Source organism: Zingiber officinale, chromosome 7A (assembly GCF_018446385.1).
Source record: "Zingiber officinale cultivar Zhangliang chromosome 7A, Zo_v1.1, whole genome shotgun sequence".
NCBI classification, from domain to species: Eukaryota; Viridiplantae; Streptophyta; class Magnoliopsida; order Zingiberales; family Zingiberaceae; genus Zingiber; species Zingiber officinale.
This window is the reverse complement of record NC_055998.1, coordinates 96,030,397-96,102,485: the sequence shown is the minus strand read 5'-3', so window position 1 is coordinate 96,102,485 and position 72,089 is coordinate 96,030,397. Positions and strand designations below refer to the sequence as shown.

The 72,089-nt window shown below is 37.1% G+C and overlaps 1 protein-coding gene and 1 long non-coding RNA gene across 6 annotated transcripts; one reads left to right on the top strand and one right to left on the bottom strand.

Moving 5' to 3' along the window:
- Positions 1–26,784: 26,784 nt before the first annotated feature.
- LOC122001829 lies at positions 26,785–32,949 on the top strand. Of its 4 annotated transcripts, none has more exons than XR_006117495.1 (3): positions 26,860–27,577; positions 31,502–31,624; positions 32,542–32,949. It is a non-coding gene; the product is annotated as an uncharacterized LOC122001829 (long non-coding RNA). The 4 variants fall into 4 exon arrangements; XR_006117494.1 differs by lacking the exons at positions 31,502–31,624; positions 32,542–32,949 and adding exons at positions 27,817–27,880; positions 29,021–29,197; XR_006117493.1 differs by lacking the exons at positions 31,502–31,624; positions 32,542–32,949 and adding an exon at positions 29,021–29,197 and having other exon boundaries at positions 26,785–27,577.
- Positions 32,950–37,229: 4,280 nt separating this feature from the next.
- On the bottom strand, positions 37,230–46,283 carry LOC122001828 (thioredoxin-like protein AAED1, chloroplastic). Of its 2 annotated transcripts, XM_042556786.1 has the most exons (8): positions 45,808–46,283; positions 45,559–45,605; positions 45,358–45,472; positions 37,896–37,940; positions 37,762–37,821; positions 37,581–37,676; positions 37,350–37,498; positions 37,230–37,263 (listed from the first exon to the last, which is right to left on the bottom strand). In XM_042556786.1, exons 1-7 carry the CDS (start codon positions 46,096–46,098, stop codon positions 37,379–37,381), a joined length of 774 nt encoding a protein of 257 aa, XP_042412720.1. In that variant the 5' UTR covers positions 46,099–46,283; the 3' UTR covers positions 37,230–37,263; positions 37,350–37,378. The 2 variants fall into 2 exon arrangements, with proteins under 2 accessions (XP_042412720.1, XP_042412719.1); XM_042556785.1 differs by having other exon boundaries at positions 37,230–37,498.
- Positions 46,284–72,089: the final 25,806 nt, after the last annotated feature.

The following is a 72,089-nucleotide window of genomic DNA, read 5'->3' as shown; positions in this document are numbered from 1 at the left end:
GTGGTGGATCAAGCGAAGGAAGGGAGCCAAACAAAGAAAAAGGGAAGCAGCCAACAAAGGGCAAAGAAAAGAGGATTACACGCTACGAAGGTAATGACAATGAATTCAATATTATTTTTAGAAATGGAGATCATAAATCTAGATTTGAAATTCTTGTCAATAGAAAGATTGTGTGTACACATTATATTGACCTAACTATTTTAGATATGTTAGGAATCAGGGATGATATAGATTGGATGATTGGGTCTCTTGATCATTTGAGTATGACTAAGGAACGATATCATGTACACACATCTACCTACATATCCTCGTGGTTTTCCTAGCTTTCATATTGGTCATCCACGTAGACCTCCTTTCCCTCGTCCACCTCCTCTATCGTATTGATTTCATCGGGACGATGAAAAGTTTAAGTCTGGGGGTGGTTTAATGGTTTAAAAACAACCTGAAAATTTTTTCATTTTGTTTTTAGTTTTGCATTTGTTCTGCTTTGTTTGGATTGTTTTTTATAGTCATTTGATTGTCTTTTGAAAAGTTTTGTGGCATCCCTATTGAAGAAACATCAATCCTCACTTTTATGCTTACTTGGCCAAAAGTAAAATTATTAGCATGTTCTTTATCTTGATTCATGATATTGTAAATGATGCTAGTATGTTTAGTGTACCTCTTTTCTCTATCTTGAGTAGCATGTTGTGAGCTAAGTATCATATAGAAGTAAGTTTGAGTTTTGGCTTAACCTTAAGGATCTTACTTTCACTTCACTTTACTTGAGCTTGAATAGTTGATATCATTGAAATAGTCATGATTCATCCTATTTGTTTAGTACTTGGTTTCCATGGTGATTTCTCAAACTTCATTTTGATTACTAGACGAGGCTCGAATTTTGAAAGCTCATTTGGAAAAATCAAAATATCCAAACTTTTGTGCCTATGAACTTATGTGTTTAAGTGTTGCACAATGCAATCACTTAGTGTAAAAAAGGTGCATGATGATGAACAAAAAAGAAAAAAAATGTTGAAAAAAAAAGAAAATAAAAAACAGTTGTCGTGAGTGGAAACTAGCAAGTCACCTCTTTGAGACCAAGTTAGGTTACTAGGGACATGACTTCTATGGTTCTCCTGATATCGAGCATGCCTTTGAGACCCTAGGTTGATTGAGAAATATAAACCAAGTGTGTGGCAGGTAAGTGTCTATCACCGGAAACATTAGGAACTCAATTGGATGACGACTTGACTAGGACAAAGATTGAAACTTGAAGGGTTTTGAGTTACTTATTTGCACCATGCATAAGAGACTTATGCTTAAGCCATATTTGGTTTATTTTTATGATCATGCTTATTAATAAAACTTTTTGATAGAATTAGGAAAGTGCACTAAGGATTATGATGCATTATTAAATACATGAGTCTTGATTGCGGCAGAAACTAACTTAAGCATCAAAGGGCCTAGCCAAGGATTCTCACTCCAATCTTAGGTCACTAACGCTTTGTTAGCTTGTCTGACTGTGCACAAGATCGTTGAGGAGTTTCCATCAGATCTAGAGAAGCTCATTGTTTGTCGATCAACCACCCATCGGAGCCAGCGCATCATCACATTGCCTTCAGACAAGATCACTGGCTGATGGACCAAACAACATCGATGTCCAATGCTCAAGTTCCATTATGTTTGAGCTGGTCTTCAGAATGTGAAAATGACAACTAATATCATTATAATATAACATAATGAGAATTATGAATTTTCGAACACGATCCGGGCACATGGGCACAACAACTGATGTCGTAAGCTCAAGGTAAATGAAAAGTATATGATATTCACTAACCCACATCATATTTGATATCCTTGTCCTTCCCTCTATGTGATGGTGTTAAAAGTTTCATTTTTCGAATAGCCAAAGTCCATCAGTCGATTTCGACCAAAATCGGTTGATGGACAAAACGACATCGAATCGATATGGGACAAGTTCCTATGTGTTCGGGCTGGTCTCTTGAATGTGAAAATGCACATTATTATCATTACGTTACATCGTATAGAGTTATCAATTTTGGAACATGAATCCGGGCATAAAAAATGATGTCGTTAGCTCAAGGTAAATGAAAATTATATGAAAATTGTTGGCCCGCACCATATTTGACATCCTTGTGCTTCCATCTATGTGATGATGTTAAAATTTTCATTTTTTAGATAGCTGAAGTCTATCAGCCAAATTTTTTGGATAGCTGAATAATCGATTTGACTCATTTCAGGTATCGATTCGACTTATTCAGTTTATATGGTGTACAGAGATGAATCGATTGGACTGATATCAAGTATTGATTCGACTGATGCAATTTATGTTGTGTTCAGAGAAGATTCGATTCGACTGATTTCAGGGATCGATTTGATTGATTGAGTTTATGCTTTGTACATAGACGATTCGATTCGACTGATTTCATGGATCGATTCGACTGATTCAATTTATGAGTGGAACAAAGACGAATCTATTTGACTATTTTCATGAATTGATTTAATTATTTCAATTTCTTTGGTGCAGAGAAACTAATCGATTCGATTGATACTATGTATCAGTCGACTTATTCATTTTTGAACACACTTTGGCCACAACAAATGAGGTTGTAAGCTCAATGTAAATGAAATTATATGATAATCACTGACTCATACCATATTTGAGATCCTTCAGCTTCCCTCTATGTAATGGTGTTAAAAGTTTCATTTTTCGGATAGCCGAAGTCCATCAGCCAGTTTTTACAAAAAAATCAACTGATGGACCAAATGGCATTAGATCAACATGGGACAAGTTTCTATGTGTTCGAGTTGGTCTCCTGAATGCGAAAATGCACATTATTATCATTATGAAACATCGTATAGAGCGCAACCATTTTTTAAATACTATTCGGGCATAAAAAAATGAGGTTTTTTTACTCAATATAAATGAAATACAAATGATAATCACTAAAACGCACCTTATTTGAGATGCTTCATCCATTCTCTTTCTTAAAATTTCAAATTTTTAATTTTTAGGGTCTGTAAAGTTCATTAGTTGATTTTGACGAAAATCAGTTGATAGATCAAATGATATCAGATCGACATGGGACAAGTTCCTATGTGTTCATGCTGATCTCCTGAACGTGAAAATGCACATTATTATCATTACTATACAACATATTGCGAGTTATGGATTTTTGAACACGATCTGGGCACAACAAATGATATAGTCAGCTCAATGTAAATGAGCAATTCAATATAAAATAATTTAAAACAGCAAAATACTACAATTTAATACAATTCAATATCAGTCCAATACAAGAATATAATAATTTCCCACGCAATCTGATACGAGATCAATTTAGAACAACACACACAACACAACAATTTGACACTATATCCGATACAAGATAAATTAAGAACAACAACACAACACAACACAACAATTTTAAACAATTCAATATCAATCTAATACAAGAACTACACATCATTTTTAAACACAATCTAGTACAAGATCAATTTAGAGTTTTTATACACAGCGCAACATTTTTAAAGAATCAAAAATTAGTCCAATATCAATCCAATACAACAATAATATATGGATTTTACACACAATCCAGTACAAGATCAATTTAGAACAACACAACACAACAATTTTAAACAATCAAATATATGAACAACACAACATTTTAGATAAATAACAATGAATAAATAAGAATCTTGACTAAACACATTTCATAACAAATAATTAGATGAAGTATAAATTTGCAACAAACAAACATACTTCGAACTTTGAGATATATATATATATATATCACGTCAATTACAAACATACTACAACACGTCATTTACAAACATACTACAACTTGTCAAAGACAAGGTTGATAATTCATTCTACTTTGAATTTATAAAATTTGTCCCTAATGATTGATAATACAACCTCCACTCTAAATTTATAAATATCTTTTTGAGTGAATTTCATGTCAATATTTTACAATAGATGTCTAATATATTGCATACGAAGAAGCCACAATCATTCCTGCAATATCACAAAATTAAATTAGTAACAAAATTATAATGACAATCTATCATTGAAATTTACTAATAATATAATAATTTACTTATGGCATATTTGTTGAGGGCATTCTACTTTAGTAGAAGCTCATTCTTTAAATCGGTGATATTCTTGTAATCCATTATACAACTCCCTCAGTTTATCAGTCGAAAACATTTTGATTCTAGAGACCTGTAAGCATTGGACAAATAAAAAACATTCATAAAAATATATAACAAGTATCATAATGCTAGAATATAAATTTCATATGTTAATACTAACTAACTCTAAAAAATGTTGATCATATTTATAGTTGTAGGACAACGAAATATAATAGTAGAACGTTTTTACCTCAGTGTCCATGATTATTAAATGATAATGTGCACGATCAATATTTATAGGTATAAAAATGTATCTAACTTCTTGATCAACTGGATTTGTTTTGATACTTAGACATAAATAGCTTCCCACAAGTGTTCATATGATGACTGCAAGATTCAATATAAAATTATAAATTAGTTTAATTATATTAACAACATAATAAAAAATATAATATGAAGTCACATATCTACCATGAATCCGGTTGAGCAATATATGGATTTATTAAACAACATATTAGACGAGGAAGCTTCAGACAAGAAAGCTTCCCTGAAAAGTAATGAAATATATGCATAATTACTTCCTCGTCTATAATATATTGCCTAAGACACATGTGTAGACGCCATTTATAGTCAATTAGTAGTAGCCTTCCTCCCATATGAAATCAGATGTAGGTCATCTCAGATTTTGAAGGAATTCTATCAGATATGTCACATCTTCTTCTCATTTTTTTTCTTTTTTGTTTCTTTGAATTTTCCTTTCAAATACTTCAAAAAAATCAAACTCAATGTATTTAACATAAGAAAAAGGCAAATTAAAGATAATGTAATTACTTCAAACAAACTTAAATATATCTGCATAAATGTCAACTTAGTTTAATTGCACTCAATCTCATAGTCTTCATTTCCTTCTCTGTTACTTTTTTTTATCAGCCTCTTCTTCATCATCAGATTCATTGCCAACTAAAATAGTTTTATCTTCTTCTTTCATTTCAAAATCAACCTCCCTAGACTTTATCTCCAAGTTACCCCCTCACCCTCTATCTTTCTCCTTGTCATCTTCCTACCTGGGACCAATGCTAGCTAATTAGGTGTATCTTTAAGGGTTGGCTTGAGATTATAATGACTTCTTTCATGTCCTCTCCTTTTCAAATTGGTTGAAACAAGTTCAGGATGAGGAACTTTAGCAGGATGGCTTGTTGGATAAGAAAAACCTTCCATTTCTAGAATGGCAACTAATTCTCGATTAACTTTCACTAAGCATTCATTATCAAGGGTAAGCTTTTGGATTAGTTTTTTCTTATCAATACAATGAGCACATCCAATTTCTTCCTCAGATTCTATGTGAAATTGTGAAGCCGATGTCTCACCCTATTGTGGTGTAGACTGAAATTTAATGAGGGGGTGTCAAGTAAATTGTCTTCCTCAAGGGTAAAGAGGATATCAACAATAATCTACAAAATCAATAACGATACATAATTAATTAAAAAACATTAACTATACAAGATGAATTTAGCATGAAGTTGAAATACACATAATGATTACCTGGCTAGGTAAGACTTTTTCTAACTTAGCCTTTATTTTATTTCTATGAGAATAAGTAGGCCTCCACTTACTTATCCTTGGTGTTACATTGTTGTCTACCACTTGAATGTGTTGGAACCTCAAGGTTGTTTTGGTGTGATCAAAAGTTAAATTAGGTCCTGTGTTGTTTTAACCTTGTGTCTAAGTGTGCAGGAGCTTAGGAGCATAGGTACTCGAGCGGAAGACACAGTTAGCGAGAAGGAAGGCACGCGGTGCGTCCGAGGGATGAGGTGCTGCGGAAGAGTACCCCGATGGATGAGAAGAAAGCGTGTGGTGGTTACGAGGGACGAAAGCCGGAGCGGAAGATTGCTCAGGGAGAAAGGGACGCAGCTAGCGAGAAGGTCAGCACGGGTGCGACAGAGGGACGAAGACTACGGATGAGTATGCTGGTGGACGAGAAGGAAACACGCAGTGATTCCAAGGGACGAGAAGCCGGAGCGGAAGGCTGCTCGAGAAGACCGGAAGTTGGGTTCGGGTGAGCCCTATTCCGGATGACAGAGATCACCCAAGCGAGCGGATCCGGAGCAGAAGACCTAGACCGAGGCGGGACTGAACCGGAGAAGAGGTCCCTGACAAACAGTCAACTGCTATTTACTTTTTACTCTGGGGTGCCCGGAACCATTCCAGGCGCCCGGAGCAGTCTGGGGCGCCCGGAATGCTTCCGGGCGGTCGGACCTGACTTTTGACCAGGATCGAGATTTGACTCGATCTGATCGTTGGGGGATAAAGTTTATCCTCCCAGGGTGCCCGGAACCCTTCGAGGCGCCCCGACCAAGGCAATAAATATAGTCTTGGTCCAAAACCTTTTCAACGAACTCATTACTTGTAATTCCAACACTTGTGCACTTCTAGTTGTAGTTGAGCTTCTGTTTTTTGGGCTTCAACGCTGTAAGAGGCTTCTCCGCCTGAAGGAGTTTTAGTGCTTAATCTTCCTTGGATTAACAACCACATCGGTTGTAACCAAGTAAATATCTTGTGCCTCGTCTTTTAATGTTTTATTTATTTGCTCTGTTTATTATGCAAGTGTTAGCTTAAATAGTTCGAGGAAGGGTTGTTCGTTTTTGTTTTGCAGGACTATCCAACAACCCCCTCCTAGCCGACCGCAACGGTCCTACAAGTGGTATCAAAGCCGAGACGCCTCAGAAGAACTAACCGCCGTCTGGAGCAACAAAATAATGGCCTGATCTAGCGACTACCCACCAGCATTCGAGGGGGAGTTTTCTTCCTGGAAGCAACAAATGAAGGTATATTTGAATTCAGATTTTGGTATTTCTTTAATATTGAAATGTGGTTATGAAACACTAAAGACAATGAATGGAGAAGAACTCGATCTACGCCTCTGGAACAAGAAGCAACGTGACGAGTCAATGGAAAACGGTCGGGCAGAATTTCACATTCTAACTGTAATACCAAATGAAGATCTCGATAGAGTTGGTGAATATAAAAGCGCAAAAGAATTTTGGGAGAAGTTCTTGAAGCTCTACAAAGAACCTTTGGAAGCCAACAACTCAATGGACACCAAGCCGCCGACAGAACAGTCCGAGAATGAAGAAACTGGCGAAACAACCGAACTCCATCCCAAGGACACAGAAGGCCCTTCTTTAATGAGCATTGATGGAGGGGGAGAATCTTTGGAAGAAAGTAATTCAACAGGGGGAGAACCAACGACCGACAAAATAAGTAAGGTATGGCCTCTACCCTCTGAACAACTGATTAATTCAATAGAAAGGTTGCCTGAAGATTTTTGTGATTTAAAAATTGAATTATCGAAAGAGTGTTTCGGTTTACCAACCATTTTGAAAGATTTTTACAAATTAGAAATATTATCAAAAGAATTCTTCGAATCGCAAAATGATTTGATGAAAGATTCTTACGAATTACAAATTATTTTGTCAAAAGAATTTTGCAAATCAAAAATATTGCCAAAAGATTTTTGTAAATTACCAAATATTTTGACAAAAGAATTTTGCAAGTTAGAAATTTTGCCGAAAGACTTTTGTGAATTACAAAATATTTTTTTGAAAGAATTATGCAAATTAGAATTATTATCAAAAGAATTCTTCGAATCGCAAAATGCTTTGACGAAAGATTCTTACGAATTATAAATTATTTTGTCAAAAGAATTTTGCAAATCAGAAATATTGCCAAAAGATTTTTACAAATTACAAAATATTTTGACAAAAGAATTTTGCAAGTTAGAAATATTGCCGAAAGAACTTTTACAAATTATATTGTCGAAAAATTTTATTAAGTTATAATTTATACTATCAAAATATTTTTGTGAATTAGGAATTCAAAATACAATAGAAAATGACATGTTACAATTTGTACAAATTTGTACATGTTCAAATTTTCTTGCTTCAAAGCTAAGAAATTATGATAAATTAAAATAGAAATTTAAAATTTTCTGATAAAAGTATTAGAATTAAATAAATAAAAAATGCATAGAAATTTTTTTAATGTTATCAATTTTCTTAAATTTTCTTGCATAAAGTTTTGGGCTTAGAAAGATTTTTCTTAATGGCGAAAACTAAGAAATTTTTCAAGAGTTATTTTTGACTTAGAAATTTTTCCTTAACTTAGAAATATTTTTTTTTTCCTGAAAATCATTGAAATAGACTTTCATAATATTTCTAAGTGTCAACCCATAGATTCTTTGTGTATCCCATTTTTTTTATGTGATCAAAGGGGGAGAAGAAAGCATAAGTCAAGGGGGAGGTAGAAATTTTTTGAAATTTAATGTTTCTATCTTATTGCAATATAAATTGTTTAATTTTCATGTCTATTTTGACCCTAGCTTAACTTGGGTTGATCACATCAAAAAGGGAGAAATTGTTGGAACCCCAAGGTTATTTTGGTGTGATCAACAAATTAAGTTAGGTCCTGTGTTGTTTTAACCTTGTGTCTAAGTGTGCAGGAGCTTAGGAGCACAGGTACTCGAGCGGAAGGCGCAGCTAAAGAGAAGGACGGCACGCGGTGCGTCCGAGGGACGAGGTGCGTCCGAGGGACGAGGTGCGTCCGAGGGACGAGGTGCGTCCGAGGGACGAGGTGCTGCGGAAGAGTACCCCGATGGATGAGAAGGAAGTGTGCGGCGGTTCCGAGGGATGAAAGCCGGAGTGGAAGGTTGCTCGGGTAGCAAGAGACGCAACTAGCGAGAAGGTCGGCACGGGGTGCGACCGAGGGACGAAGACTGTGGATGAGTATGCTGGTGGATGAGAAGGAAACACGCGGCGATTCCGAGGGACGAGAAGCCGGAGCGGAAGGCTGCTCGAGAAGACCGGAAGTTGGGTTCGGGTGAACCCTATTCCGGATGACAGAGATCACCCAAGCGAGCGGATCCGGAGTAGAAGACCCGGACCGAGGCGGGTCTGAACCGGAGAAGAAGTCCCGGATAAAAAGTCAACTACTATTGACTTTTTGCTCCGGGCGCCCGAAGCAGTCCGGGGCGCCTGGAATGCTTCTAGGCGCCCGGACCCGACTTTTGACCAGGATCGAGATTTGACTCGATCTGATCGTTGGGGGATAAAGTTTATTCCCCCAAGGGTGCCCGGAACCCTTCGGGGCGCCCCGACCAAGGCTATAAATATAGCCTTGGTCCAAAAGATTTTCAACGAACTCATTACTTGTAATTCCAACGCTTATGCACTTCTAGTTGTAGTTGAGCTTCTGTTTTCTGTGCGTCAACGCTGTAAGAGGCTTCTCCGCCTGAAAGAGTTTTAGTGCTTAATCTTCCTTGGATTAACAACCACATCGGTTGTAATCAAGTAAATATCTTGTGCCTCGTCTTTTAATGTTTTATTTATTTGCTCTGTTTATTATGCAAGTGTTATCTTAAAGAGTTCGAGGAAGTGTTGTTCATTTTTTGTTTTGCAGGACTATCCAACAACCCCCTCCTAACCGGTCGCAACGGTCCTACAGAATGCATGTTCAAGAAACCAAGCCTGTGGCATAGTTTAACAATTAGATACTATTAAAATATTTATGAAATATATTAACTAATCAATAAAAACTTACAACAAGTAAACGAGCAAATCCCTTCATATAAGGCAGTGAGAGGGTTCAACTAGGAGTCTTCGATGCAAAAACATTCCCAAATATTGGGAGTTGAGGAGCCATATAAATATATAGCCTCAACTCAATTATAACTTCCTAGATTGTCGAAATCATCGACAATATCTACAATTCTAAAAGGTAACTTATATATACTAGAAGCAAATAAAACAGAAGAAAAAAGATACAAAATATAAAATTTACAAAATAGCAACACCTCTGAATCTGAATCGACTCGGAGACAATAAGTCCTCATTAGATTTTCCAATCTAGATCGGCTTAGTTTTTTACTTGGAAAAGGTGTTTCAAATAATGCACCAGAGGCAACATTGGAATCCATCTCGACATGTCTGTTTCTATTTGGGATTCTAAGTAATAATGCTACATCATTGGTTGTGAAGGACAACCACGTTGGCGAATTTGAATGTCTCTTTTTCGCAATCCCAACTCTCAAATATGTTGACAAGTAATCTCCTAAGATGTCGAATTTCTATATGCTCAGGAATATTGAAAAGGGGCTACTTCTTATAACATTTATGTGTTTTTCGTGGAGTATTACTCCTGAATGACCCTTTGTCTTTCCTCTTGTGAAAGTTTCAGAACAAAAATCTATAACACGTTTCAACTTGTTCATCCAATGTAACTTGTCATGTAAACTTAATAATTGAATTGAACTTCCTAAACTTGATGTATTTCTTTTACTTTCCTTCCATATAAGAAAACAATAATCGAGATTTATAAAATTAGAACCACTATGAAATTAGAATGAATGAAAACATAATTACTAAATCATTTTTAAATTAGAATGAATGCAAACATAAATATGATATCATATAAACAATTATTAAATTTGTTGATAACTTAAACTAAGTAAAAAAAATGCATAGTTCTATACACACTATAAGGTGCTCTGTTTAGAGATGATATAACCAATTTAAATTAAGAAATCCTTAACACATTTTTGGTACAAAGTATGACAAATATTGAATCAAACTGCGATTTTTACCAAAGTTAAATAGTATCAACAATTTATCTTGACTGTATTAACTTATTTAGATAAAGTATGTGTTGGGCAATTCATCTTGATTCTATTAATGGGCTTAAAAATAAAAATGTGTTTCCATAAATCAAGCTAGAATCATAAATAAATGACCAATTAAAAAAAAATACTATACTCTCAAATTTTTTACCTTTGGAGATGATGATGTATACTTCGACATTCTCATAGATGTACTGATGTGGCCCAATGGAACAATAAGGAGGTAACGCTGTGAAGAAAGTGGTGAAGCTTAGGACAATAACGACCTAACGTAGTGAAAAATGTGGTGAAAACAACCTTTGACCTAGGTCATGAAGCTTCCGGGAATACAGTAACCGGTGATGATATGATTTGTACTTCACAACTTTCGGATAACTTAGAAGAATGTCGATGCCCATGGAGGTGAAGACACTGGCGGAGCCAGGATTTGTAGCCCGTCGGGGCTACCAATGTCTTTCAGGTTGTTTTCCGGGCTAAAGACCTTATTTTTTTTTTTTAGGAATCAAAAATTAATGACATCAATAAATAAAATATACATCACCCTAACTGATCCACCCGGGCTATAACCCGGGGAAGCTTACACCTGGCTCCGCCCTTGGGTGAAGAAGCCAGGACTTCGCCGTCGGTGAAATGCTGAACGATAGGAACGAGCAGGCAACCAAGTTCGGGAGAGATTCGGGATTGGGTTTATGAAAATAAGCGAAAGCAAGTAGACGGCGTTGGGAGCATAGGAGAAGTTAAGGTTTGGCACTGGCGAAGCCAGGAATCATAGCCCACCTGGGCTAAAATTGTCATCCGGGCTAAAAGTCCTTTTTCTCGCTTTGAAAATCCAAAATACAAGGGGTGAAGAAGTAAAATCAGCCTAATCACCAACTGGATCGCCCGGGCTATAGCCCGGGTAAGCCAATGCTTGGCTCCGCCATTGAGGTTCGGGATTGAGTATTAGCAGAAAGTGGGAGTTCGCAAAATTAAACTGGGTTGGGAGTGCCTTTTCTTGCTTCGAACTAGCACATGAGGTGGGTGACGACAATGTGAACGACCAGCTACATGGATAGGGGTAAAATAGGTATCCGATACATGATTTCGTCATTTTAGAAGTTATCTACGTGAAATGGGTATTTTACAAATCTATATGTGCAGTTTAGTAAAATGCTGAAATATCAAAGTATCACAAACTTGAGTGTACCCTTTGCTAAATTGATGTTCCCATAATGTTAATAATTTTACTAAAATATTCTAAATAAGATATTAGCCAACACTAATAAATTGACATAATTATTAGTGTGTTAGTAACTCGTAATAAAAAAAATAGTAAATCATAACGACCACCATTTATTTTTATTTTATAAGCAAATAATTGTAAAATAGAAGATATTTAAAGACGCTAAGATTTTGGTATAGTTTCGTGCATTCGAGAACTTAAGAATAAAAAAATATGAAAAATTATGAGAGTTAAGATCATATGTCTTAATAATCTCGTGTCCCATCATTGATCGAACCGGTTAAATCATATCTCAAAGATGCAGTATAGATCACGAGGATATCATACACATCTCAAGGATGTCATGACCGTCCGATCAACGAGAGGGCACGGGGACACATAATTGTTGGGACAGAGGATCTGAACTCAAATTACGAGGGATGTGTAATCTTGTTTTTGATTTGCAGAGCATCGCTAATTTGGTTAGGTAGGGGTAAAATAGGGGTGTCGAACCGAATAGTAAGAGATAGCTCGTACTCATTTCGAGTTTAATTCAAATTTTAATTTTTAATGTCAAACTTGATTCGTAATGAAATTAAATAGTTCATGAACGATTCAAAATAACCTGTTTAAAAGAACGAGATTAAGTCGAACTTGTTTAAGATATTTAATTATGATGATTATTAACTTGTTTATAATTCATTTTATATTTAGTTATATATATTGAAGGATAATGAAATCGAAGAATCAAATAAAATACCATTTAATTTAGGATCTTTTTCTTATTGATTTACTAACCTTTCTTCCGGTAATAACTCAATGATCCAATCCCAATCACGATCGGAAATAGCTCAATTCCCACAATCACAAATGCTTTCTTGATCTAGTGGTATGCAGAGAAAAAAAATGAAGTCACAGTTAAAAAAAAACTCTTTCTTCTCGCTCTCCTTATATACATGCAAGTGGGACCAAAGGAGGTTATTAGAAATAAATGAAAACCACTCCCTCCAAAATATTCAAATTCTCATATTTGAATGCAATTGGATTGGGCCGGGTCAGTCCTCACAGGCGACCCGTTTAGCCAATATCCTTTTTTTTTTCTTACATCTCTCACTTGCACATGAGGACTAGACTTCTTCCATCTCTAGATAGATCATAATCACCAATTTCATACAAGCAAATGGATTGTGTAACTAATGAGCATATTAAATAAGAGCTTATATGTTGGTGCAATATCCCTCAGGTCAAGGTTGACCTGGGTAACCAAGCTGAGTCTTGGTTTGGGTTTAGATGTTTGACAATAAGATATTGTTTGAAGAAGAGTCATGTAGGTCAAGGTTGACTGGATACTTGACTGGGAAGTCCTAACTGGGATGTTAGGCAAAATGAAAGTCCTGGTAAGTGAAGCCAGGCAGAAGAAAAGTCCTGGTGAGTGAAGCCAGGCAGAAGAAAAGTCCTGGTGAGTGAAGTCAGGCAGAAGGAAAGTCCTAGTGAGTGAAGCTAGGCAGATGGAAATCCTGGTGAGTGAACCCAGGTGAAAGTCCTAGTGAGTGAAGCTAGGCAGATGGAAATCCTGGTGAGTGAAGCCAGGTGAAAGTCCTAGTGAGTGAAGCTAGGCAGATGGAAATCCTGGTGAGTGAAGCCAGGTGAAAGTCCTAGTGAGTAAAGCTAGGCAGATGGAAAATCCTAGTGAGTGAAGCTAGGTGAAAGTCCTGGTGAGTGAAGCCAGGCAAGGGAAAATCCAGATGGATCAAGGATGATCGGACATCTGGTGTTGGGAAGTCCAAGTAGGTCAAAGGATTGACTGGATACTTGGCATGAAAGAAAAGTCCAAGTAGGTCAAAGGGATTGACCGGATACTTGGCACAGAGAAAAGTCCAAGTGGGTCAAAGGGATTGACCGGACACTTGGTAAGGGAGTCCTAGCAGGTCAAGGGAGTGACTAGATGCTAGGCATGACATACCAACAGGTCAAGGTTGACCGGATGTTGGTTTGGGAGGTTTAGGACTTGGTTTTGGACAAAAACCAAGTGCTGGATCGATCCGTGGATCGATCCAGACCTGTCCCAGCGAACAGAAAGCTTCTGGATCGATCCGTGGATCGATCCAGAGGTCCCAATCGATCAGTGGATCGATTGGGACGCGGCTGCTTCGCGCGATAAGCGCTAGATCGATCCGTGGATCGATCCAGGCGCGTTTCCAGAGCACAGAGGCGCTCTGGATCGATCCGTGGATCGATCCAAAGCCTCCCCGATCGATTGGGAACATTCGAATCGATCGGGATCCGACCGTTGGCGTCGTTTAAAGCCGCAGGCGAGCGTGGTCTTCGGCATCTCTTCACGAGCTCTTCTCAGATTCATTCCAGCTCCTCCACAGCTCTCTACAAGCACGTGATCGCCAGTTCTTGAAGGTTCTTGGAGGCTTTCCAAGTCAAGAGGCGGATCTATTGCAAGAGGAAGAAGTTAGGGTTAGGGTTTTTACGGCACATCTTGTAAGCTTTTGCTTAACTTGTATTTCCCTTTCTTCTTCTTGTATTGAGAGTGTTGTAGGGCTTCTCCGCCTTTGGTAGTTACCATAAAGGAGTGTTATTCATAGTGGAGGGTGTGTGCGTTGGTGTGGATCCTTGGATTAGTCACCTCTTGTGAGGTGGATACCAAGTAAAATCCTAGTGTTAGCGTGTTTGTGTTTGTTTCTGTATTTTCCGCTGCACATCCAAGAAGAAACAAGCAACGAAGAGCACCGAGCGAACGCAACGAGCTATTCACCCCCCTCTAGCTACTTTTGGTCCTAACAAGTGGTATCAGAGCGAGGTTGCTCTTCACCGGAATCATCGCCGGAAGGGTCAAGCATATCAAGAAAAGCTAGAGGGTGAAGAAGTTGGAGCAAATTCATCAAAGTCAAAGAATTCAAGAAGCTCAACTTCAAGATGCAATTCCAAGATGGACTTGGATTTGATACAAGGGTGGCTCCACCATACACTTCTACCAGCTTCGATTCTTGGAAATCAAGAATTGAAAATTTTCTTATGATGGAGATAGAGCAATGGTTTGCTCTAATGGAAGGCTTCAAAGCTCCAACAAACTCCAAGGGCAAGCTTCTAAAGAAAAGCAGATGGAGCTCAGAGCAAATTCAAAGGGGCGAGGCAAATGACAAAGTGACCAAGCTTCTGGTCAACTTATTGCCTAGCCACATCTTGGCTCGAGTTGGAGAGTTCGAAGATGCCAAGGAGCTTTGGAGCAAATTGGCCAAGCTTCATGAAGAGATCCCCTCCACTGTACAAGATCATGAAGAATCCAAAGAGGGTGACTCTTTGGAGCAAGACCAAGAGGAGGACCCCGAGGTTGAGAGATACTCAACCTCCGAAGAAGAGGAAATCCAAGAAGCTTCATCCTCAAGGGAATGCACCGAAGGGAACAAGGAGGGAGCATACTCCTTGTTTCACATTCAAGATGATGAAGCCTCCACCTCTAGGATTGAGGGGGAGCAATCCTTGGTGACACCGGATCAAGAAGAAGAAGAAGCTTCTACATCCGAATCAAGGTCCGATCAAGAGGAAGCTTCTACCTCCGGATTCAAAGAAAAAGATGCCACCCTTACAAGCAAAGGTATAAATGTTTCAATTAATAATAAAAATCATATAATATGTTTTGAGTGTAGGGAACATGGGCACTATAAGAGCAAGTGTCCCAACTTGGCCAAGAAGAAGGGCCAAGTGGCACAAAAGGGCAAGGAGAAGCCCAAGGTGACCACCCCCGGGACAAAGAAGAGCAAGGAGCACATTGTGTGCTTCTTGTGTCAACAAAAAGGGCATTATCGAAGTCAATGCCCCAAGGGGAAGAAAGTGGTCAAGGCTCAAGGAGGCACTAGTCAAGGGGGAGCCTCCAAGGTAAAAAGGAAGGTAACTTTCGTTGAGCCTATTTCCTTGCAAAATGGTAAAAAGCATGCTAGGTCAAATTTTTATCATTTTAATGCGATTTACCATAAGAATAGGAAGCATGAGGGCTTTAAGGAAAAGCATGTAGCCCTACATGCCAAAACTACTACACCTAAGGCTAGGAATGTAGGTAAAAGTCTAGGCAAGAACTCTAAGGATTGTAGCTACAAGCCTAGAAACAAAAATGCTCATGAACTTAATGGAAAACCAAAAACTAAGGACTTAGTGATGGAAAATCAAGTCTTGAGGTCAAGACTTGATAAAATGGAAAAGACCCTAAAAAGGATGGAAAATATCCTATTAGGGCAAAATGAGCATAACCTAGGTTTAGGGGTACAAAAGCCATCCAATGGCCATAAAGGTTTGGGATACAAACCAAAAGCCAAGAAGGATGTGCCTAGTTATCATAGGGTTCCATATAGTTATGGAACGAACCCTAAGTCTAGAGGTCAAGTCAAGGATACAAGGAAAGATATCCCTAGAAGTATCTTTGCAACCAAAGTGACTAAGACTTCTAAGAAGTCTAAGAAAGTCACAAACAAGGTCACAAGGGAGGTTATCCCTAGAGTTGACCTAGAAAATGTGACCAAGGCTTCTAAGAAGCCCAACAAGGTCACTAGGAAGGTATCTAGGGAAGTTATTCCTAGTGAGTACCTAGAGCATCCAAGGAGCACCAATAGGTGTTGGGTTCCTAGGAGCATCTTCTCTACCCCATAGATGGGTTAGAGAGTGTCAACTCCGATTAGAAGGGTGGTTAACCCAACTTTGAGGAAATTGACACTCAAGGAGCATTTTCAAGGTTTTTGTTAACCTTTGAAAATGAAATGAAATTATTACTTACTCCTTGAAAGAGTAAAATGTGCCTAATGGTGGAAGAATTGATTTTAATCTTAAATGGCACATATTGGGAAATTCATAAGAACTATCAAGTTGGGATTTTGGTATGTTCTTAGGCAATTTAAGGCAATCCGAGCCTTAATTTAAAAGTGCTACTCTTGTGGAAAAATGGAATATGCCAACATTTGAGGAATATACTTAATTTTAATTGGCATAAATTAATCAAGGGAATAAGAAATGCAAACTTAGGCTTTGGCATTTTCTTGAAGCACTTTAGGGCAATCTAGATTTAAGTTGTAAGTTTAGCTAAGACTTTAAGGATACTTAGATAGTTAATCTAGGTATATTTTATTTATGCTAAATCTTGCCATGATTGTTTGCCCATCATATGCCATGACATCATATTTTATCTTATTTGTATTTTGCATTCATGACTTATCATGAAAAATACAAAAATACCATGTCATGCCATACATACATCATGTAGTTATAGGAATCTTTCTTTTGAAAGCTATTTTATTTTGATGTATGCCACAACATTATCATGCATTATGTTTATTTCCTTAAAAATTAAGGACATATGGCATTAGTTAAACAAGTGGCATTTGTTTACAACAAGTGGAATAAACAAGTGACATTTGTTTAACAAGTAAATCAACAAGTAACATCCTTTGTGGATGTCTACCTCTCAAAATGCCTAGATAGATATGCATGATCCCTAGAATACGGCAAAACCAAAATCCTACATCTCACAAAGACTATAAGGTGACTTGTATGTGTTTTAGTGCACATTAGATACAAGTGAGATGTTAGGATGATGAACAAAACTCAAGATGTTGATTTAGTGCATTCTTCTGAGTTTTAGATTCATCAAAACACATAGTTATGTGTTTTCCCATCATTGGGAAAGCTAATGTACAAGTCATGTGCATTAAGCCCAAGGAACATGATGGGATATTGGTTTTGAAAATGTTTTTAAAATGTTTTTGGAAAACCTTGGTGAAGGCTATCTTTTGATAGTAATCACCATTGAATAGTTAGACACAAATTTGAAGAAAAACACTAAAGTTTTTGCAAGTTTTCAAGTTTGTGTCAATCTTTGAAAATATGATGTATTTTCATAGAAAACTATTTTTCCATGATTAAGTATGCCCTAAATAATGTCTACACGAAATTTCATAATTTTTGGATTTTTGTAGAATTTTCTAGGGGTTTCTGAAGTTGACTGAAAAGGAATTTCAGCAACTATCAGAGCTCCGATCGATCCATGGATCGATTGGAGTTCCATGAATCGATCCATGGATCGATTCAAACGGCAATTCCCGCGAGCAGAAGCTCGCTGGATCGATCAGCCGATCGATCCAGGGAGTCTGAATCGATCCGTGGATCGATTCAGAAAGGTTCAATCGATTGGAACCCAACTCCAATCGATCCAAGTTGCTGATTTTGGCTGGGAAGGCCTGATTTCAGCATCTTTGAACCTCCTTGAGTCTAAGTAACCATTCCAAACCCCTTAAATATATTTGTATACATACAAAGGGTGTTTTCATGTTGAAAGCAAGGATGGATTGGTTAACGAAGACTAAGTAGAAGTTTAGGTTGAGGTTGTTTCAAATTTTGAATATTTGAACCTCAAAACTTCCAAATTTGGGTTTCCTAATGTTTTAGGGATTCCAAGTCATTGTTGGTGCAATGACAGAAGTTACCACCATGTCTTTAGGGGGAGGGACTCTTTAAAGACATGAAAATTATTTTTCATGAACCTTGGAAGGTGGTTAACCTTCTGTTGCGAACTTGCTCAAGGTTGAGCATTTAAACTTGAAATGGGGAGAAATGGGGAGTGGATATCCTCATTATTTCAAGTGGACACTCAAGTGGTAGATAATGCTCAAGGTTGGGTAGTTGTCTACATTGAGGGAGAAGTTAAGGATAAATGAAGGGTATGGGACCTTCATTATCGTGTTGATCACAACGAGTGATGTTGTGAACAACGATGAGCAACTCTTCAGGGGGAGAGTCTTCAACAAATGGATTTGTTGAAGAGTGCCCAGAATTGGAGCATAGGTCGATGTGTGTCCAACGATGGGTTGATGTGTGCCAATAGGGGGAGAATGTATGGTTAAGCTTAGTCCTTCATTACCTATGGGAAGGTCATAGGGGGAGAATGAAAGGACTCATGAAAGGGAGTAAGTTAGACTTTCATTACCTAGAGGGAGTTTGCCCTCTTAGGAGGAGAATGAAGAGCTTAATTTATGCTTTCATTACCTAGTGGCATGAAGAAGGAGGCTATGGGATTAGCCTAACTTACATATAGGATTGTAAGTGTTATTGTGGTATTGTCAAACATCAAAAAGGGGGAGATTGTTGGTGCAATATCCCTCAGGTCAAGGTTGACCTGGGTAACCAAGCTGAGTCTTGGTTTGGGTTTAGATGTTTGACAATAAGATATTGTTTGAAGAAGAGTCAAGTAGGTCAAGGTTGACTGGATACTTGAAATCCTAACTGGGATGTTAGGCAAAATGAAAGTCCTGGTAAGTGAAGCCAGGCAGAAGAAAAGTCCTGGTGAGTGAAGCCAGGCAGAAGAAAAGTCCTGGTGAGTGAAGCCAGGCAGAAGGAAGTCCTAGTGAGTGAAGCTAGGCAGATGGAAATCCTGGTGAGTGAAGCCAGGTGAAAGTCCTAGTGAGTGAAGCTAGGCAGATGGAAATCCTGGTGAGTGAAGCCAGGTGAAAGTCCTAGTGAGTAAAGCTAGGCAGATGGAAAATCCTAGTGAGTGAAGCTAGGTGAAAGTCCTGGTGAGTGAAGCCAGGCAAGGGAAAATCCAGATGGATCAAGGATGATCGGACATCTGGTGTTGGGAAGTCCAAGTAGGTCAAAGGGATTGACTGGATACTTGGCACAGGGAAATTCAGATAGGTCAAGGTTGACCAGACATCTGGTGGAAGTCCAAGTGGATCAAAGGGATTGACCAGACACTTGGTGAGGGAGTCCTAACAGGTCAAGGGAGACCAGATGCTAGGCATGATGTACCAATAGGTCAAGGTTGACCGGATATTGGTTTGGGGGGCTTGGGACTTGGTTTTGGGCAAAAACCAAGTGCTGGATCGATCCGTGGATCGATCCAGGATCTGGATCGATCAGTGGATCGATCCAGACCTGTCCCAGCGAACAGAAAGCTTCTGGATCGATCCGTGGATCGATCCAGAGGTCCCAATCGATCAGTGGATCGATTGGGACGCGGCTGCTTCGCGCGATAAGCGCTGGATCGATCCAGGCGCGTTTCCAGAGCACAGAGGCGCTCTGGATCGATCCGTGGATCGATCCAAAGCCTCCCCGATCGATTGGGAACATTCGAATCGATCGGGATCCGACCGTTGGCGTCGTTTAAAGCCGCAGGCGAGCGTGGTCTTCGGCATCTCTTTACGAGCTCTTCTCAGATTCATTCCAGCTCCTCCACAGCTCTCTACAAGCACGTGATCGCCAGTTCTTGAAGGTTCTTGGAGGCTTTCCAAGTCAAGAGGCGGATCTATTGCAAGAGGAAGAAGTTAGGGTTAGGGTTTTTACGGCACATCTTGTAAGCTTTTGCTTAACTTGTATTTCCCTTTCTTCTTCTTGTATTGAGAGTGTTGTAGGGCTTCTCCGCCTTTGGTAGTTACCATAAAGGAGTGTTATTCATAGTGGAGGGTGTGTGCGTTGGTGTGGATCCTTGGATTAGTCACCTCTTGTGAGGTGGATACCAAGTAAAATCCTAGTGTTAGCGTGTTTGTGTTTGTTTCTGTATTTTCCGCTGCACATCCAAGAAGAAACAAGCAACGAAGAGCACCGAGCGAACGCGACGAGCTATTCACCCCCCCCCCCCTCTAGCTACTTTTGGTCCTAACGTTATAGACATACACCTATTAAGGATATATCACAGTTCATTTCAAAGTAATCATAAGGACAATCTACTCATTATACCTAGATTTTTTTACTAAACAAATCAACATATCTCTTGTCCCAAAAATAATAAGAGCATACTTGATTCAATATATTTATCTATTTTCATATATTCACAATTATATTCTAACAACTAAGTTAAACATAATTGGCCAGCTTGTGAATATAAAACCAGTGTCAAAATAAATCTTCCTTTCCCACTTGAATTTTTTAATTTTTATTTATAGCTACTTTCTTAGACATGTACCGTATTGTCAAATCATTCATAGCTATTGGTAGCATTGCCAAAGTAGCATCACTATAAATAAATAAAAGAAATAGTTGAAAGTCTTAAAGGTATTATATTAGGTTTATATATATATATATCAACCTATGGATCTCACATAATGAGTTGGGACTCAACTACTCATTTTCCAAGTGGTCACTTCAGCACACATGGTATGACATGTTACGATTTGTTTCTTCCTCTTTGGAAGTGTATGTCATAAAAAAATTTTACATCATACAAATCTTAGTCCAAGTGTATCTCAACACTTAACTTGAGTTTTCTCCTCGTTTATCCTCCAACATGTATCGGAAAAACTCTGATTTGGCTACCAGGCAAGTTTAATGGATTGTGAGAAAAATCCATTTCGATTACGAAAAAAAAATTATGAAGTAATCTCATCTTAGTAACATATTACTAAGGCAACGTAGGTATGGATTTGTTCACAACAAAATCAATGTTGTCTCATCTCTGCATGTTTCTTAACATCAGAGGCAATTGCTCATATGAGAGAGTCAATCTCAACTTGTCAGACATATCTTTAATATGCAAATAAATGACTCATAAAGTAAATGTGTATACATAATGCTTAATAAAACATTATTATAATAATGAGCACAATGTCTTAAATACTTATGTGTTTAGTTACAATCACATCATACGCAATCCAAGAGATCTAACATGATTTATAAATACGTCTCTTGGGATTGGCATAGTTAGATGATCAACCACCATCATTCGTGTAGGCATGTATTTCAAAGTCACCTCCTTTTCAACTATATCTCTGATAAAGTTGTACTTCGTGTTGATATGTGTTGATTTTCCATGATATTTAGGGTCTTTTGTATAAGCAATTGTTGATTGATTATCGTAATAAATTGTTACAGCTCCCATTAGATTGCTTACTACACCCAAATGACTTAGGAATCTTCTCAACCAAACACCTTGCACTACACAAGCATATGCCACAAATTCTGCTTCCATTGTGGATAGAGACACACATGTTTGTTTCCTGCTTCTCCAAGATATGCATCCTCCATTTAACAAGAAGGCATATCCTAAGGTGGATTTACGTTCATCTAAATCACCACCCCAGTTTGCATCTGTGTATCCCATTAGTGTTAGATTTTTTTCCTTGATAACATAGGAAATAATCTATAGTGTCTTTTAGGTATCTGAAAACTCTTTTAACTGCACTCCAGTGTCTTCTTCCTGGATTAGATTGATACTTGCTGACCGGACCTACGGCATAACAAATATCGGGGCGAGTACACATCCTTGCATACATCAAACTGCCAATTGCACTAGAATATGGCACTTTAGACATCTCATGGATTTCTTCAGAAGTGTTTGGGCACATCTCATAACTTAAGTTCTCACCTTTGGCCACAGGAGTATCAATCGGTTTACAATTTGACATTCTAAATCGCTCTAGAACCTTTTAATATAAGATGCTTAAGGCAATACAAGAAGTCTTTTCGAATGATCTCTATAAATTTTAACACCTAGAATGTAATATGCTTCACCCATATCCTTCATTTCAAAATTTGAAGACAACCACTTCTTAATGTTTTTAATATAATCCTTCTCATTTCCTGCTAACAATATGTCATTGACATAAAGAGATAGAATTACAAATTTTTGATTGGATCTTTTCACATAAACACAATGATCTTCATTAACCATAATGAAGTTATATGAGATCATTGCTTTGTGAAATTTCAAATACCATTGTCTAGAAGATTGCTTAAGGCTATAAATTAATATATTCAATTTACAAACTTTATTTTCTTGACCTTTAATTACAAAACCTATTGGATGTTCTATGTAGATTTCTTCCTCAAGTTCCCCATTGAGAAAAGTAGTCTTAACATCTATTTGATATAATTCTAAATCCAGATTAGCAACTATAGCCAACAACAGACAAATAGAAGTAAATCTTACTACTGACGAAACAGTTTCTTCATAATCAATACCCTCTTGTTGATGATAACCCTTTTCCACTAGTCTAGCCTTATACCTCTATATTGTTCCATCAACCTTTATCTTAATATTGAGAACCCATTTGTTCCCAATAGCTCTATGACCATGAGGAATTTCAACTAGTTCCCAAATATTGTTTGATTTCATTGAATTCATTTCTTCTTCCATTGCATTTATCCATTTGTCCCTCAAAGGACAAGATAGAGTCTCGTCTATGTTTTTAGGCTCTTCTTCATCAATTGAAGATATGATATAAGTATGTCCTTCAATCTCATAATGATGTTTAGGCATACATTTCCTATTACTCTTCCTAAGTTGAGGATCAGATGAATTAATATGATCAGGGTTACTCCTACTCTGATTATAAGAATCATCGTGATCAGGATTGTTCCCATAAGGGTTGCTCCTACTCAGATCAGATGAATCATTATGATCAAGATCTCTCACATTGGAATCAAACAACAACTCATCTGTTTGAGCTTTGAATGACTCATTTGGCAACAACCCATTATCTGAATCGGATAACTCAAATAAAGATTCATTCCCCTTAATTTCACCTCTCTTAGGAAAACCAATCTCTAGAAATTTTACATTTCGTGATTCAATCTCAGTAATGCTTCCATCATCTTGTTCACCAATGAACACGTAACCCTTAGAATGCTCAGAGTATCTGATAAAAATATATTTCTTTCTTTGAGAAACCAACTTTCCATATTTACTTGTAGAATCATAAATATAAGCAGCTGATCCCCAAGGTCTAAGATTACTCAAGTCCGTCCAATTGTCTACCAATTCAAAGTTCATATAGCGTTGAAGGAACTAACTTTTTAAGGCACCTTGTTCAGAATATAGGTCACAGCTAATAAAACATCTCCCTAAAAGAAAATAGGCAAATTAGCTTGTGTCATCATGGACCTTGTCATATCTAACAATGTTCTATTCCTTTTCTCAACAACACTATTTTGCTGAGGAGTATAAGGACTAGTCAATTGTCTGATATGTCCTTTTCATTACACAAGTCCTTAAATTGATATGATAGATATTCACGTCCTCTATCAGTTCTCAAAGTATTTATGTCTTATCCATTTGATTTTCCACTTCATTGACAGTGTCTAAAACATTCTAATGCTTCATATTTATGTAAAATCAAATAGACATGACCATAACGAGCGAAATCATCTATAAATATAATGAACTAAGAGGCTTCATGAATAGCCTTCACACTCATTGGACCATATATATCTGAATGAATCAATTGCAATAGAAATTCTGCCCTAATTTCTTTTCCAAATAGTTTTCATGTCATTTTACCAGCAAGACAATGCTCGTAATTAGACAAATCAACTTTAGAAAGCGAACCTAATAGTCCTACTTTTATTAGACGATTCATCTTGTCTTACCCAATGTGACCTAATCTAGTATGCTAAGTATAAGCATCCACATTTGCATTACTAGATGAACAAACATTTAATGAAGCACTACAATCAACATAATAGTTAAACATTTGTCTTACACAATCTAATACAATAAAACCATTCCTGAGATGTCGACAACCATAATACATAGTGTCATAGTAGATACGAATCAAATTACTACTGAAGTTTAAACTATATCCTAATCCTAAAAGAACAACAACGAATACTAGATCTCGTTGAATTTCTGGTGCATAGAGGACATTATGTAAGATAAGAGTTCGGCCTTCATGCAACTCAAGTTTGCAAGTATCGATGCATTTGACTTCAACTTTACCATTATTTCCTACATATATCCATCTTGTGTCGCAAGGAATTCGACAACAATCTACAAATGTTTCACGATCTCTAGTCACATGGTATGTTACTCCTGAGTCCACAATCTACACAGGATAAGATTCAATTAGTAAAACAGTACCAGAGACACATATAGTACTCACAAAAGAGTTAGTAAGTGCTACCTTTTTAGGCTCAAAGTACTCACAAGCAAAATAACCAAATTTTTGGCAATTGTAGCACTTCATTTTGCTCTTATCTTTCTTTTTCCCAAACTCTTATGCTTATTCTTTTGGTTTAGCTTGAAGTTGTTCTTCTTGAACCCTTCCACAACATGCTTCCCTTTCTTATTTTTCTTCCAGTTCTTAAAGCGTTTAAAGTCCGAAGCTTTCTTGGAACTAGATTCAGCCACAAAAGTACTTGCTATGGACTTAGCATCACCAAGCCACTTATCCTCAAGTTCAACATGGCGAGTAGCGCCAGAGAAAGTCTTAATGCTATCATTGTGAGTCAGACTAACTTTCAGATGCTCCCACTTGTCAAGAAGATCAAATTAAAGCTTGAACTAATTGCTCATCAAAGAACATATTACCAACTGATTTCAATTCACGTATTATGTTTGGCATAGTTCATAAATGTTGTTTGATGCTTTGGTTAGCTGGTTTCTTGTAAGCGTCAAACTTGATAGTCAATTGCCTCGGACAGGTGACAACAATACCTTCGTACTTCTCTCTTAGACACACCCAAATGCCATGAGCAAAAGGATGTTGCTCACATTCATGGATGAGATCATCAATTACAGAGCTAACCAAAATAGCACAAGTAGTGGAATCTTTCTTTTTCCACCTCTGTTGAGCATTATTCCCCACACTGGGATGCTGCATGATTTGGTTGATACCCTCTAAGGCATTTTGCTAATCAAGCACATACCAAATCTTATGGCCACTACAAGAAAATCTACCATCAACAACAGTTAAAAAAACAACGATTTTGAGGGAAACCCGTTGTTTTAGAGCCTTTAACAACGATTTTAACAAAAACTGTGGTCTTTTTGTGCTTTTTTTTATAAAGACAATGGTTTTTGAAAAATCGTTGTCTTTTAGCATTGTTTGGAGGGGCTGCGACAACGGATTTTTAAAATCATTGTGTTTAACTGTTGTTACAAGGGCTATGACAATGGTTTTTATGACCGTTGTCTTTTACTCTTTTTTAGATTCCAAGACAACAGATATTTTGGTTAAATATTAGTTTCCTTAAACCTAAATATTTCACAGTCCAGAGTGCCAAAAAAACTATCCCTTCCTTCGTTAAAGACTCGCCTCCATTGCCCCCGATGCTTCTTCGCAACTCGACGGTGAGGCGTTCGACCCTTCACTGTGACTCCTCTCATGTTCTTCTTCTTCTTAGCTCTGGCGCTGACGAGACTCCTCTTACGATCAGACTGATATATCTTCACCTTCCTTCGCTTTGCCCTGATGGCGCTCCTCGCTGTGGCGTGATCCACTCCTCTAACTCTGAGCCCCTCTACCTCTCCTCTCCCTTGTCGTTGCTGCTCGCCATCTCCGCTGAGGAAGTGATTACTCGCCTCCCACAAACTCCGCTGCCAGAAGATGTATGTTCCAGGTACCTCTACATAAATCGATCTTTCACAAGATTAATAATAATTCTGACTCAATATAACCTAATTAGACTTTTGTATAATTTCTAAATTAATAAATTTCAATAAAGTTTTTGTGTTCAACTCTAATTTTTTTTTTTATCAAAGGTAAATTATATATCATTAAGAAAAGGTGTACAAGTCTACATGTCCTAGGATATCCAGTCGGCTTTGATGAAATGTCAGATCCGGTCGGGTATCTGAGGTTTGGACTCTAATGAGCCCATGCACATGCAATGTACTCTCATTGTACCAGCCTCTCAAAATACATCAGTCTCACATGCTCTCACTATACCATCCTCCCAAATACAATCTATAAAATACCGAAAAATGACGAATAATGATAAGGGAATTTTCTAGAATTTTTAGAAATTTTTCTAGAATTTTTCGGAGACCGTATGGATGAGATTACAGGGATAAAACTGGACCCCGGAAAAGCTTGTTTAGACTACCCCATTTAAACGAGGAAAAGTTGATTTTTCCTTTTTCTTTTTATTTCCTTTTTCTTTCTCTTCCACCGAACTCGTGCCCGATGTCGTTTCCTCCTCCTTCGCGTCGTCTCCTCCGATCTGCCCTAACGCAAGCGGCGGTTTCTTCCTACCTCCGGTACAAAAGTCGTGGCCGAGGGTTTTTGCAACCCTATCTCTTCCCCTTCCCCGCGAGTACAAAGACTCACCACCTCTTCTCCTCTCCCGAGCACCAGCAGCCGGCTAAACCCCTCTGCCCTCTGCGAAGACGCCGCCGTCGCACGGAGCAGCACGACGCCCTACAACCGACGCCTCACTGAAGCTTCCTCTCCCTTGCCGACATCTCATCGTCGCGGAGGTCCTTACCGCACTGATCGCCACGGAGGGCTCCGTCGACAGCAGCCTTTCACTTTTCCCTAGATCCGATCACTGTAGTCGGCCGGTGCTTTGTTGCTAGCGTACCTATGCCCTAGATTGCCGGAAGCTTCGGTAGGTCTTTGGTTAGGAGCAACAACCCAAGCCTTGGTGTTCCCTTCTGTGCCCTAATTTCACTGTTGGGTCTTCCTTCAGCCACCTCTTCTATCCATTTCTGTGAAGACTCTGACAGAGGAGAAACGATTGTCGCCGTTTTAGATTCTCCTAATTCCGGCCACCGTTTTACGATAGCACGCATCTCCTCCTTTCTGATCAGTTGAGCATCAACAGGAGTTTTGGTTTTGGTGGATCAACAAGCACGGCTGTGAATTTAGGTAAGGTGTGTTTTCTTTCGTTGTAGCTTACACCTGGAATGGAAGCTAGGGAATGTTAGTAATGAATTGTTCTTAATTTGATTTAAGGTTAGGTTTAGATTTTAATCTAATCGATTAGTGGAACGATTAGGGTTTAACAAAGTTAGCCCTAGTTGATCAATGTATTAGATTTTAGCTGGGGATTTGACTTAGCTAATTAATTTATGTAATTAGCTAAATCCGTATATCATGCGTTATAGGACTTTGATTCGAGATGGACGTCTCGACGGAGGATTTCTGGATTCGATTTTCTATTGGAGGCGGGTACTTTGACTTATCGTTTTAGATATGTCATTTGATATGCATAGTAATATTTTTAACAAATAGTAATGATTATGTTTCTTATATGCATAGGTTGGTCACTACCCGATACCTGTTACATGTTTGTTTTGTTTACTTGTTATGCACTTCATGTTAGTACCTACCTGATTATACATGCTTATAGGGGTAGTGGCATAATCATGCTTCATTATGTTCACGACCTAGGTTTGTATACCTTATCTGATCCGTGTACCTTTGATTTGATTCTTTGTCCTATGGTACACATTGTGTAGAGATGGATAGGTTCAGAATATTCCCATGCTTAGTATCATGCATCATCTCGCATGATTGCATGCTGTGCGATAGTCGGCTCCATTATTGTTGAGCACATCACCAGTTACATAGATCTACACACACCACCACTCATGGGTTAGTGGTATGTCAGGCAGGTGTGTGGCAGTTCTGCTATTAGGCTCCGCTGGTCCGGTGACTCAACGTGGTAGCCGGCAGACAGTTTTGCTCTGTTAGGTTCCGCTGGTCTGGAGACGCAGCGTGGTAGCTGGCAGACAATTTGCTCTGTTTGGCTCCGTTGGTCCGCTCATGGGTAGTGTGACGCATCGTGGTAGCCGGCAGGGATCCCTCCTCTGGACTTGCTCAGGAAGATGAGAGCATTGCGCTCTCCCACTTATGATTTAGAGTAGGAGAATAGGTGTACTCTGACAGCATCTCGTCCACTCGGTCACTCATCAGGAGCAGTGATGGTAGAGTGCACGGTTGTCACAGCTCTACCCACTCGGTCTCACCATCGTGTGTGAGATGGCTGACTGAAGAGTAGGGGTGACCAGAACATGTCATTGGCATAATATGCATTAATGCATTTATTGCTTGTGTTTACTGCACTTGTATGCTGCATATTGGTGCATTTGTTTGACATGCATACAGAATTTCTATACTTCTCGGTTATTAACCATACACCAGGTCCTGGTTAGTACAGTTTTTTCCTGTTTATTTCGATTGCATTTATTATTCTTATATTAGGAGACTGTACGCATGATTAATGCTAGTTGTTATTTTCTTTATTATGCATATCAGTAGTTACCTGCTGAGGAGTTGACTCACCCCATGGATATTTACTATTTTCAGGTTGAAACTATCCGAAGGAGTTCCAGTCGTTAGTCCCTTGCAGATCGCAAGGATATTTTTATTGGGTCTTTTGGTTTTATTTCTTATTGCAATATCTGGACTTGTACTAGTTTTGCTTTATGGATATTGTATGGTTTATTTTATTGTCGATCTATTTTTATTGGATATGTTTTGCTACATTCCTGCCTGGATGGCAGAAGAGGTGAGTTCGTTGTGATTTGTGTTTTATGGGTGTAATGGATTAGGATATCGGTTTTGAGCTTTATGGGTGTAGTTGAGTAGGATTTTTGACTTGGTTTTCTTATCGTTGTATTTGTTTAGTTTTACTATTAAACTGCGTGGGTGTTTGCATGATTATTTATTGTTGTTGTTCCGACCGTGTTGGTCAATATATATGTGGCCTTGAGGGCATTGTAGGAAGTTTCAGATTATCACCCGTACAGGGGATATGCTGTCGAAATTTCTTCTGACAGTGACTCCTCCGAGGCATGACACAATCAATGTCATGCACTATCACACTAGCCTCTGAAGATGCCAAGAAGGCCGCCAATATCGTAGTGCTCAACCTCCATGTACCTGATCTCATCAGTCCCAGCACTATGAAATGTGCATCCCAGCGCCATCCACATCCTGTATCTCGATAGTATCGGCCCACTAATATCTGCATCAAGAGTATAGCAGGCCCTGGCCGCAGCTCATCCTCAATTGCATCCACTGGTATCTCCCCGTCCGCAACTAGTGTCCGTGAGGGTATCCGCCTACTACAGTGCACAATCCATCCCCCGTATGATGATGCTACTAATCCACATGAGGTCACAAAGTCACCCATACCAAATATATCATCCCGCAAAATGTCGTCGCCCCACTTTTAGCCAGTGGTCAGCTATCAACTCTAATCTTGCATCCATTTGAAGAGTATATGGAATGTTCAAAAACAGAAATGTCTTTCATTTAAGCAGCTACTCTTGTAAGAATACAAATATTTTTTTAACGTTGATTAAGCGTGTAAATATTAATGAAGCAACATATAGTTTAGAAATTAATCCTTTCAATCTTTGAACTTCAAAAAAAATAGTAGCTTATTTAATTTGCTTATGTTTTGCTAACTTCTACTTGATTACTTTTGTAGTGATTTTGCTACTACACTTAAATAATGATGGATGCCTTGCCCACATGAATGTGGTACTTTTTGTGCTCCATAATTCTTCCGAGCATCTTCAAAGCTACTAAATGAGTGATTTATTAAATTGGCTTATCCTCTATTTCTTATTTGATTGCAAGAGCAATTGGTTTTTTAATCTAGTTGTAAATCTCAATAATTTGGAATCATTGACTTAAATGTTCTCTCTTAATGGTGGTAGCATTTATTTTACTGTCTCTTCTTTCCATAGGCTTTAATTGCCTCCTCATGTAACATCATCTAGCTCTTGTCAACTGCTTACCCTCAATGGGATACTCTTGAAAGCTGCCGCCCCACTCGCTACTCATTTTTTTATTGCTTTGGTTATTTCTCTCTTAATAGAGGTAATTGTGTCCACATTTTCCCTCCATAAATGACTAGAAGGTGATCCTGTCTACCTTTTTCTTCCTTTTTATCCTCAAATTTCTTAAGCACAAAGTGCATTTACCTGAAAATCATAAAATGAATTAAACAATTCTGTAATTGGTGACTATAATAAGTTGTGATGCTTATTAGTATATCCTAAATGCTCTTTTTTTTTTTTGTGGCTTGATGACGTATGTTTCAGGAAGATTTATACGATCCACATCCATGTATACAAGACATTGTTTGCCCATTCCTTCATAATATTATTGAACCTATTTTAATGCATTTGCCTTGTAGCAAGTTGAGAGAGAAGGCTTATTGATACTGCTATCTAGCATATTCATTATGAAGATGAGAATACTAAATATATTTGCATTGGTTCAGTTAACAAGGTAAGTCAAAATATGTCTTTAAAGAAGTTGATTACTGTCAATTTTTATAGCAAACGACAGGATTCATTATCGGCAATCCATCATAAGTGCATAACAACCAAGAACTATAGCATGCCCATTAGACGAACCTATTTCCAGAAGTTGAGATGTAAATGCTGCAGCTTATAAAGAAGTATTTAATCAAAATTATCATCCTTTCTGAGTTACTCGTATCTGTTTTATGTGCCTTCTGGATACTCTATGGTTTTGATGCTGTAGATTCTTTGTTGTTACGAGACGATTTATTTATACTGATGAATGCAATTAATTACAAATGATGATTACAATTAGATTTATGAGATAATTTTGCACTTTCCTGGAAGAACAAATGTCTACATAAAAAAGTTGGGATGCTAGCTTTAAAGTATAAGCTTTACCTCAACTTTAGAAGTCTTGATCCTTTCTATATTAAAATATCTTATTAGTTTTTTGACTTCCTCGAATCATGTATAGTGTCTGAATAATGTGTGGTTCCTTTATGCTGTCGTATTATTAATTTTCAAGGGCTGTAATGGAAGCCAGTTGTGGGACACAGCTTTTGCTGTTCGTGCAATTATGTCAACTGATCTTTCTCAGAAATTTGGTCTAACACTCAAGAAGGCTCACTAATTCTTTAAAAGTTCACAGGTTAGCATTTTTTAAAAATGTTCTTAAAGTATTTGTATTCTTCAACTGAATATTTACTCTTTATTGAATATGTAAATACATTAAGTTTTCACTTCTTTCTAATTAGAAGATCCTTGAAAATTGCCCTGGTGATCTTGGTTTTTGGTACTGCACTGCCAACACTCTAGTGGCTTAGGAAAGTCTACTCACGAGAAATCCTAAATGGTTGATCGTCATTTAATTTCTTTTAAATGGCTTGATGATTTAAACAATTTAAGTTTATGGATGGAAATAAATTTTCTCAAGAAAAATTGAAAAACATGAAACTGATGATACAAAATAATATTTACCAGTATCTAAGTATTTTACTAGAAGGATGAGAACACTTTAAAAAGGAGGCTTTGGCTAGGATTGGAAAGATAGTATCTAACGAAGAACATTTTACTGAAGGTACCTTGGATTTTTATGTTTCAGATTTTCTTTGGTAAATTATATCTTCAAATTGCTTGCATTTTTAACTCATTATACATTCCTTCAAACAATATGTACTCCACAAGTTGGCATTGATGCTTAAGACTATGTTGGACTTGCTCCTTGTTACTCTCTAATTGGTTGAAGTGTGATGTGCATTTGTATTATTAATAATTGTTATTTATGGATACAAATGTTTGATTTACATTACATTTCTTTTGATACTTTTGAATCAGAGCTAATTAACTATAACAATCATCTAATTCCTTGTTTTAAGACATTTTCTAGTTGAGCTTGTTGGATTATGGATGCCTTAGATTTTTGTCATCTCTAGTTGCTGCTTCAGTTGTCTTTGTTTCTAGATACACTATTGATATATAAAGTCATCCTTGGATAAGATAACTACTTGAGATAGATCTATGTCATAACTATATTGTGGCAAGAACTAAACTCTCTTTAATTTGCAGAACAAGAAACTTACTAAGTGCACTGGCTATAATGGAGTTGACCTGAAAGATTGCATCTAACCTCAAGGGTATGAGTAGCAAGTACTTCGACGATTGTAATGAGGAGGATAAAGTAACCACGTCAAGTATGAAGAATTAGTAAGAAAGCTTTGGGATTTAAGCAAGAAGATGGTTAAAACCAATGAACAAAGAACATTCAAGGCAAAAACATAAGTAGCATCTACCAAGATCTTTAAGTACATGCAATAAGATGTAGTCGAGAGAAGTACTTGTGAGTGTATATCAGTTCAAAGCCAATGAGCAAAGAACTCAAAGAAAGCATTTGTGATTATGAGAATTCTAATATTTGAATGCAATTGGGTCGGGTCGGGTCAGTCCTCATAGGCGACCCGTTTAGCCAATATCCTTTTTTTTCTTACATATATATTGTAAAACAAGCATCTCAACCAATATGTTCGTGAGTCTCTTGACCAACGCATTCGCAAGAATATGTTTATGAATTTATGAATCATTTATTGTTAAGTTCGAACTCGACTCGATAATGATTTTGAACTCGAAATCAGATTTGAACTTAGCTCATTAATTTAATCGAACGAATTTGAATGAACATTTTTTTAGAACCGAGACCTGAATAGCTCATGAGAGATTTGACTCATTTACATGTAAATTACTTAGTGATTTAGTTGAAGCCTTCGATTAAGAAGCAATCAGTCTTAGTCGTAGTTTATAACTTAGTTTGATTTCAAGACTTGATGCAAGATTTCGATTAAAAAAAGTTATTTAAGCAACAAAATTAGCTAGCTAATGGGCGATTCACCAGAATCAACGCTGTTCATGTCCAATGACAGAAGATTTGGCGTATATCACACAACAAAAAGGCAAAAGGATGTCTATGTATATGTTTTAAGTGTCACTTGATCGTATAAGAGCAAAGTACAATACAAAACTGAGAAATGCTGCAATATTTTGTTAAAAAGTTCCCACCCTCCCTAGACCTTTCTCTAGAATTGATGGAGAAAATAAATAAAATCACACTCAAACACTAGGCAAGAAATTTCTCCATTCCAAATGAAAAATAATTAATCAGATCAGGTAATGTTAAATCTGGGACGACCGATCCGACCCCATAGAAAAATTCTCCTTTCTAAGTACTCTTTGGCCAAATAGTCTGACCATATCTGAAAATAATGGAGATGGCACTAGGCTAGTGGCTCTATTATTGATTAGGAGAAGACCTCGAACCAGAGAAAAATGGCTCCTCCTTCTCTACACATACCAAAGAAAAGGCAAAGGAAACGTTAAAGTAAGAATCAGGGAGGGGTCCGTGACGCAAGCTCTCCAATGCTCAAGCCAGTATCGTGGCCAAGTGAAAAATGGAAAAGATGAACAGTAGGTGTGTATGTCAAAATATGAGCATAAGGATATTTTTTTCGTACCTGAACAACAGAGAGAACCCCCTTTTATATTGTCTCTCATAACCTCCGTAATAATGAGGCGACAAAGAATATTCGGTGCCAGAAGATGTCAGATAGTGAAAGGTGGACAACCTTCCTCCGAGGAATCTTTCGTTACACGTATATAAACAGTGTTTTGTAACCTCCACAATAATAATAGAAACTGAGTAGTCACTCTCATAAAAAGATTTCATTACATGTATGTGTCAGATATCAAAATCTCTCTGATGAATAGTTTTTATTCTGACAGTTTGTTGTAATTTCTTGACAATATTGTCTCTAGGAGGTAGTCCGACCGAATCTTTAGCCGATCGAGGCAACCTGACCGGATTTATGTCCGACCGGGTTTATAATGAGAATTGTCTTATGCATTTGCCTGGATCATAGATAAATGAAACGGGAATAGAGCCTTATAAACCCAACCGATCTCATGTAATAGGAGCTCTGTACCTTTGAACGGGGAGTTGAATCTCATAAATTCGACTGACCCTAGGGTCGGTAGGCTATATACCCGTAGACTCTGATTTTGAAGCTTTAATAAGTAACGAGAAGTCAAGTCTCGTAGGTCCAGTCAACGCTAAGACCAACTGACCGTATGATGGAAGACCGACTCTCAAGGAAAAGGAAACTCGGTCCCATAAGTCTGACCGACTGTGGGTCGATCGGCTTTATACTGAAAGTTGTATTATAGGGTTGACATCTGTAAGCTGAGAGTGATGCTGCAGAAGTGGAGAACTAGGTCTCGTACATTCGACTGGCGCATTAAGACTGACCGACCATACTCTTGGAAGTCTGAGCAACTATTGGGCTGACCGATTCTATACTGAATTATATCGTAAGGCTAACCAACTGTATACTGGGCATCGTATAGCTTTGCAAGCCTGCTCGACCTTTTTGTCGATTGACTATTTACAAGTGGAGCACTAGATCCTTTAAGTCCGTCCAGCTCTTCAATCGGTCATCCTTATATCAAAAGCCTTAGGGTTGAGGAGTGAAGGATTGAGCCTTGATGAGAATGATCCGTTCCTTTGATCTTGGTTGTCACCTCATCTTAACTTTGATTGACTGCCACATCACCTCTGGGTCTGCTTATAATATATTGTATCATTAGCCTCCCATTCAAGTCTAGTCAAAGGAGGCTCATACCCGACTAATCAGACTCAAGTCTAATTTTCGCCAGATTGCCCTATTTATTGGAGTCGTTGCTTATTTTAAGGAATGATTGCTGGTTTATACGAAAGAGCATCAAGGGAAGTGCAATTGGAGAGCAACACATGGATTTTACATGCGAGACATATATATATGAACCTATTAGGGTGATTCAAAATGCTAGACTAGTGCTTATAGTCCTAGTAGTAGTGATTCCAACAAACAATATTAGAGCAACCTCAACCCCAACTCTGTGGTGGTTTAGCAGGCCTTTTGGTTGTAATATGACTTATTTCCAGTGGTGCAAGATTTTTTAAGATAGACTCGATGACCCTAAAAAATTAGTCTCTTATTTTTGGTATTCTAGTGTTTGCGAGGGAGGAATTGGCACAACAAATGTCCTAGGGTTGTGAACTTGGTGGATATATTTTCCATTTGCTGCACTTGCAATTTTGCTCCTGCCTCAGCTGCAGCTTAATTATTTCTTGTTAGCACTTTTGGCCACATAGTGATTGATCATCCTGTGGTCATTCTGGTCAACAGGATGATACATGAGGTAAATATTGTTAACGATTGGTTTCACCTTGAATTATTTCCATTAGCTTTGACATGGTTTTCTAACTATTAGATAGCGCCTAGACATACTGGTATTAATCTCACTAAAATTAGAAGTTCACTTGCATATATGAATCTAATACATCTCTCTCTACTACTGAAGAAGTTCAGGCTTGGGTCTCCTCCCAATCCATTCTTCCAAAACACTCTCCTTAGTGTAGTTGATAAAGTTGTTCGGTGAACAACTTTGATGGCCTCACAATCTCCTTAGAAACACCATTTAGTATCAAAATTGTGCTAAAATCGACTTAGATGATACCAATACATCCAGATATAGAAGCCATTTAGGACTAGATTCCTATGAAGGTATTCATAGCTTCAAGTATTACTTACATCTGAATCATTTTGTCTCGAATCAAAGTCAAAATCACTCTCATTTTTTTAATATTAGTTATTTTTGGATATAGAAGAGGATCGAGCTCAATAATCACGTTGGATAAAATTTTAGTAGTTATTGTATTAACTTTTTTTTTTCTCTCATAAGTAAACACAAACTATGGATCTCTTATTCTATCCATCTTGTCCAAATCTTGTTTTTTTCTTCTATCTATCAATCCCCTTCCTCATAGAAATCCCACTCATCCAGCTGATACAACGAACTAGGCAAAGTGTTCAATCGGCATTTTCAAATAGGGAGATCAGAATTCCAACTTCTTCAGTGCTCTTTCTCAAACTCTAAATGCAAAATTAATCACTCTAATCTTTCTTTTCTCATTTTCTAACAAACATTGATCAGGTCGAGAAGATTTGTACGCTGATAATCCCGACCCTGCTCAAGTTCAGAGAGCCAAAGCACTTCTCAAGGTATGCTACTCAAATTAATTGGGAGGAAACGTCGCCCGCTCCAATTCATACCCATAATTATTCCTCATTTAATCAGACGTCACCTCATAAGATTTAAAATAAAATAATTGGGCGGAAACATTGCCCGCTCCAATTCGAAACACCACCGACTGACCCTGCCTAGATTCCTCACCATCCCTCTCCTTCTTGACCGCCGGCATTGGCACAGGAGGAGCTGGGGGAAGGAGGCGCTCTTTGGGCTTGAAGCATCATGTCCCGTGTGAGCAGCGTAGGGCGGTGCAGGCATCGGAGGGGGTTCTTTGTGCGTACTTTCTCCATGGGGCTTTCAACTTCCAATGACCCTCAAGAAAATGAAGCGGCAGAATTAGATTTCGGTAATATCATACCTTCTGGTGGCGGAACTACGTACCTTCTAGTGAACCTTGTACAGTTCAATCATAATACTCGTTTGGGAGAGAATCACTTAGCCCGGCCTAGCCGCTCGCCACCACTGTGCCCTGGTGTCTATGAGCAACTATTTTTAATGTATGGCTGTCGGTGTCAATTAGATAGCGAGATTAAATCTCAGGTAGTTACATTATGTCGGTGCCCCTGGGCTATGATTCGAACTATTGCATCGTAATTACACTACGAGGCGCCACATAAATTAAATCTCAGGTACTCACATAATAAATGGTTCACGATTAAACTTGGAAGCACACTGCATTTGTGAAACATAACAACAGCCTCTGAGAAATTTAAAAAAAAAAAAACTTTTAGCAGTAAAACACGGCTCACAGAACTTACAAGTTGGATATATGCTGCTGTGTTTGATATCATGCAATCTTGGCATTATTGCATATGTTTAAGATTTCGTCTAAAGGTGCATGATCACCAGTACCTTCATCTTTTCTCCCATACAACAACTGCTTCCCTTTGAATACAAACATACCTCCCTGAAATAAAACATCTTATAAGAAAATTGGTGGCGACTTGACCAAATGTTTAAGCAAGAAAAAAAAATGCGGGCAATAGAACCTGCTGCAAAACGCTAGACCTATCGTCGGGGGTGGCTGTAATGGTATAATTCTTATTCGCCTTCTTGATCGACTCCCATCTTGAGAACACCTTCGTCTATTGAATGTGGACAGAAACGAATTTGATTAGCGAAGTTGGTGGATGGCCAATTGGAGGAAAGCAAGAAAAATATATAACTTACACTAGCTGGATTAAAGAAAGTTCTGCCTAATCCAAAATACAAGCCCAAGGCACCGTAAGCCTGGAAAACATCAAAGCATTAGAAATGATGTTCTCTTGTTAGAAATGTATCAGGGATTTGTTAATGCTGTTTACCTTCCTTTCCGAGTCTGCGTAGAGATAATCCATCGGAAATGGCAACTGTAAATTTTAAAGCAAAGATGTAGAAAACCATCGACAAAGTTAGCATACTTTCAAGTTCAATTTAATAGATAGCCAGGATGAGAATCCAAAAACTCTCAACAACCAGAATCATTATTCTCAGAAATGAAAACAATATCAATACTTACCAGTACCACTGCGTGTGGGAATTTTGAACAGATGAAATGTGTGGGGTTACAAGATCAATTAGGCATAGCACCGATTTGTGATAAAATGAGGAACATGAATAAAATAACACGATATGAACAATCTAGACTTTATAGTTTGACAAGTAATTGCTTAGAACTAGGGATGAAATAGGTAACATCTCATTATATTACTAGCAACGACAATACTAGTTCAATGGTCGGATAAGCCTCATTTAGGCGATACAAAATCTATTATTGCTAATCTCATAATGATCATGAAGTATTTATTGTTCTAATCGTCTTCGCTCACTTTTCAAGAACATGAACTAAAAAGTTAAAGCTATCACTGTAAAGTGGATTATTACCCTACTCAAAATTCAGCAGGTGGTGTTCCTTTTTATAATTACATATGAAACTACGAAAATAATAAACCTATCTTTGTTATAAGTCTTTGAAGATCTTGCCCAAAATCGATTGCATACTATAAATTCTGGTACGCTTCCGTAATTTTATCTATTCCGTTTATAATTTCTTAAGAATTGAATAGAATGCATAAGTTTTGTGTTGAGATTTCTCAACCTAATTTTTCGATCAATTGGTATCAGAGTCTTCTATTCCAAATTCTTAAGGAAAATTTTTTTATTTTGGGTATAGAGTTGTATCTCTATGTCATCTCGATTTTGATTCATGATATATCATGTTGCGATTTTATTTTATCATCGCGATTTTTGGCACTGTTCTGTGTCGCAACCGGTTGGAAAATTTGCGACAGCATCGCAACTTCCACCGGAGAAGAAAAGCGTCACAGGAGGTTGCCTGCAACCGGTTTCCTGGCCGGCGACGGCATCCAGGATGGCAAGCAACACACTAAACGCCGCTTCTCACGTTTTCTACTCGTCGCGAGCGAGAGCCGGTGACCAATAGTGGGCCACCGACAACAACTTCATGCTGAAGGTGGTTTTCCGGGGTAGGATAAGGCATTACAGTTGGCCGGCGAGTTGGCTGTGACTGCGCTGTTTCTGCGCAAGCAGACGCCAGCAATAAAGGTGACGGGCGTTCTGACATTGGAAAGGGTCGGCAATTGCCCCGGTATACCGTAGGTTGGCTATCGTGGCCGGCAACTACGATTGTGGAGGTTCGTGCGGCGTGGAGCCGTGCGGCGAAGAAAACGTACAGATGAACAGTTGCATCATTTCGAAAGTTACGTGTTTTCATAAAAAAAAATTAAAAAAAAAAACCACGTACGTGGAACGTGGAGTAAGGCCACGTACATGGCGTGATGGCCACAAACGTGCAGTGAGGCCACGTTTAAGGATAACAAGTTTTATCAAATTTTATATTTTTGAATTTTGATAAAAGGATTTTGGTGCATGTTTTACTTAGGGAATCAAAATATTATACGTAACGAAAATATTTTGTCCCTTAAATTTATTATTTAGATAAATTAAATTTAATAAATTGTTTTATAATACTAATTTAATTGGATTATATGGGCTTAATTAATATCTATTATTTTAAATTCATTGAAATTTGAATTATATGTCACCAAAGTGACATCTATTATTTGAATTTAATTTTATTTGAAATATTAAGATATTATTGAGGAATAAATAAAGTGCAAATGTGTATATTTATGTGAGTATTAATCGGCCCAAAGAAAGATTTATACTTAACAAATTATACATTTACTTGTGATAATAAACACGTAACAATTATCAGATTTTATTTATTATATTTCATGCATATAATAAATCGATCCAAAGATAGGTTTATTATTTGTCATGCATTATTGTTAGTGTTTGATTATTACAACAAGAGTACCACTCGCAAATAATATTACTGTCCAAAGACTTGATATTGTTGTTGCACTAGGTATCTTTAGATGAGATTTATCATCGATTCAAAATGAGCATATTATTTATGTTATAATTCTTGTGTTTTATTTTCAGCAAGTGTTGCCACTATTTCTGCAAACTTAAGTTCAGTGTCGATCCTTAATGGTACAAATTTTAAGGATTGGAAGGAGAACATTTTAATTGTTCTTGGCTGCATGGATCTAGATATTGCGCTTAGGATAGAGCAACCCACTGCTCCTACAAATACTAGTTCCTCTAAACTGAGGGCTAAATATGAGAAGTGGGATCGCTCTAACCGCATGAGTCTTATGATCATCATGCGCAGCATACCTGATGCTTTTAGGGGTGCGGTGTCTAATAGTGTCACCAAAGCTAAAGAATATCTCGATGAGATTGAAAAGCGCTTTGCCAAAAGCGATAAGGCGGAAACAAGCACAATTCTGAAGAGCTTGATTTCTATGAAGTATAAAGGCAAGGGAAATATTCGGGAATATATTATGGAAATGTCTCACCTTGCATCAAAATTGAAGGCACTTAATCTTGAATTGTCAGATGACATACTTGTGCATTTAGTGTTTATTTCTCTTCCAAACCAGTTTAGTCAGTTTCAGATCAATTATAACTGTCAAAGGGAGAAATTGACTCTTAATGAGCTCATTTCATACTGTGTTCAAGAGGAAGAGAGGTTGAAGCAAATCAAAGTTGAAAGTGGCTATTTGGCAAGCATCCCTAAAGATAAGGGCAAGAAAAGAAAGAATGAGGCTACTAAAATGTGAAGAAACAAAAGCAAGATATTGACAAAAAAGGTTGGTTCTTCTGTAACAAGCCTAATCATGTCAAGAAAGAATGTCCTAAGTACCATGCATGGCGTGCGAAAAAGGGTATATTTTTTAATTTGGTTTGTTCTGAAGTAAATTTAGCTTCAGTACCTCGAAACACTTGGTGGTTAGACTCTGGTGTTACTACTAACATCAGTGTTTCAATGCAGGGTTGCCTGAGCTACCGAAAGCCAACTGATGCTGAAAGATGCATTTATGTGGGTGATGGCAAGTCGGTTGAGATGGAAGTAATAGGACATTTTAGATTGTTGTTAAACACTGGTTATTATTTAGATTTAATAGATACTTTTGTTGTACCGTCATTTAGACGGAATTTGATTTCTGTTTCTCATTTGGACAAATTAGGTTACTGTTGTTCGTTTGGAAACGGTCAATTCAATTTATCTATTAATTCTACTATTGTTGGAACCGGCTCACTTATAATTTATGACAATCTATATGTGCTTGATATAAATGCTTCTTATATTGAAACCATGAGTGTGGAATCACGTGGTACTAAGCGTAAATTTAATAATGAAAACTCAGGTGTCTTATGGCACAAACGTTTAGGACACATCTCTAGAAATAGAGTTGAACGACTTATATCGGATGGAATTTTACACTCCATTGATTTTACAGACCTAAATGTTTGTGTTGAATGCATTAAGGGCAAACAAACCAAAAGAAAGAAAGAGGGTGCATATAGAGCTACAGAAGTATTGGAATTGATACATACAGATGTTTGTGGATCATTTCCAACACCTTCTTGGAATGGTCAATAATATTTTGTATCATTCATTGATGATTATTCTCGATATGCATACCTATTTCTTATTTATGAGAAGGCTCAAACATTGGACGTTTTCAAATCATTTAAGGATGAAGTTAAGAATCAACTAGACAAAAGAATTAAGAAAGTTAGATCTGATCGTGGTGGTGAATACTACGGTAGATATGACGGTTCAGGTGAGTAATGTCCAGGACCTTTTGCTCAATACCTAGAGGAGTGTGGAATTGTCCCACAGTACACCATGCCAGGCTCACCAAGCATGAATGGTGTAGCTGAACGACGTAATCGAACTCTTAAGGATATAGTAAGGAGTATGATTAGTCATTCAACCTTACCAATGTCACTCTAGGAAGAAGCATTAAAGACAACAGCTTACATTCTAAATCGAGTACCCACTAAAGCAGCTACTAAAACACCTTTTGAGCTTTGGACAAGGCGAAAGTCAAGTCTCAAACATTTTCATATTTGGGGATGTCCAGCTGAGGCTAGACTGTATAGACCATATGAAAAGAAGCTGGACTCCAGAACTGTAAGTAGCTACTTTATTGGATATTCTGAGCGATCACAGGGATATAAGTTTTATGATCCCAAAGTAAAGATCATCTTTGAGACGGGAACTGCAACGTTCTTTGAGGATATTGGGTTTGGGGGGAAGAATAAAATAACTGACCTTGTCTTTAAGGAGGAATGTATTCCCACTACTCTTCAAGAGGAAATGGTTTATATTCCTATGATTGCTTCTAATAATGATCAGGATTTTATTCCTGTTAGTGATCAGGATGCAATACCAGAACAACAAAACATTGTTAATCAACTCCTAGAAGAACAAACTCAACAACCTCAAGAACCCAGTGTATGTAGAACAAGTGCCTTTACGAAGATCCACTAGAGAAAGGAGTGCTATTTCGGATGATTACATAGTACTACTTCAAGAACATGAGGAAAATGATGGTATGGCGGAGGATGATCCGATCAACTTTCGTCAAGCCATGCAAGATTCAAATTCTCAAAAGTGGGATTAAGGCAATGAATGAGGATTATAAGTTAATGCAAGACAATAAAGTTTGGGAACTTGTCCTATTACCTAAAGGTGTGACTCATTGGTTGTAAGTGGATTTTTAAAACCAAAAGGGATTCAAATGGTAATGTGGAAAGGTATAAAGCACGTCTTGTAGCTAAAGGCTATACTCAGAAATATGGGATTGACTTTAAAGAGACCTTTTCTCCAGTTTCAACGAAGGACTCTTTAAGGACAATCATGACACTTGTTGCACACTTCGATATGGAACTCCATCAGATGGATGTCAAGACAGCTTTTCTCAATGGACATTGAGGAAACAATTTATATGGTACAACCGGAATACTTTGTATTAGGAGATCCAAAGAGTATTGTTTGCAAACTTAAGAAGTTCATCTATGGGTTAAAACAAACATCTCGTCAATGGTACTAGAAATTTCATCAAATAATCATCTCATTTGATTTTGAGCTAAATGTAGTAGATGATTGTGTGTATCATAAGTTCAGTGGGAGTAAGCATATCTTCCTGGTTTTATATGTTGATTATATTTTGCTTGCCACAAACGATATAGGCATGTTAAACGATACCAAGAGATTTCTATCTAGATATTTTGGAATGAAAGATCTTGGTAACGCATCTTTTGTATTAAGAATCCAAATACATCGAGATCGTTCTCGAGGTATTCTTGGATTATCACAAAAGAACTATATCGATAAGGTGCTTAAAAGATTTGGCATGCAAGATTGCAAACCAGGTAATACCCCAGTAGCTAAAGGAGACAAGTTTAGTCTTAAACAATGCCCTAAAGGAAGCCTCGAGACTCAAGAAATGCAAAAGATTCCTTATGCTTCAGCTGTAGGAAGTCTTATGTATGCTCAAGTTTGTACGCGTCCGAATATTGCGTACATTGTTGGAGTGTTGGGCAGATATTTAAGCAACCTAGGAATGGATCATTGGAAAGCAGCAAAGAGGGTAATGAGATATTTAAAGAGAACTAGTGATTACATGCTCACATATAAGAGGTCAGATACTCTTGAGATCATGAGATATTCGGACTCTGATTTTGCGAGATGCCAAGATAGCATGAGATCCACTTCAGGTTATGTTTTTCTGTTGGCCGGCGGAGCTATCTCTTGGAGAAGTGTCAAACAGGCATTGACAACTTCTTCCACCATGGCAGCGGAGTTTATAGCATGTTATGAGGCATCTAATCATGGAATATGGCTGAAAAATTTTGTCACTGGGCTGCATATTTTGGGAAAGGTTGAAAGACCACTGAAGTTATTTTGTGACAATCGATCAACTGTATTGTATTCTAACAACAATAGGAGCTCGACAAAATCGAAGCACATCGATATCAAGTTCCTTGTTGTGAAAGAAAGAGTACAAAGTGGACAGATTTCGATAGAACACATAGGCACAAACTCCATGATAGCAGATCCTTTTACAAAGGGTTTACCACCCAATGTCTTCTATGAGCATACCACTCATATGGGTGTTATTCAGTTTGGTGAAATCTAGATTTAGTGGGAGTTTGTACTATACATGTTTTCTATATATTTTTTGTTATGTTGATGAAACATATGTATTTGGAGATTATCTGATCCGATATAAAGTTCAATGTTTACTTCATTACACTTTGTATAACTTAAGTTAAAATTTTGATCTCACTTTGGTTAAAGAGGACCAGTTGAAAATTGACATGAATAGATCACCTTACATGTAAATTTCATGCCACATATTCATAATTGATCTATGTCATTTGATTATATTGATGTATGTGACCATTGATGGTTTAGTTGTGAAAGAAACAACGAAAACTACATTGATCCTATGTCTATATAATTAATGGACGAGATTGTTAAGGAAACCCTACAACTATGATGACAAAAGTTAAGAGCTCATTAAGGTTAACATTTATAAGTTTACACATATAGTCCAATGGGAGATTGTTAGAATTTTGGGGCCATAATTGTAATTATAAATGTTTAATGTCATCAATTAAATAAGTCATAATTTAATGTGATCAAATTTATGATTAAGGAATATGACTTAAGGGTTTAATTGTTATGAATAAATTAATGTGGATACCATGTACAATTTCTAATTTGTTGAGGGGCCAAATTAGAAATAAGCAAATTTATGTTTCTATAAATAAGGGTTATGGTCCCAGTTTGCAGATGATGCTTTTGTTTTGTTTTCTCATCGACAAAACTCTCTGGATACTAAGGAAGATCTGCAAATTGAAGATCTTGCCCAAAATCGATTGCATACTATGGATTTTAGTACGCTTCCGTAATTTTATCTATTCCGTTTATAATTTCTTAAGAATTGAATAGAATGCATAAGTTTTGTGTTGAGATTTCTCAACCTAATTTTTCGATCATGAAGTTCTTCAACTTATACACTAACACTTCCTAGGGACAAACATAAAGATCTATGATTATGCTATTAACAATTTTCCTTTGTTTTTGCCTACGATCTAGGAGCAACCATTTATTAGAGATCAGAACATGTGTGTTCCCATATGATTTCCTCCCTGTTTTGCATAGATTTTGGTAAAAAAAGAAGATGCTAAAGCAGCAAGCTAAGTGGGATTTCAATATTTCTTTTGCATTCATCAGATTCCTTGTTAATTTCTAAGGAAGGAGAACATAAGCAAAGGAAACTGGAAAATCTCCATGTTTTCAGGAGATATGTTCTCTCCTGAAACATAGAACAAACATACTATTCTAAAACAACTGATTACTACAATCAAAGTTAACTGCAAAATTGAAATCATTACCCGTTCAGCAAGCATGCGCGCTTTGTCAGGAGCCCCAACACCAACTGCAATTAGTTTAACTCCTGCTGCATCAAATTTAGATATCGACTCTTTCAAGACCGAAGCAAGCTCCCAACTGTTTGGTGTCAACACAAACGGACTAAATGTTATCGCTAATCATCTATGAGTTTGTAGGTATCGAAAGAGAAGAGCTAAACTCACCAACAAAAACATCCAAAATGCCTCATGAGCGCAACCACTGCAACGCCCTAATCCAGACAAAAGTAGTTGATCATGTATCAATCTGCCAGGACAATGAAACGGAACAGCTAACAATTGCCTAATCGAACAAACTAAGAACATGTGGCAATCAGATATAGAGAAGAAAGATTTAGAAAATCAGTAGTTACGCAAGATGAATGCAAAAAATTATGAACGGGAGAAGGGAAAAAAAGGGAAGCAATTTGATACTTCGTTTTGGTCCCAGAGATCCCTGAGGAACACGGGCTCTCCAGTGTCCACCGCGAAGACACGGACGCCATCAAGGGCATCCCAGGCCGCAGTCGCATCGACGCCGCCGGTAGTGACTGCGGCGGAGGAACCAGGCGACGCAGCTCGAAGGATTGGCATCTGAAGCCGACTAGTGACGAGCCGAGCGAATCGGGGGATCAAACCCACAGACGGCTTTGGCGGAGACTTCGATCCGCTCACGGAGGAGCGAGGCGGAGAGAGGGTGAGAGACGGAAGGGAGGCGATCGCCATTCCTGCTCGCCTACGCAGCTGCAGCGGCGAAGCAACAAACCCTAACTGCCTCCAAAATAAAATCGCAAGCGGCAGCAATGAAAGAGTGAAGACTCTCCTTTCTTTTCCGCGGCCAAGGAGAAGGAGACGTGCGCAAAGCTGGATCACGGTTTGTACTCTCGCCTCTTCTCGAAAAAAAACTAATTGGGGGTAAAAAGGTGAAACGCTCGCCCCTCCAGCGCTCCGTCGTATCTAAATCGCAGAAACTGTAAACGGACCCTTATCAAAAATTCCCAAAAGGATTTTTGGATGAACGGACCTGACACCTCAGGGTACAACCTCATAATCAGAATATACCTGATTCAATTGTTCTTGAAAAAAACTAATGGGCATAGACAAGATGGAGTTTAGGGTGCATTTGATTCAACCGGTGAAAATTTATTTTTGTTAAGATTTTAATAAATAATCTAATTTAATATTTTATTATATTATCCTTAATTATAAAATCAATTATATATATATATATTATTTAAATATAGTATTTTTCATTTTTTTATTTTTAAAAGCTTTTAAAAGTTTTTTTTATTTTTTTATTTTTTTATGTTTGTTAATTTTTTATATGTTTTTTATTTTTTTCTATTTTTTTATTTTTATATTTTTTTTAAATTTTTTTATGTTTTTTATTATTTTTTACGTTTTTTATTTTTTACGTTTTTTTTCTATTTTCCTATTTTTTTTAAAAAAAATATTTTTATTATTATTTGTTTTTAAATATTTTTTCTATTTTTAAATTTTTTTAATGTTTTTTTACATTTTTTATTTTTTAAAAAAGTTTTTTATTTTATTTTTTATTTTTTCTTTACATTTTTTTATCATATTTTTCTCTTATTCGAGAATATTTTAGGTAAGAGTGTTAATTCGGGTGGATCAGGTAGGGTTCAGTTTTTTTTTTTAACCCAACCCGAACCCAACCCGAACCCGAGTTCAACCCAAAACACCTCAACCCGAACCCGATCAACCCGAACCCGACCCATATAACCTGAAAATCCTATTCAAAACGACTTTTTTGGATTATTTTCCCTATGATTCTTCATTTTTATCTCAATACTCCATAATTATCATATAAACATGGTGTTAATATACATAAAAATATCTAAATTTTTAAAATAAAATTTGATTTAACCCTAAAAATCCCACAAAATCATATATTTAAGTCAACCCGGGTCAATCCGGGTCAACCCGAACCCGACCCGACCCAGCCCGAAACTTTTTTACTCTCCAACGCTCCAACCCGAACCCGACCCGAACCCGAAAATGCCCAACCCGAACCTGATTTTTTTCGGATCGACTCGGATTGGGTCGTCGGGTCGGGTTCATTTTTGATACCCCTAATTTTGGGTAAAACATTCGTTAACCCCGGAATAAAAAAAATTTCAATTTTTCGAGATTTTTCGATTTCCTTTTGTTGATGTGTCAAAAATGGAACATTACTCGGGAATCATTAATTATTTAAATCAAATAATATTTTCATTAATAATTTTAGATGGATAATCAAAATTATCAAGGATAATCCCGAATTAAAAGCACACTTAAAGTTTAGTCCCAAATCGCATGTTCGTTAGGCCAAGGCTCTTCTCAAGATGTCTTTTACGGTGTTTGTGGGGTTAAAATTTAGTATTTGTTTTGATCTGTTTAATGCTACATGCTTCGCGTATCGCTTATTCGTTGCAATGGCGCACCCGTTCAAATTAATTTAAATTTATGTTTTGTTTATCGTTCTCGGATAAAGCGAATTTTTCTAATTGGGATTAAAAACTAACATAAATCGTTCTATACATTATAAGTGTTTAGAATAATTCTAAATAGAATTAAAAATAAACATAATGCATGTTTTATCTATAATAGTGATTAAATAATTTTATTCGATTTAATCGAACTACACCTAATTGGGGTGGTTTAGTTTTTGAGTTTGGTTAGCAAAGGTGAGTTTTTGAGTTTGGTTAGCAAAGGTGAGTGTCGAAGTCACGTATCAAACAACTTCCGTGAACATTTAATTTTGCATTCTCAGTAAATGAGAATCGACTTGTCGAATGAAACCGTTCTACCATCCGAATACCCTCTCTACTCGGTTACACCGTGAAAGCAAGTTTAGTCCAAGCTTGGCATGATGTTATCAATTTTAAGTTCATATTAAGTATCCAGCTTTTACCGATTAATTCTAGGATAATCAATCTAATTTTACAAAAAAAATTTATCAATCCATCTTCCATCTATCTTTCATCGCCTATTAAAAAAATTCATTCATTAATTCATCAAAACTGGAACTTAATCATAACATGTCTAGCAAACAAAAAAGATACCTTACCGTTTACTCTGGGAATAAATCATGTATTATTGTTTGAACTTATTTGATTTATTATTAAATTTAATAATTTAAACTTATTTTATTTATTTTAATTTTTTTTATTTATTTAACATGTTAATAAAAAAATTTATTGATGAACATTATTCACAAATTTATTCATTAATCTAATGAATCATTCAAACTCGTTCAATTAATTAATCTTGTGTATTGATCGAACATAAATAAGTTCTTATGGAGTCGAACACAAAACTTATTTCTGAATCTTTGGTCCATTTACCGTCCTATCCAACACTCTTGGGATATACAACGAGAGCACAATGATAGGACACACTTGGGATATATACTATCAGCACAATATTGTTACCATTTGGTAATCTTGAATAAACTCAAAGCCCATGCTTTGGATAAATAGGATCGCTCAGTCAAATTGATAAGTAGAGACCTGGCCAAATGAAAAATCATGAGAAAACCCTACAGAGGGCCGAATTATAAGAGAATAACTCGTGGGTAATTATCTTGTGGGTTAAGGCTATTTCATGCAAGTAACAGAGTTGGGAAAGTAGGCAACAATTTTTGATAAATTTTGCAATGGTAGAAGGAAGCACAGGGGCCAAAGTAAGATAAGCTTTCGACATCTGTTCCCTTCCGATTATTGCAGGTAGATATAAAAAGAACCAAAACGAGTTCAATAGGATGATCCCAGCATATCATATGGGAACCATCTAAACTTCAAGAGTAAGATACATGAATTGAGTAAATGTGTTCCTTATGTGTTAGTCATTATTCCAAAGACTAGTAGCCGTCCGTGATTTATCTCCTCCGTGTTGGCCCTGGGACGGATTGGTGGGAACACTGGGGGCGAGCGTATTCACCTTTTGCCACCCCATCATGAATTAAAACTTCCTCCTCAAAATATCATGAGACACTCCATATCTGATGTTGGAAAATTAGTTTGGTGATAATAGAGATAAGATGGTTATTTCGTGAGTAGATCATCATAAATCAATTTCTCGAGTTAATGAAAAATTAATGTCTAATGAAAGGTTGGTCTGATATGATCGGACGAAAATTTAATTTGCATACGAGTTGGATTCATAGATAAACGCTAACTTGAGTACGTGATGAAACCATTCAGGAATATAAAATTATAATTAATTTTATTGATTAATTTATTGATTGATTAAAAATTAATCATTGTGATATTAATTAATTGATTAATTAATATTTATAATAGAATAAATAAATAATTGATGATATTAATCAATTAAATTAATTAATTATAATGAAAAATTTAAGGAAAAAGATACATTTCATATCCTTTTACAAGAAACCTTTCACCTCTTAAAAGAAACTTTTCATCTCTTGAGAGTAACTCTTCATCTCTATAAAACAAACCTCATTCCTTCTACTCAATACACTCAATTCTCAAGTTGTAAATTCTCCTCTTGAGTTCTCTTCTCTCTCTTTAAGAGTTTCAAGGTTTCGAAAGTTTGACAAGGCTCAAAATTTGGAGTGCTCTTATTTCAAAACGTAAGTCGTTGTATCTTGGGAGATAATTGCCAATAAACCGTAAGCACCTGGACAGGGTAATATCGTCTTAAGGAAAGAAGACCTAGCCATCACTTCGACTTTAATACTCTTATCCTTAGGGATAAGTTTACCCAAATGGGTTGTGTCGATATCCGAAGGGATAACTCGATAATCGACAAGATTAGGTCGGCAGCGACGATACCAATAAGGGTATGTCCCTTACCTGACAGGGTACTTCAATAACCGAAAGGAATGTCAAGAGTATAAATGAGACAATGTCCATATCGCCATACTGAGCTCCACCGGTTAGAGTCATCGACTCATCGTCGAGATGACTAATCAGGTCCAACTATTAGATCTCAACACCAAAGATCAATATACCAAAGTCCCCTCGGATGACTCTAGTGGCTATCACATGAGTGTTGCCACAATGAGGTCTGGGGTTCGAATCTCGGCAAAGTCGAGGCAAATACTTTCTTTATGTGCTAGTCACTATTTCAAAGGCTAGTAGCCGCCCGTGATTTACCTCCTCCGTGTTGATAGGGGCGCTGGGGGCGAACGTATCACTTTTTACCACAATATATCAATATTTTTCTTAAAGAAAAGCATAATACGTCATCCTGGTTCTTCTCGCAAAACATTCTAAATCTACCAGAAATTGGAGCAAGAAAATTGCTGTCAAACGAACGGCTAACAGAATGAGTAGCAAGTATAATTCGAGAGGGTAATATAATGCCAGACTAACCTGGACTAAAAAATTGAGTATCTACAGAAATGGATAGAAGGACCAACAGATGCACAATTCTCATTGCCTGGAATCCACAGAAATGGAAAGTTTCTGCCAGAATAGAGCACCAGAAATGGAAAGTTTCATCAACATTGTTATGATCAAACGTATTCATTGTATTATAAATCATTGATTGCATTGTATTGTCATTAAATGATAATTCTGGTTGACCAATAGAGACAGATGACGAAGCACCAGAATATCCAATTGGCTCAAACACATAAGGTTCTCCATGACAGTACCAGTTGTAATAATTAGGAACAAATCCTTTTTTACATATATGTACTTTCACAGTATCCTCATCATGGAAAGTTGTACTTCTACATTTGCAATGATTACACAGACATTTTAACTTGTCTCCATCTAAATATTCTGGATGACTGCTTAGTAAAGTTGATAAACTCTTCAACTCCAGCATAAAATTCATCGATAATAAACCTATTTTCTAACCTATTGTACATCCAAGCTTTATTCATATACATTGTAACCTAAAAAAATTTGCAATATTATTTAAACGTGTAAAGATAAAGATGTATAACAATTCTATCAATAAAACATAATGGAATTCTATTAATAGTAATCAATGTTAGTATTAAATGAAATATACCTAAAAATACAATATCACTGAAAAGGAAATAATAAAAAAAATTGTGTCATAAATTTAGACAATGCACATACCTGAAACAAGATCTCTAACAATGCAGTATACCTGAAATAAGAAAAGAGAGGAAGTACGTTAAGTAAAAAACAATTTCTATTCTAAAATGATGTCACAGCAAGTACAAGACTCATCCTTTTATAGAAAATTACTTAACGTTTGCTCTATAGAATTGCAATCATGGTATTGTCAAGGGTGTCAAATACTTGTATTTTACTTGCCACGATATCTTGAAACTGTGGGAAGATTTGGGATTATAGAGAGCAATTTCATGAATAAACAGAGCAGATGTAAGGGTTTATTCTCCAATGCAAGAGATATTCTCCTTAACCAAGAGCAAAGTATGTTAGTGGCCTAGTGACCACAGTAAGTTAAAGTTGGTAAGGAAAAAAATACACTAATGACTTGAAGTAATTAATAGTTAGATCATTATATACTAGACTGTAGGGAAAAACTCCTCAATTTATTCATCTATGAATAATGAAGGCTCTCTTGAGTAATTGACAAACAAATATAGCGAAGGATATCAGTAAAAAAAAATGTACCCAAGTCATACGAGAGTTGCAACGAGTAAAGCAATGTTCTTTACCAATGTTGGTAGTGTAGGGCCAACACTTTCTATTCGAATGAGTTTTACTACAATTTTACGCTATATATATTGTCTAAGTCCAAATATGTTCTCATCATAGGATCACAAACAAGAGAAACTCAGAATTTGTGCATTCTGATTATTGTATTTTCATAACTTTGCATAGTAGCACATAGAGGAGGGCGAGCAATCTACACCGTCTCTTATATCAAAAACATGAAGGCAGACCCTAACTAATCTTTACGGCCAAGGAAAGGTCGGCCAAGAAAAGGCCAAGGAATGTACATGTCAAGAAAAGGCCGAGCTCAGGCTGACCGAGTTCACGCTGGCCAAGGAAAGGTCGACAAAGAAAAGGCCGAGCTCAGGCTGACTGAGTTCACGCCGGCCAAGGAAAGGCCGGCCAAGAAAAAGCCGAGCTCAGGCCGGCCAAGCTTAGGCCGACCAAGGAAAGGTTGGAGGCGGCGTTTACGGTGAGGAGGCGGCACCGAGGAGGAGTGAAGGAATAGATGCTTACCCGCGCCGGAGAAAAGCTAATGCTGGAGGAGATCGCCGGCTAGAGAGTTATGAGAGATAGCAAGGCGAAGGAGATCGGGCGGAGATGGGAGAAGGGGATCGCGCGGAGACAGGATGGGAAGAGAAGTTCGGGATTTAGGGCTTGCGAGGGGTTATGTTGGGAGATAATAGCGACCGAATAATTTATTCGGTCACTATTTAGCGACCACATATCTTATTCAGTCTCAATTTTGTGACCAAATTTAAAGTTCAATAGTTAAAAATGCACAAAATTAAAGTTATACCCCACTTAAATTACAAAATTTATTTATTAATTTATTTTACGAATAACATTATTAGCGGAAATCACTTAATAATTTAACAAGTAAAATAATTTATTTGCATCGTTAAATTAGAGATCGATATTAAATTTAATTTCAATCTATACAATTTATTAACTAATTAGCCATAAATAATCTTATTAAATTAAATAACAAATTAAGTTAAACTTTAAAAGATAAATATAATGATAGCTAATTATTCAACGCATTTGAATACCGTTATTTGTAATTTAGCTACAACAATTAATTTTGATCTCCTAATTTAACGAAATAATTGAAATTCATTCATGAAAGAAGGGGTGAAATCTTTAGACATTAGCGACCGCTATTTAGAATCGGTAGCTAATTAGCGACTGAAATTAAATTTCGGTCGTTAATTAGCTACCGATTCTAAATAGCTGTCGCAAATTACCTACCGAACTTTTAATTTCGGTCGTAATAATTTACACCTAAGCACCTACGCAACTACAAGACTCCCTGGTTGAAACTGAAAAATTAAAGTAGTCGCTAATTTTACGTTTTAAATTTAGTTTGCCGTTTCGTTGCTAATTTAGGGATCGAAATTATATCGGTGGTTAAATTAACCACCGAATTATATTCGGTCCCTAAATTTGGGACCGACTTTATTGCGGTCGTTATATTAATGACCGAAATAATTTCGGTCGCTAAATCGGTCGCTATTATAGCATTTTCTTGTAGTGGAGATGATATTGGTGGTTTAGAGATTGTCACGTTAGCAGGCCACATGAATTGTCTACTGTTATGTCCTTTATTCAATTGGATGAGTATCGACAATCAGGATCATGTTCAAATATTAGGCTTTGAACATATCAATATCATTCCTAACATATTTTCACTCATTTTGTCATATAATAGATTGTTTATTTGATGCTTTTGAGTAATTTCAAAATATCCGTCTGAACTCTCGAAGGCATTTAGACTTAGCTGCAAAGCCATATTACAAGAAGCATGGTTAGAAGTTTAATACCTTTCAAGCTTGAATTCTCTTCAACATTGTCCAGCAAATCAAATTAAGCAATGTAGCAACTGATTGAGATGGATAAAACTCTGGCTTCTCACTCATGTTTTAAGTTGTTCTTTTATGTTAATTATTTGTTTTATGAAAAAGCTCATGCTGGTTAGTTTACATTGTACCAGAAAAAAACTACATTCATCTATTTTGCAAGAAAAATCACATGATTTCGTCCTGAGAACAAATAGTGAAAAATATGTTAATGGGTTGATTTGGATAGTAATACTTTTAGTTCATCTTTTCTAATAATCTCTCGTGTTTATCGAGCATTGTCATCATTATCAAGTGACTTTTTTTTCTTATTTGTTATGATTGTACGTGGCCCACACACATCTCTATGACGAAATAGTACACACTTGATTACTTAACCTTGAGTACAAGTATATCTAATACGGTTATTTAAAAAAAAAAATTGCATGTGATCAGTAGGAATGTGTGTACATTCAGAGTGTATGTCAATGGTGAAGTATCAGTGTCATGTGTCATATGTTAATCAACAATCACATAGCTCAACAATCACATAAGAGTATATAAGCTCCTCTATTTTAATCATTCATTGTTTATCCTATTAATAATATTTTATGAAGGGTACATGACAATTATACTACTCAGACTTGAGAGCAAGTTGCTATAATGAATGAGAATAAAATATGATGTGGTGATAAAGGCGGCTCATCTGGCACGAGTCAACTGTTAAGGTGGAGATCAAAGTCGAGGTGGTCAACATTAGGGTGTCAAAAGGTTCGTCTATGGTGGTCGAGCGGAGGATCTTAGTAAGGTTGGTAAGAACAATCATTGTTCGATCGGCAAACACTACAACAAAAACCCTGATAGACATCGGTTTTCCACCGCTGTCTATTATATTTTCAACCGATGTCTATGAAGGCGATGTAAAAGGTCTGTCATTTTAGACATCGGGTTAAAACCGGTGTAGTATCACTTAACGACACTGATTTTCGAATCGGTTATTAACCAGTGTAGTATCACTTAACGACACTGTTTCATCAACGGTGTAAAACTGATGTAATATATGTTAATAACACCAGTTTTGGTAGCGGTGGAAAACCGATGTAATATCAATATTATTTAACGATGCCGATTCGATTTCTGAAACAGTGAAAAATCGATATTATACAACATTTTAATAGTACAAAATTTAGTTAATATTATTATACATCGGTGTATCTAAACACACCAAGTAAATATTCATGTTACCAACACATAAATATTATTCTTACAATATAAAAAGATAATAGATATTGTACACATCAAGTCCGTATCCACAAATTACACAAATATTCCTCTTACAACATTAAAAGATAATTAACTATGATGCCTAAATCGCATTAGCTGATGACAAATCACCGACAAGGGCTAAATCACCTTGAAAAATTATATCAAGCTTACAGTTGTAGGGAGCAGTGTTGCCATTTTCAGTCAACTTCTGTAAAAATCTTTTACCATTATTGAATTTATGTTTGTAGCTGATGCCAAATGCATTTCATCAATTTCTATTGTAAGCAAGGCGTCACATACAACCCGTCCAACTTGGAGAATTTTTGGGCAACCTGATAAGATGTAGATGTAATGAGCAAAAAGATCAACAACAAAAGATCAACTGCAATAGATAGGGCACTTACCTGCAACTGGGCATCGAGGATGTGGTTTCTTTGTGCTTATATAGTGGATTACTGGTTCCTTCTCATAAATGTGCTTGCAGTCCATCCTGCTTGATGAAGAACAACAGATAGAAAGAACACGGTTTATGACTTTAATAATAATAATAACATACCTTTTGCTTGGGAAACAAAAAGAAAAGTGAAATAGACTACTCATAAGCTTCTTCATCACTTGATAAATAAATATACATCAAGCATTGTTCAAGGAACATGAACAGTTGAATCAACAGAATCTGTTAAAAGGTTTTTTTGAGTTGTTAGAATGAAATATAAGTAGAAAGCTATGGAATGTTGTCTACGACATTAACATATCTCACATTGCATTCTACAAAGCACACAAATTCATAGTTCGCAACTAATCAAATAAGGACTCACCGTTAGGAATATAACAACTATCATCAAACATACCACACAAGATATTCTTGATGATTTACCAAACTTGACTGCTTCATCCTGTATTTGAGTGGCCAACTCCCTCGTTGGTGACAAAATTAGTACAGTAGGACCCATCTTAGAATTATTATGATTGCGTTTGAGAACAACAAACCCTAGCATTAGAAAGCCTACTGTTTTTCCTGATCCTATCTTTGCAATGGCCACAATGTCACACCCCCTTAAGACAATTGACCATGACTGAGCCTGAATTGGTGTAGGAGCCGAGAAGCAGGCATGATGTATCTATGAAAGCAATAGACAAAAGAAGTTCAATACCAAGAATGTGCAACACCTGGTCACAAAAACAAATGTTGCTCCATTACAGGTTGATATAAAACAAACACATATGGAACCAGGATTTCATTGTGAAACTTGCGAAAAGTCGGACCTCCATAATGTTGGATTGAATGGTCTCAAAACTGACACAGGCGGCTAGTACAACTAGTAGGGCAGGGGAATCAGTTGTGCTCCCTATTATTTATTTAATCATTCTAAGATATACAGGTATATTAGAAAATTAGTCAAACGTGTCAAAACAAGCTAACACTAAAAACAAGAATAGCTAAGTGATTACGGGTTACAAAATTCAAATAAAATTTGAAGCGATAGATCCCATTGAAATTGAAAAAAAAATAGACACAAAAAAAAACAAACAATTCTAAGACAATGCCATTATAAATTAAGTTTAGACGCTGATCACCAACAGAATGACGCATCACTTAACAAAAAAGAGTAAGATCAATGACAAAATGGTAATACCAGAATGACATAAGATATCAAAGCATGATCTAACATAATGAAACAATAACAAGAGTAACTCAGAATTATCCTACCCAGTCTTATATCAAATACAGAATCAATCCCTATCTTAACTGACATAAAGTGCTGTCATAATTACTGACTTAGTGTGATATCATGGTTATATAATGAATCCATATATGCTCAACTATGATGTCGGCATTCAAAGGGAAAACAAAAAGTCCCATATCATCCCACCCACAAGCTGTTTATATCAGAAAGCATCCTCATCAATGTTGCTAATTACAATATAGACAAGGCATTCAAAAGCAACTCATCTCAAAGCCATTCAAATCCCACACAAAATGTTAGTGAATGTGTTGATTAGAAGGTAGAAATTGTTAGAGGTAATAAGTTAATAGATTATTGGTAATTAGTGGGTTTAATCCCACCTTGATATTTTAGGTTTAGGATTTCTATTTTGGTATGAGATGATTGAGGTCATTGAATAAAATGGACCACTTAATAATGACCCCCTTGCCACCATGATGCTATCTTCTAGAAGCATTTTACATCTCTAAACAATCTTAAGAGAAGGTTATTGGCGGATGTCTTTATAAGCACATGATTATAATAGGAAGCAGAGGCAACTGTACAATCCAAAAAAACAGATAAATCACTTACTCATCTTATGATATTTGTTAGTGGACCGGTGGCCATACACATTGGACTGTCAAACAAGGACTGTCAAACCAATAGAGAAATATTTCCCTATCCTTTATATATAAAGTTTCTTCCATACCACCTTTTCTTAGTTGTTTCATATGTTTGTTAAAAACTTAACCTTAAGTACAAACTACATATAACGACAAAATACTATGAGTTACCTCTTTAAGAATATTAGGTGGAAAACCAGTAGATTGAAATGTCATATATGGATCTGGAGCAACATCTCCCTGTAAAAACATCAAAAGAAAGAGAGGTATCTACCTTTCTCTTAGTATATTTTATGAATAGGAAAAATCCTAAGTTCATAGTTCAAAATTAGTTTTCAATAAGTAAAAATTAACAAAGAAATAAAAATAATAGAAACATAGCAGCTAACCTAGCAAAAGAACTATATATACAAGCATAACCATGAAGCAAGATGCATACAGTTACAGTTATTTCATGCTGACTTCGATATGCTTCTGTAGTTGAAGCAGCTGGACCAGATTTTGCTGAACTTTGCTTGTGATGTTTCACTATGGATGGCTCTTGCACAAACTCAGTTGAATCAATGATTGAAGGATTACCAATGGATTGACTACCTACATATTGAAAGGCAAAGATTCATATCACCAAGACTGGCCTAACCTGAATATCAAGACAATGATAGTACTTTTTTATCCACCTAATAAAAGGAGGCACTTCACTATCTGTAGAAGATGAACAAGCATATAAGTTGCATCTTATGACACTCGTTTTAGTAGTGTACTACTCCCAATATCTACATATGTTGGGTAGACGATTGATATCATCATCAATAAGTAAGCATGGATCAATATATATATTAATGGTTCAACAACTCTGGAGATACTTGTTATCATCAATGAGCAGTGATAGACCATTTTTTACATCACTAGCAAGTATATATAGAACAGATCTATTTTTTTACAGCATTAACCGCCTTAAGAGAGAAGGCATCACTGCCAATTGAAGCAAAGCCTTCTTACATTAAATACTTATCTTCTAATCTTTTCCAACACTCAGTGGTTAGTAAGGTATCCAATTTCTTTGGTTGCATCATATGAAAAAAAAAGAGTGGTTACTTGAAGTAGTTCTCGATGCTCATGTCTAACCTTTCTCCTCGACACATTAACACATTATCGCATAATCTCTTCAATGTAAAAAATACCTGACAGGGATTCTGATTCGCATTCTCTTCAGGGACATCTAAAGGTGACTGTTGCTTAGGCTGTTGCATGGATGAGCTCACTCCAGATCGCAGTTGTGAAGCAACCAAGGTCAGTGGTGGGTCCTCAGAGACCGGGCGCTCATACTAGGTGACCTTGGTCTCCGAATTCCAGTAGTACAGGTAATCAGTGCTGCCGTCGATCAGAGCCCGCCAAGGACTGGGAAGAGTTGGATCTGGCAGAGCATATCGTGGCCTCTTTGAGGGAGGAGAGTTGGGAACTGAAGATGTAGCCATTCCCCTTCTTCACTATGAAAATGAAAATCAACAAAAATCTTGTGAATCAAGAAAAACAAATGGATCGATGATAAATCATAAACCCTAGCAAATCACACGATGGTACAAGCAAACCAAAAGCTAAGCAAAGATGCTGGTGGTTGGGTTAAACTAGGAATGTTCCCTACAAAGAATCCCCGAAGGGCCCACCGGCCGATTATAAGAGAGATGACAAGGAATGCGTCGTGGCTTCGGCTACATCCCGCGGACCCTGCCTCCCAACGACCCTCTGTCGGCCGAATGGAACGATGGAGAGTTGCTTAATCGAATAGCCGCCGACGCAGAATCCCAAATGACGGTAGAGTTACAGAAGCTGTCGCCGAAGGGAACCTACCAGGGTCTAAAGGCGATACCCCCCTACCTAGGTATCAATGCACTTATGCACCAAGACCTCCCCCTGCCCGATGTCCGCTCCCCTGCCTGATAGACTGCCCAAAGGGAGGAGTTGGAGGAGATGCAGTATGGTTGGACGGAGAAATAAGGGCATATCCTGATCAGGAGAGGAAGGGGCGTCGATCTAGGAAGGGGAAGAGGGAGATGAGGCGACGGTATACGGTGGACGGCGTGATATAGGTTTAGGTTTGGAGGGAAGAGTGAAGTGTTGCAAATTTCGGCTAAGTATTGGTGGGAAAATTGTATTCTTTTATTTTATCATAGACACCGGGTTTTAAAAACCGCTGTTAAAATCGGTGTCTATTAATGAAAAAAAGGCGCTCATAGACATCGGCTTAAAAACCGATGTCTATGAGCGAAAATCTGCGCTTATAGACACCAATTTTTGGAAAAACTGGTGTAAAATACTCAAAGACATCGATTTTTGCTTAAAACCGTTGTTGTTCCACCGATGTCTATGAGGGTTTTTCTTGTAGTGAAAAGACTACAACGGTCGGTCGAGGTCAATCAATGTCTGAGCGGGCCAACTGTCCAGCTCAGGATAACGGTTGTTGGTTGGTCCTAGGAAGATCGTATTGGTTCCACTGTACAAAAATTTTGTACAAGTGTCGAACCTTTCCTAAACAACCTATTGTGTTCTTTAGAAATTAAATTAGGAATCGCAAACGAAACTTAACATTATAGATTCCAAATTTAACTTATCTTATCTTAATGGTTTAGATTTGGATCGCAAGCGGAACTTAACACTATTAATCCAAATCCACCTATGTTATAAAGTTGATTAAATATTTATTTCTAAAATCGACTCCCAGGTCAAACATGGCGAGACACTAGGCCTTCTTGGGTATGGGATCATCCACCACTGCCTCGACAAAGACTTTAATAGAAATTCAATATTTAATTTCCTAAAATAACATTAGGTTTAACCGAAAAGAACAATCGAATCACAAATCCGAAAAACAAAACAAAGAAACACAACTTCGAAACAAATTAGAAACTCTAGAATCATATGCCTCTTGTGTTTGGAATTCGTACAAAGAAGAACTAGCATGATGGGGAAAATAATTACTAGTTATACCTTCCTTTGTAAGAAAATAACCTCTTGATCTTCTACCGTATTCCTCTTCTTATCTTGGACGTTGTGTGGGCAACGATCTACCGAGATGAGAACCACCAAGCTCCTTCTTCTCCAAGCTGATTCGGCCACCACCTATTCTCCAAGAGAAGTAGAGGTCCGGCCACCACCACCAAGCTCCAAGGGATGCAAGAAACAAAATGTCCTTTCTCTCCTTCTTCTCCTAGCTTGAGCCGGCCACCAACAAGAGCTCCAAGAGAGGGATGAAATCGGCCACTAAAGAAGAAGAGAAGAGAAGGAGAAGAATCTCTAGGGCCGACCACCACCAAGGAAGAGAGGGAGGAAAATAGAATAGATGTCTTAGCCATGAAGGCACCCTCTTTTATAATCCTTGGTCTTGGCAAATAAGAAAATTTTAAATAAAAAGTTCCTTATTACTTTGCCATGAAAAGAAAATTTTAATTTGATTTAAAATCAAATTCCTTTTCTTAAACTATATGGTCGGCCACCTCAAGAGCTTCCAAAATAGGCAAGTTTTAAACAAAATTAAAACTTCCTTATTTGTTTCCGAAAAATTTAAAAAATAAAATTTCTCTAATAATTTATCCCTTCATGGTTGGTTATAAAAGGAAATTTCTTTAAATTAAAATCTCTCTTTTAAAACATGTGGATGATTTCCAAAAAGAAAAGTTATCTCTAAAATTAAAATCTCCTTTCAATCTACAAATAAGGAAAGATATCTAATCTTTCTCTTAATCTTTTGTAGAAGACTATAAAGGAAATATTTAATTTTAAAACTCTCTTTTTAAATCATGAACATGGTTACAAAAAAGGAAAGTTTTATCAAAATTAAAATCTTCCTCTCAATCTACAAATAAGGAAATATATCAAATCTTTTCTTAATCTTTTGTAGAAGGAAAAATTTAAATTTTAAACTCTCTTTTTAAAACCATGGAATCCACATAAGAAAAATTTTTAAATAAAAAATCCTTTTATTTTTCTTAGGGCCGGCCACACCATGCTTGGGCTCCAAGCATTGGCCGACCCCTACTTGGCTCAACCTTTGGGTCTTGGCCAACCCTAGTTTGGGCTCCAAACTAGCTTGGTCGGCCACCAAAGAGTGGGTAAGAAGGTGGGTATAGGTGGATATAATTCTCTATATACAAGAGGCTACGATAGGGACCGAGAGGAGAAATTTGTTTTGGTCTCCCGATGAAATTAAGCTTCCCGTGTTCGCCCCAAACACCCAACTTAATTTCATCAATAATAATTCATACCACTAAAGAATTATTATTGAACTACCGCACCAATCCCAAATTATATTTTTGGGCTCTTTCTTATTATGAGTGTGTTAGTCTCCCTGTGTTTAAGATGTCGGATGCCCACTAATTAATTGAGTTACTGACAACTCATTTTAATTAATATCTCAGTCCAAGAGTAGTACCACTCAACCTTATCATCATGTCGGGCTAAGTCCACCTGCAGGGTTTAACATGACAATCCTTATGAGCTCCTCTTGGGGACATTATCAACCTAGATTACTAGGACACAGTTTCCTTCTATAATCAACAACACATACTATAAGTAATATCATTTCCCAACTTATCGGGCCTATTGATTTATTGAACTAAATCTCACCTATTGATAAATTAAAGAAATAAATATTAAATATATGTGTTTGTTATTATATTAGGATTAAGAGCACACACTTCCATAATAACCGAGGTCTTGTTCTTTTATTTAGTCAGTATAAAAAGAAACTGCCTCAATGATCCTACTCAATACACTCTAAGTGTACTAGTGTAATTATATAGTCAAGATAAACTAATACCTAATTACACTACAACTGTTCTGATGGTTTGTTCCTTTCCATCTCGGTCGTGAGCTACTGTTTATAATTTATAAGGAATTGATAACATAATCTTCTATGTGTGACACCACACACCATGTTATCTATAATATAAATTAATTGAACAACTAACACTTAGCATGTAGACATTTGACCAATGTGATTCTTTATTTCTAAATAAATGTTTATACAAAAAGCTAGGCTTTTAGTATACATTCCAACAATCTTCCACTTATACTAAAAGACTATGCTGCCATATATCCTGCCATACATCTTATTCTCAACCCTTCAACATGTCCATCAAAAGCTCTTTCCTTAAGGACCTTAGTGAAAAGATCTCTCAGGTTATCATCTAATGCAATCGGTGGCAACAACTTCTCCTCGTTATATGATATCTCGTATTGGGTGGTACATGCGCTCTATTGTGTTTACTTGCCTTATGGGCTTGTGGTCCCTTCGAGTTTGCTACTGCACCAAATAATTTTTGGCAAACCAGGAATCACATCTAAATCCATCATGAAGTTACTGAGCCATTCAGCTTCTATGACTGCCTCAGAGGTTGTCATATACTTAGCTTCCATAGTGGAGTCCGAAAACCCACCTATGCTTAACACTCCTCCATTGTTATGGCTTCACCTCCTAAAGAAAACACAAAACCCCGAGGTTGACTTACTCTTGTCCCTGTCTGATTGGAAGTCTGAATCCGTGTAACCCACAGGGAATAAATCATCTGTCTTGTAAACTAGCATATAATCTCTAGTCCCTCTAAGGTACTTTAATATATGCTTTATGACAGTCCAACGTTTCGGTCTTGGATTACTTTGATATCTGCTAACCATGCCCACGGCAAAACATATATCCTATCTCGTGCATAGCATACATTAGACTTCCGATAGCCGAAGCATAAGGAACTGCCTTCATGTCTTCTATCTCCATTGATGTCTTCGGAGACATCTCTTTAGATAAAGTTTACTCCATGTCTAAAAGGTAGAAAACCTTTCTTGGAGTCTTGCATGCTAAAACGAGCTAGGATTGTATGAAGCTCGGGATAAACACAACATTCTTTTCTTGTGATCCCTTGATCCCTAGAATATGTGCACATTCTCCCAAGTCCTTCATATCGAATTGCTTGGACAACCATACCCTTACTTCCAACAACACTTTGATATTGTTTCCAACTATCAAAAATGTCATCTACGTATAGTACAAGAAATACTACCACATTTTCATCACACTTTTTGTATACACAAAAATCCATCCGTACACTGAATAAATCCATAGGTCTGGATTACTTCATTAAACCAGATGATCCAAGATCTTAAAGCTTTTGCTTCAGTCCATAGACTGATTGAGCTTACATACTAGATGCTCTTAGCCCTTTGCAATAAACCCCTCTGGTTGCGTTATATAGATGTTTTCTTCAAGACTTCCATTAAGGAAAACTGTCTTGACATCCATTTGTCAAATCTCATAATCCATATGAGCAGTAATAGATAAAAGAATCCGGATAGACTTTAAGCATGACTACCGGTGAAAAGTTTCCTTTTTCAACAAGCCTTGCTTTGAAAGTTTCCACCTTCCCGTCTATCCTTCTTTTCCTATTGTAGACTTATTTTCACCCAATGGCTTTTACACCATTTGATAGTTCTATAAGCTCCCAAACTCTATTAGAATACATAGATTCTATTTCAGTATTCATTGCTCTTTGCCAAGATGCTGCATCTTTATCTTGGAGTACTTCATCATATGTCCGGGGATCAGGTTCATGTTCACAAGGGCTCTAGTCCAAAGACTCTCCCAAAGCATGAATCTTTCAGGTTGCCTTAACAAACCCTCCCACTACGACGAGCCACTTTCTGTAATTGTGTATCATTTGTGATACGTGTTGCAATTTCTTGTGATATTTCATCTTGTACAGTTGGTACTAGATTAGACGTGTCCTTTATTATTTCCTTAAGAACAAATTTACTTTTGGGCTTGTAGTTCATTACTTAGTCCTCTTCTAAAAGTCGGGCATTGGTGCTAACCATGACCTTCTAATTTTTAAGACTATAAACCTCCTTTCGTTTCTCTAGGATAACCCACAAACAAGTGAACTCCTGTCCATCTTATCAGTGTCTCCTTTCAGCACATGTGCTGGACTACCCCGAATCCGAATATGCTTCAAATTAGGCTTACGCCTATTCTACAATTCTATGTGAGTAGAGAGTTCTGACTTAGAAGGTACTATATTCACTTTTGTTTCCAGAGTATATCCTGAAAATGAATTTGGTAATTCTAAATAACTTATCATCGATCTAATCATTTCTATAAGAGTCCTATACCTTCTTTCTACCACACCATTCTGTTGGGGTATACCAGGTGCAGTTAGTTGGGATTGAATCCTAACTTCTGATAAATGACTCTTAAACTCTCCTAAGAGGTACTCGCCACTACGATCTCACTGTAGTGTCTTGATACTTTTACCTTGACGTTTCTCCACATCAGTCTTGTACTTATCAAAGCACTTAGACTTGCGGCGCATCAAGTAAATATACTCGTATCTCGAATAGTCGAAATATTCGAAACCACCTCTTGCCTGGATAGTCATAGGTTCATACAAATCAGAATGAACCAATTTCAACACTTGTTTGGCTCTATACCCCTTAGACTTAAAAATCCTCTTGGTCATTTTTCCTTCCAAGTAAAACTCATAGGCTGGAAAGTTTTTCCACCACCAATGAACCCAAAAGTTCATTGGCTATTATCCTTTGAATCCTACTCAAGTCAATATGACCTAGCCTTAGATGCCAAAGATATGATTGGTTCATTTCTGAAGGTTGCTTTCTCTTATTAGAGTTAGAAAATGTGTTATTAATTTCCATTTGTTGCATTGTGGGAGTTATTGGATTATAAATTGTCAACCAACGTACCAGAACAGATAACTTCCTTATTATTCTTGATAACAACTTTGTTATCAAAAGAGACAGAATATCAAGTTCTTTGATAGTTTAGAACCGAAATCAAGTTCTTTCTAAACTTGGTACGTAAAGATAATTTCTCAAAATCTATATTTTATCCCTATCAAAAGATAAACATCTCCCACTGCAATAGTTGCTACTTTTGCAGTAGTGTTTTCCCTTTCATATAGTTGTTGGGTTTCCTGGAACTCTACTATGAATTGCAGATATGATCAGTGACTCCTCGTATCTATACACCAGGTACTGGTATATAACACCACTAAACATGTTTCAACAACTAATGAATAAAATACACCTATATTGTTCTCAGTTCTGAGAGGGCAGTCCATCTTAATGTTCAAGTCTTATTTCCAATCATTATAATTGAGATAACTAAGTCTATTCTATAGTATAACAACTAGGGGATTGACAAACATTTGAAATTCTAAGAATCACAAAAATATTTGGTCAAGACCAACATCTTAAAATCCCCGTGAATTTTGTATGCCACGTTAGTGTGGACATATACAAATTCAAACTTTAATTGGAGATTTTATTCATTAATTTTATTGTCTTGTCAACCTATCTTTATGACAAATAAAATTAATAGTTGGTCTTACTTTGATCAAATATTTGGTCAAAACTTTGAATTTAAAATAACATTGATTCCTCAAACAATATTATTTAAATTCACCAACACCTCAAACACCGGGAATTATGCATGCCACGTTAGTGTGGACGTATACAAATTCAAACATTCGTAAGAGGAGGGTCTTACCCATTAATTATCTTGTCAACCTTAAATTACCTCAAACACCATGAATTTTGTATGCCACGTTAATGTGGACGTATATAAATTCAATTGTTTGTAAGAGGAGGTATTACTCATTTTATTTTGTCAACTTAACTTTATGACAAATAAAATTACCTCAAACACCGTGAATTTTGTATGCCACGTTAGTGTGGACGTATACAAATTCAAACATTTGTAAGAGGGGGGGTTTTTACCTATCTTTGTGACAAATTAATAGTTGGTATTCTTTTGGTCACGTAAAACAATAGCAATGACTCCGTTGGGGAGGATACTATTGAATGCATCTAAGTGTATACCATTACTTGATACTTAGTCCATTAAATAGGATTGTGCCCTTTCAGTTGGAGAAGATCACACACTCCTAAATAATTTCCTATAACCATCCATAAAGGAATTTTGATCTAGTGATCTACAACAAACCCATCCCTTGTGGAAGGAGGCACTCAGAGCCAACACGCAAGCTTGTTGCATCACTTATAAACCAGTAATGGAGACCATGGAATTTATTTAAAAATCCCTCTCCCACTTAGTTATTTAAGGTGAGGAATTTTAACTATAACAAGCACAAATAAAATAATAAATATAGAAATTAATTTTCCAACTATTATGGCCTTTTCCATCATTGCCCTCCGTGTGCTCCCGTCTTAGGGTTCATGTCGTCGGGGTCCATCGAGCTTCCTTTTCCGCTGCGCCTCTGGTCCTCAAATAGCACCACGCCTCGCAAGAGTCCAAGAGTCCACAAGGGAATAAACCGCAACAAAAACAATAAATAAAATTTTTACATACATCAATCCTATATTCCACAAGGGAATGTACATCAAGTCTAGATCGAACATAAATGTAAAATCCTAGGGCTAATATATCTCCTACTATATTAATTAAATACAATCATGCACACACAATAAAATGCCCTTGACATGTCCAAGAGTCCAATCACACATAACATCTATAAGCCATAATAGTTGGAGCCTGCAACCACAGAGTTAGCACATCCTACTATTATGTATGACCTGTGCATAATTAATTTTGAAAACCAAACACACAGAGGCAAACCCTAGCTTTGATACCAATTGTTGGTTGGTCCTAGGAAGATCATACCGGTTCCACTGTACAAAAATTTTATACAAGTGTCGAATCTTTTCTAAACAATCCATTATGTTTATAGAAATTAAATTAAGAATCGCAAACGAAACTTAACATTATTGATTCCAAATTTAACTTATCTGTTCTTAATGATTTAGATTTGGATCGCAAGCGGAACTTAACATTATTGATCCAAATCCACCTATGTTATAAAGTTGATTAAATATTTATTTCTAAAATCGGCTCCTAGGTCAAACATGGCGAGACACTAGGCCTTCTTGGGTATGAGATCATTCACCATTGCCTCGACAAAGCCTTTAATAGAAATTCAATATTTAATTTCTTAAAATAACATTAGATTTAACTAAAAAGAACAATCAAATCACAAATCCGAAAAACAAAACAAAGAAACACAACTTTGAAACAAATCTAAAACTCTAGAATCATATGCCTCTTGTGTTTAGAATTCGTACAAAGAAGAACTAGCATGATGCGGAAAATAATTACTAGTTATACCTTCCTTTGTAAGCAAATAACCTCTTGATCTTCTACCGTATTCCTCTTCTTATCTCGGACGTTGTGTGGGCAACGATCTACCGAGATGAGAACCACTAAGCTCCTTCTTCTCCAAGCTAGATTCAGCCACCACCTATTCTCCAAGAGAAGTAGAGGTCCGACTGTTAGTGCGGGAAGCATCCGACGATCGAACCTAAGTTTTGATAATGGCAAAGGATTCAAAGTTAAGGTGTGTGGTGATCTAACAGTCTGAATAAGATTGCAGGAAAGTCCTAAGTGTACTTAGGCAAAAGCCCTAACTGTGGTTAGGCAAGGTAAAAACCCTAGGGGGTGGTAACCCTAGGTCATAGGGGGTGGTAACCATATGCAGAAAGTCTTGGTGGGTCGAGTGCATCAGGCAAAAGTCCTAGGGGGTAACCCTAGGTGGAAAGTCTTGGTGTCGCGAACCAGGTGAAAGACTGGACTAGTTGGGAAGCGAAAGTCCAGCAGAAAGTCCGGAAGCATCGAGCACCGAGCAAAAGTCCAGTCGATCTGGAGGATCGCACTGGCAACAGGTAAATCTCCTGAGTGGAGTAGGTGAGGACGTGTTCCTCGTAGAGGGAACAGTAGGCGTCGGGTCGACCTAGGATTTCCGGTTGGAAATCAGAAGTCAGACCCGAACAGTCCGATGACTGTCAAACTTCATATTTATGATATTATATGTGCTAACTTTTATTTTTGTAACGACCACCCTTCTTATCTACACTATTACACTCTAAGGGTGACCGTTACTTAACTACTAACTCTACTTAACCGGTATGATCGAAATCACGAGGAGTCTCTACAAAAAAATTTCGACAGAGTCTCCCCTGTACCGGTGACCATAAATTGAAATACATACATAGTACATCAGCCACAGGCGGCTGGAATATATATCAATCACTCACGCAGTTAAATAAGTGACAAACATCAAATTATCTACTTATTAAACAGAACTCATCTCCATGCAATCTAAACAAAAATAATCTCAAATGACATGAATATAAAATACAACTTCAAATGTTTATTAATTACTAAAATGCGGAAAACTTAATGACGCCCCAAGTCTCTTCCATAGTCCTGGCATCACACACCATCCGCGCCACCTTGTCGCATTCCTTTGCTAAATCTTTTCCTTTCCTGTATCTGCAGTAAGAGGAAATGCAATCTATAAGCAAAATTCTTAGTAAGCGCTATCTAACTCACAAAATCTAGATATGCATGTGAGTATACTGAAAACTAAAACTGAATGCTCAAAAGGAAAACTACTCATGCTCATCTACTAGTAAAAGAAACAAACATACTGAAATGCTAAACATGTAAAGCTACTCATGCTCTTCTAATAACAAAGAACAGTAAGCTAATCTAAATAACATGCTAGCATAAAAGAAAACTAAACTTGCTGATTTTAAAACAAAGTAAAACTTAATTCATTTGTTCTAAACTTATTCTTTTATCTCACTTGTTTAAAACTTATCCTTTAATACTTTTATACTTATGTGAAACTTATTTTACTTGTTCAAAAACTTATACTTATAATACTTCAAAATAATAATCAACTTTCTTCTTGGGCCCGACAACTGTACTTGCTATGCGCACATCCTTAACTAGACCCAAGGTAGTTAGTCCCGAATCTAGTAGGGTTTACTATTGTAACGACCCGACCCATTTGGTGGCCCATTTGGCGACCCTCGGGTCGTCGACCTTCGACCGTCGGCCGTGCCGTTACTACTAGGTTATCTAAACCTAGGGACGACTATGGGAGCCCAACCCAAGGACAACTGAGAGTCCAGCACAGTGCCACTGATAAAAGTAAAATACTTGTTATCTTTTAATACTTCTAATATATAATGCCTCGGCATTTTAACAAGCACCTTGTGTGCCAAAAATCCCTAAACTCTTGACTTTGGGATCTACTTAAGGCCTTGGCCTTTTTCTTGCTTCTCTTTATCTTTCTTATACTTGTTAATACTTCTAAAAGAATGCTTCTTAAAAAGAAACTGAAATGTTTAAGCAAATTCTAACTTTAAAATGCTTAAACCAAAAATCTGCCTACTATGTTAATAAAATTCTGCATATTAAGTTAACATAAATCTGCATACTGTGTGCTAAACAGATTCTGAAATACTAAACAAATAAAAATCTGCATGCAATACTTATCAAATTCTACAAGCAATACTTATGAAAATCTGCGTACAATACTTATAAAGAAAATCTGCATTATAAATACATGGCTGCTCATGCTTATTAAAATAGCAAGGAAAACTAACTGTATGCTCCAATTTAAAGAGCTATTAGAAGCAAATGGACACATATATGCATTTATATCAAAATCCGGAACATGAACAAGGACTATCCTACTCACGGCAGTCACAAAAGAAAGGACACCAAACTGCAGCTAAGGGGAAAAAATGAAACTTCGCGCTTACTGGAATAACCAACGGAATCCGTAAGGGTTAATATAAGTTCACAGCAGTAACTAAGGCTCTAAACAAAAACAAAATCTAATAAAATTGTTCTTATCAATTTTAAGCTATCAGAGACTTGGTTCAGGTGGTACCAATTGGTAAGTTTCCATGGCAGCAAACTAAAGAGTTAGTTCCTACCCACAGCTAATCCCCCTGTTCCGAAAATCCAAATTCCGAATTTCAATCCACAAAATCGAAGCAAACATTTACAAGTTAAACAACCGAACAAGCCCTATTTCCTTCCTTTGAGATACACGGCAGTGAGCTTCAGACAACGTTTTTTTACAGCATACTAGATAAAGAAGTAAACAAGATCTGAAACCTCAATTCTCAGCAGTAAACAGGATCTTTAAGCATGTTACAGCATTCATGCAAGGAAGAAAAAAAACCAGATCTGAAACCTCAATTCACGACAGCAAATTCTTAAGCCACAAATTCTATTGAAATCAAAAGATGAATTCTGAGCACAAATTCTTTGCAATGTGCCACGGCAGCAAAAAGGAGCATATGATTTCTACTGTTTCGGTCCACGACAGGATTCGAAACAAGGAGAATAACAAGAAACAAGGTACGAAGCCCTAACAATTCATGAATTCCGTTCAACTCATTCCGAAAACTCAAAGGAAAACACTGTATCGGAGTTCGTAGCTACTATTCTGTAGGTGAGGAAAGCACTTACAGATCTCCCTTCGACTCACAACCGGAAAAAGAGACTTCTAGGGCTTCGGCGAGCTCGAGATCCTAGCTCTTCCTCGTGCCCATGAGCTCTCCTCGACGAGAGGGTCTTGAGACTGCAAAGGAACCTCAGATTGAACCCTTGGCCGGGCACCGAGACAAAGCCCTAGCTTTGTTCTTCAACTCCGCCCGAGAGGAAATCGCCGTGGACACCGCGCGCAGAAGAAAGGAGAGGAGAAAGGAATTTGGTTTCGGGTAAATCAAGCCCTAAGTTAAGTTCCTCTTTTATAACTTCAATATTCGGTTAACTTCTTTAAATAAATTTGCTACCTTTTCTAAACAGAACCGGCCGCGTGAACACTTGGTCAACCGCGGCTTGGCGTGAGTTGGAGGTCGCGCGTTCGAACTCTGCTTGGCTCCCTTTATTTTGGTATTTATGTTCCTATTATGGCTTAAGTATAATTTGGTTCCTATATGTTCACAAAACTCTTGCAGAAAAGTTGGCTAGCTGGATTTGATCAAGGTTTGGTTTGGTCGGAGGTCTCGGGTTCGAATCTCGGCTTGAACATTTTTTTGTCAAAACTTCTTTTGTCTAGTAAAAATACCAAACGACCTCCAAAAATTACATAAAAATACTCTAAAAATTTCTAAAAATCTCTAGAATATTTATAAATACTTTTAAGAACTTTTAGAACTCCTAATGAGGAAAATTGGGTCGTTACAGTTTTGCAAGATATGTTTGTGTTTTGGATCTAACATGTCTTGCAGGTACGAAAGAACAAGGTTAAGCCTCGGATAAATAGTGTCCGAGGGGCCTCCATAGAGCTTGGAGGCACCTCAGGTGCAAAAGATGAGCTGGCTGCGAAGCAGGCTTGGAGGCGCCTTGAAGAAAGCTCAAGGCGCCTTGGATTGGTGGATGAAGGCGCCTTGGAGAGCAAAGAAGGCACCTTGAACCTAATAAGGTTCGACTAGTTCAGCCCCTATCTCATCGTGTGACTCGGCCAGCATGGAGGCGCCTTGGATGGCTTTCAAGGTGCCTTGAACACCCTTTATAAGAGGGTCTCGACCAGCAGCTCCATATAACAAGTACCAAGCAATCCCTTTGCAACTAGCTGCTAACAAGACCACCCGAAAGTGTTACGACTCGACACCGACAACCCGACGCTCCGATTTCTGTAAATTTCGTTGTCGGTATTACTTAGATTTTCTATACTCATTTCATACTTGTACTATTGACGATATATAGTTGTTGCCCCCGGAAAGCGATCAAGGATCGTGGCCCTTCGAGTAGGAGTCATCACAGGC

What these genes read in the sequence shown, in the direction of transcription:
- LOC122001828 (XM_042556785.1), bottom strand. Translation starts at nt 46,098, where the DNA reads ATGGCGATCGCCTCCCTTCCGTCTCTCACCCTCTCTCCGCCTCGCTCC. An exon ending in ATCTCTGGGACCAAAACGAA is followed by an intron (nt 45,606 to 45,807) that starts GTATCAAATTGC and finishes TGTCTGGATTAG; the next exon opens with GGCGTTGCAGTGGTTGCGCT. An exon ending in CTTTCTTTAATCCAGCTAGT is followed by an intron (nt 37,677 to 37,761) that starts GTAAGTTATATA and finishes CACATTCAATAG; the next exon opens with ACGAAGGTGTTCTCAAGATG.